This window comes from Cinclus cinclus, chromosome 14 (genome assembly GCF_963662255.1).
Source record: "Cinclus cinclus chromosome 14, bCinCin1.1, whole genome shotgun sequence".
Classification (NCBI taxonomy): domain Eukaryota; kingdom Metazoa; phylum Chordata; class Aves; order Passeriformes; family Cinclidae; genus Cinclus; species Cinclus cinclus.
The window spans coordinates 1,222,111-1,292,236 of NC_085059.1; the positions used below are offsets into that span (position 1 = coordinate 1,222,111).

Here is a 70,126-nt window from a genome sequence, read left to right on the forward strand (position 1 = left end):
TTGTGGGGCTTCACTTCCAAAGGAAATATCTGCAAAGCCTGACCTGGGGTCAGAAAGGCTGAGCTGGCAGAACTGCCCAGTGCTGGTTGGTGGCCCAGGAGTGGCACCTGTGGCTGTCCCCAGAGCAGGCAGAGACCTGGCTGTGGATGCTGGTGGTTCAGAGGGCTCCAGGGATCCCCAGCTTCAGGCCACAAGGTCTCATGTCTGTGTCTGCCCATGTCTGGCCTGAATTTCATTTTCCCACTGCTGGTGACTGGTGATGGATGGAGCAAAGTGTCTGGGGTTCTCCCTGGTACCCCCAAGCTGTGCAGGGATGCAGCAGCACAAACCTCAGTGATTTTAACACCACTCTAATTTTTCCCTTATTTAAAACACTTCAGAACCAGATTTATTTTCCAAAATTGTTGAAAATTGTTCCCTGAAAATAGGAAACTCGCAATCTAAATTACTTAATACCAAATGAGATTTTCCCCTAACTCAACAAAGCAGTAAGATAAGAAATCCTATTTGCCCAGCGTTTGCAGTGTAAATATTTCCAGGCAGAAGCGTGGCTAATAGAGATCAGAACAAATCTTCTATTAGAAAAGAAACCCTGCTTTTCTTTGCTGGCCTTAGGCTCATGTTTGTTATATGGGATCCTGAAGGCAGATTGACAGTTTGGTTTGGATTAAAGTCAACACATGGTTTATGCCACATTTTTGATAAGGCTCAGTAGTAATCTGATTTTTTTCCCAGGCTGTCTCTAGTACATAAGCAGCAGAATTGTCCATTCCTGAGAGTATTTTTGCAGTGAAGCTATTGAGGAATTTATTTCTGGAGGGAAGATGAAATTACTTGTTTTAAAAATTCTTAAAATCCCAAGTAAAGTTGAAATCCATTAACTGCAAGCTGTAAGCTTGATGTGAGGTGGGCAAACTTCAAGGTGCTTTTTTACTGATCTAGAGAGTGTTTTCTTTAAATTCCTTTGGGAAGGCAGAGAGGAGGAGAGTGGCTCATGCATGGGGAGCAGAGCACATCTCCGTGCTTTACCAGCAGCACTAAAAAGTGCTACCATTTGTAGCTGAAGGTGCTTGTGAGCTCAGGCTCCTTCCTGGGAATAGCAGCATTGCCACTGGCTGCTGCTTCCCTCCTTGGTGTGTCCAAAAAATTGGTACCCATGGGTACAAACAGCTGTGTGTTTGTATGGTAGAGGTTTATTCTGTTTGTAAACAGGCTTCACTCTCCACAGACAGTGTCTTTTTGTCATTGCTGTGTTTCCTAGAAAGAAAGAGAGGGAAAAGCAGGAGAAAAATTGGGAATGGGAGGACCAAAGGAGGAATTGCTCACTGCCTTTGAACTCTGTGCCAGGAAATCCATCTGCCGAGCTCTGGGTCTGTCCTTGCTGCAGGATCAGAGAGCTCTTGTGGCTCATTCTGTGGCCACCTCCATCTCTGGTGGCAGTGTGGGAACTCCCAGATGGGGTTATTTGTTGGGATGAAATGGGTGAAATGAATCCCAGAGCTGTCTTTGGTGCCTGAGGGTGACTGCTGCTGGCAGGACCCATTGGGTGATTGTGCAGTGCTGGAGCTGGGCACTGGAAAAGCTCTGACTTGGTGGTGATGCTGAAAGCAGCTGAGATACCTGTGCCAGCTGTATTTTTACTCCCTAGAAAATGGAATTAATGGAGCTGAACGTTGCCTGCATCTGCACTCATGTGAAGCTGCCTCCAGCAGCAGGGCATGCCCAGCAAGGGGCTCAGGTGAGCTGTGCCCTGAGTAGCAGCTCCTGGGATGTGTCAGGGACTGAGTCCGCATCCCTCAGCAAGGAGAGAGGGTTCCCTGCATCCCCCCATGCCAGGTGAGGCAGAGCTCGGGCCTGGAATGGAAAATGTGTTTGCACAATTAGCGTGGCCCTTCCTTCCCTGGGAGCAGAATGGTTTATTGATTTCTGTGGCCCACTCACCCCCACCTATTCAGCAATAATGACCCTTCCACCCCAACTCTAAATCATCCCAGCCCATAAGCTCTCTAATCTTTTGGGGTTGTTGTTGGTATTTATGCTCATGCAGGTTTATGATCTGTCAGTGCTGGCTGCTGAAATACTTTATCCATGGGCTGGGCCACACAGGGAGCGTCCTTCTTCTGGTGTCATGTTCAGGATGCTGTAGCTAAGGGTTGTGTCAGCACTTCTGTGCACAAACCTTGTTATTCAGGGCTTTTGCAGTCCCGTGGAAAAGAAAACCAGTTGCTGGCACAGCGAGGAGAGGCTTGGGGGCATGCAGGAAAGCCCAATAGCCACTGCCCCTCCCCTTCAAGGATTATTAGATGGGCAGCCTCTTTCCTTGAGGGAAACAGCCAGAAACATCCTCCTCCCTTGGTCTGATTTTGCAAAGAAAACCCTCTATTTTTGGTGTGCTTGTGTTGGGGTGGGATGGGGAGAGCACAGCGAGGCAGGACAGGCTGGGATCCCCTCTGGATGCTCAGGGAACAAACCTGGCTGGTGCAGGACAGAGCTGCCTTCCCCAGCTCTGGGGGTGTGTTGGGCTCAGGAGCTGCTCCTGGGGCTGCCTGGTCCAGCCCCAGCTCACAGTCCTGAGAACAGCAGGTGATGGGGTTGAGAAATGTGATTTATGGCCCCGTTAGTGCAGGGGCTGGCAGGCTTATAAATTATTTGGAGATTTCTCGATAATAGAGGGAGCGTGGTATAAACAGGAGAGATAATAGGGCTTGAGAATGTATTTCAAAGTGCTTTTGGGGAAGGAGAAGTTCCATGACTGCTCGCAGGTCTGGGTGATCCTGGCTGTGCTGGAGGAAGAGCCTTTACAGACCAACCCAGCCAGGTTATTTTTTGCTTCTCCCTCTTAATGCTAATAGGTTTTGTGGGCGCTCCATGGGACAGCCTGGAGCAGAGTTCATAACCTGGAGCAGAAATGCTCATGGAGCCCTTTGGCCTGGGACAGCAGGCTGGGGCTGGCAGTGAGGGTGACTTGTGCAAGCAGAATTGATCAGGCAGGAACAGGCAGTGCTGGAGCACTGAGGGAGCTGACAAAAAAAAATGAAGAGACAATTTTCAAGGTGGTGTAGTGCCAGGACACAGGGAATGGCTTCACACTGCCAGGGAGTTGGTTTAGATGGGATATTAGGAGAAGTGGTTCCCTGGCAGGGTGGGCAGGGCTGGCACAGGGTGCCCAGAGCAGCTGTGGCTGCCCCTGGATGCCTGGCAGTGCCCAAGAGACACGGCTGGACACGGGCTGGGAACAGCCTGGGACAGTGGGAGGTGTCCCTGCCATAGCAGGGGGCTGGAACCAGGTGATCTTTAAGGTCCCTTCCAATCCAGACCAGTCTGTGATTCATCCTGTGGTTGCTCAGGAAGGGAGCTCAGGGGCAGCAGGGTTGGCACAGAGGGAAATCAGGATGCCCAGGTGCTGCTCCATCCTGGTGTGACTGGCAGGGATTCCTGAGGAGGTCCCTTCCCCTGGCACCATTCCCACAGAGGGACACTGGGTGTTGCCTTGTCACAATGAGCAGGAGTGGAACTGGCTGCAGTTAGTAAAACATTTCCAGGGAGGACAGCTGAGAGACGAAAGTGATGTGGGATAATTCAGTCAGGTCCCAGGCTGGTTCAGCTCTCAGTGAAGCCACTTCTCACCTGAGTTCAGTGCTTGGAGACACTTGCTGGCCAAGCCTGTTTCCTTTGCAAATGCAATGCAAAAAGGTATTTTGTGAGTCCTGCCCTGTCCTGGTGTGCACTGCTCGGCAGTTGCCGTGTTTTACCCTAGAGGGAGTTGCTTTTCTGCAGTGGGAGCAGGGATCTGTGTTCCTGGGAGGATGGCAGGGGACCAGATGCGAGGAGCTCCCAGGATAAGCACTGGGTCACTGCTGAGGTGCTGCCCCTGCAGATATTTATTCTCTTATGGGGAGGTTGGTCTTTGATGATCTTCCATCTTCTGATGGCAGCGTTTTCCTGAGTATCCCTCGGGTTTTCCATGTCTTGTGCCTTTGCTCCTCTTTTTGAAGGGCTCTCACCTAGGCTGGTATCAAGCAGAAGAGCAGAGATGTCACCTTGAACCTGGCAGGCCCGTGCTTCAAACTGACATTTCAAGTGCTTGTGGTGAATAACTGCCTTTTTCCAGGGTTTCCAAATGCCTGAACAGTTTCAGGGTAGTGGGCTGGGGGTTTCCACTCTGCCCTGCTGCTGTGGCCAAACGGGCTTGCAGCAGGAGCAGCTGCCCTGGGGAGAGGGGAGAAAAGGTCAGGAGTGCTTGAACCTGGCAGGTTTTTCAGTAGTTGGGCTCAGGTCTCACTTCAAGAGGTGAAACAATTGCTGGGAAGTATTTTTAGTGGGGTGCTGCAGCTTTTGTCCCAGGAACACCCTGCTGGGTGCTCTGCCCTGGTCTCACTGCAGCCCCACTGCTTCTGCAGCCCTGGGTGGGCGCAGATGTCACAGGGACATGTGTGTGACATGGGTGTGACACTGGTGTGACATGGGCATGACCATGGGTGTGACACAGTGGTGACATGGGTGTGACAATGGGTGTGACACAGGTGTGGCACGGGTGTGACACGGGTGTGACACGGGTGTGACACAGGTGTGACATGGTGTGACATGGGTGTGACACAGGTGTGACACGGGTGTGACACGGGTATAACATGGTGTGACACGGGTGTGACATGGGTGTGGCACAGGTGTGATATGGTGTGACACAGGTGTGACATGGTGTGACACAGGTGTGGCACAGATGTGACACAAGTGTGACACGGTGTGACACGGTGTGACACGGGTGTGACACGGGTGTGACATGGGTGTGCCTGGCCAGCAGCACCCTGGGGTGGGGCAGGCACCCCCTAGGCCCTGTGCTCACCTGTGCAGAGCCACCTGTGCTGGGCAAGGATTTCATTGCTGCAGAGCAGGGTATTGCTGCTTCCTCCATCAAGAAAAGAAGATTTTTCTGTTCAGGTACTGGAGGCAGCTGTAGCATGCCATGCTTTCTCAGGGCTTGGCTGGGGCTGTTCTGCAAAGCCTGCTGCAGATTTCTTTGCAGCAATGGGCAGGGCCATGAAATAACTTCCGAGGAATCTGTGTGTTCCGGTGTGAGCAGTGGAACAGCAGCACGGAGCTCTCAGGGACCAGCGTGGCCCATGTGAAGTGTGAGGGACATTGCCACTGTCAGAGTGTGGGGGACATGGATGGACAGAAAGTTCCTCTGGAGCAGAGTGCAGCCGTGGGGAGAGGAGGTGCCAGATCTGGCGTGGTCACATCTGGGTGGTGTCGGGTCAGACCTCCGGCCCTGACCTCCCTGGCAAGCCCCGGGCAGCGGCCTGGGGAGGCAACACTTGGCCAGGCACAGGGAAAGTCACAGGGACCACCCAGTTCTGATAAGAGCAATTTAGAAATGAAGGGGAAGATTGTGAAAAGAGGGGCAAAGGGGCACAAAGGGAAGAAAAACCCCAGCCCACTGCTGAACAACACTGGAGATGAAGGCTGCTGTTAAACACACTGTCTGCGAGGGAGGTCCCACCATGCCTTTTCTAATCTAGAGCCAGCCAGGATTGTATTAACAGCTTCAACGCCATGGAACAAATTAATCCCTGATGTAATTGAAATCGGTGAGGTCTCACAATAGGTGAGTTTGACCCAGTGGGATAGAAATAGAACAAGTATTGGAATGAAGGAGTGAAACGAAGTCACACTGTTCAGCCATTGGTATTTCATTCCTAGAAACAATGGCCAGACAAATGCAGAGAATACATAGCTCTGCTGGGCATGGTTGAAAGCTGCTCAATAATATCAAGCTTTGAAGGGATATTTCTGTGTGCAGAGGAAGTATATAGCAGAGATATAACAAGCATGAAAAAAGAAAAAATTACAAAGAAAGAAAGGAAGAAAGAAAAAGCCCTGCTTGCTCCTCGCCTGATGGATAGTGTGGTAAAATAATACCAGCCATTAACTAACAATAATCATCATCATCAAAATATATCAGAACTGCAGAAAAATAAGAAAATTAGTTAAGCAGTATTTCTGGAGACCCAAGCTGTCAAGAGCCCATGGCAAGCTGTGGCATCCTGCAGATCTCCCTCAGCTGAGGTCATGAGGCTGCTTTGCTTTGGTCAGCACAGGTAGCAGGAGCTGCTCCCACTGGGAAAGAGCTGCCTTGGGTGCTGGGAGGGGGCTCAGCCTGGGCCCCTTGGGTGCTACAGCTCCAGGCACAGCTCAGGGGCACCGAGGCTGCCTCGTGCAGGCAGCTGAGCTCGTGGGGACATGGTCAGTGATGTGACCTGGGGGTTGCTGGCACTGACCTGTTCAGAGAACAGGCAGGTGTGGGGCAGACGAGAGACTGGGGAGGTTGGAGCCCCTGTGGAAACTGCGTTGCAGCACCTCAGCAGCACCCTGGTGCTGGCTGTGCCATGGGCAGAGCTGTCCTGCCTCCAGCTGGGCTTCTAAAAGTCACTCATCATGGCTGGAATGCTGCTCTTCCCCAGGATTAACCATTTCCCAGGTTGCAGCAAGTTTAGAATCCCCCTCCATCACAAATGGTGCATTTTCACAGTTCTGGCTATGGCTCGTTCCACCATCAAAGGGAGAAATTTAGTTTTCTTGAAAGTGGCGTCATCTTTCTCTGAAAATGCTCGAATACTGACTGATGGGCCATAAAACATTCATTTCCTCAAGCTCTCAGGTTCCAGATTTTTGGCACTCCCTGCAGCCTCCCTGGTGGGTTCTGCAGGCTCAGTAAGACTGTTCCTGCCCTCCCAAGGCTGACAGATGCGTTGCTGTTGCTGTGGTGCATGGCTGGGACAGCTGGCAGGGTCTCAGGGCTGCTGGAAGTGTGGCTGAGTGACAGCTGCATGTCCCAGAGCTGGAGTGTTCAGAGGTCTGACACTGCCCCAGGAGGTTCCATCTGCCTCTGAATGCACAGGGCAGCTCTCTGGAGGAAAGGAGAGCAGGGCAGCGTTTGGATCCAAGTGTGTCACCTCACAGAGTTGTTTCCCCTTTCCTAAGCCCTGCAAATGTGCTCTCTTTGGGTCTTATTTAACATTTCTGAAATCCAAAGGGACAGGCAGGCTTGACCCCTGCATCACCCCACTTCCTTCTCCTTTTCCAGCGCTCTCACCAAAAAGAAATACCAAAAAGCATTTCAAGTGGAATACTTTGTAAATGCCATTGGTAGAATTATTTTGTGAAATCTCTTATCTGATCACTTTGAACAAGCACTTCCACAGGACTCCATGCCCTTCCTCACAGATCATTCCAAAGGGTGCACAGTCACCCTCTGTGGTGACATCTCCCATGGCTAAGAACGCAGCTAAAATTTTGAATATTTATTTTCAAGAAAAGAAAAAATCTCCATGTGTATCAGGAAGAAACAAACACCAAAGCAAAGCTCTAAGTTCTGTTATTTGGAAAGGCTTTGGTCCATTTGTGGGACTCTGGCACTGTTGCCCCATGGTCTCTTTCCCACTGGGTGCAAAAAGTGCCCTCTCTGCACATCTGAGCATGGAGCTGCTTTCCCAAACTGCACCTAACCCCAAAGAGGGGCCGCCCCCGAGCACTGCTCATCCACTCCCCTCTGGCTCTGTGGCACCAAGGTAACAACATCCTAGTGCTGGATTGCCTTTGCAGGAAGATGGAAGAAAAAGGAGTGCTCTGTGTTTCACTGTGTGCCATGGGCAGCTGGCAAATCCTGCTGGGATCTGCATACAAGAACTCTGCCAAAGTCATGGAAGCAGAGTGGTTTGTTACTTGCCTCTGAGGGCTTAAGAGAGATCTGTCTCGGATATCCTCTTGTTGACCTTATTGAGTTAACTTTCATGTGTTTAGAAGGTCATGGTGAAAATCATTAATATTAGGTTGATTTGATGGCTGAAAGGTAATAAGTATTTCCTGCTTATCAGATGGGGTTTGAGAGGACTTTGAATAGCCTGATTTGTTTATCTTTTGCAATTGGCACAGCCCTTAGCGAGAGGGGTTTGGTATTCCTGGTTCAGCTGGGGGTATGACATATGGTTTGCTCTCTGCTCAGTGCTCCGTGGCATAAATAGCAAAACACCAGGAAATTGTGGAGCCCGGCTCCCAGCTAACTTGGCCATGCTGTGGGCCTTGGACATCTCATGCTGTAACACTTTATGACATGAACAATAACAGATTAACATCCCCTGTTACTGGAAAGCTCGGAATAGAAAATCCCAAGTGCGTGGAGGTTGGATGGAGGAAAAGCCAAATCCCGGGAACGTGGCTTGGCAGGGCCGGGTTTCATTGACCTTGGTGGGGCTGGGATTGCTCCACTCACAGGAGGCAGAGATTTGTGAGTGCAGGGATGGGGCACGAGCCTGGGCAGGGCTGACAGCACTGCGCTGCTGCTGGAGGCTTTTCTTGGATTAATGCACTTGAAACCTCAGGCTGTGTCAGCAGAATGGTCCCACCCTCACCCTCCATCTGGGGTTTAACAAAGAGCGGACTCATTCTTTAAACTGAAGGATCCTTGTCAAGACATCTAGAATGAAACTCGCTCTTATTTGAGAATCATTTGGCAAAAAAGCATGTGAGGATCTGCTGTGGACTCAGAAGAGAGGTGTCAGTTCTGATTCCTTTGGCTTTGGGAAGGGAGGTGGGACTGGATGCTCCACCTTGAGTCATTGGGAAGGACAGAACACGAGGGATAGCAGCTTCTTTCAGAAGTGAGGAATTTCTGTTGTTTCTGGGGCTTGAGGTGATGGTTGTTTTTAAAAGAAATACTGTTTATTCCCTTGTATAAACTCCAGATAGCCAACTTTATTTGCAGCTGTATATTATCACTGAAAGGTGTAGTGACAAATAAATAATAAATGGATAAGGAACTGGTGGAGAAGAAAAGGAGAGGAGGAGTGAAAATGAAACCAAATTCAATGCTCTGATTTAACAGCTGGGATTTTGCAGATTATAAATTGTTGCCAAAGAATGAGATGGAGTCACACGAAACCACTGTCCTGAGATGCTAAAACCAGCACATATAGAGAGTACCAGTTGGACAGACAGACCATAATACAACCCCAAATCCTGCAGAAGTCCTGTCTCCCAAATCCTGCAGGAGTCCTGTCTCCTGTGTCCCACAGTGCTGCTCAGGAGCTGGAAGGTGCAGCTCCCTTCCCTTCAGGGATCTGTTGTGTGGAGCTCTGCCCCAGGGTCTGTTCTGCTGCCTGCATGAACGTGTGGATGGTCAGCCTGGAAGGCAGAAAAGGGCTCTCACTTTGTGTAGGAAATGTTCATGTGCAGTAATAGCATTTCAGTGGTGAAAACTAAAAAGGAAAACTTGCTTTGGAACAGGAGTGAAAGCCCTTCAGTTTAAGGGACTTGAAGACATTTCTGCATTCACGCGTATTTGGGGGTGGCTGTGCTTGGTTTCAGGTGACCTCCCTGACTGAGTGTTGGCAATCAGCTGCCAAAGGAGACATATGTTACTAATTTTAGTGAGATTTATAGAAGAGTCTCTCTTATGGTATATATACGTGGACTTCCTTATCTCAGAGAGGTTTGCTGCTTGAGGGAGTGCACCCTGTAGGGAAGGGTTCTGTGAGAGCGCATTTTAGCAATGATCAAACAGGTTTTATCTCATGAAATCAACTCTGCATGATTTTTTTTTTTTTTTTTTTTTTTTTTTTTTTTTTTTTTTTTTTGGGTATTGCTATTCTCTGCTGCAGGCCAGATGCAGCCCAGGCTGGCACGGTTAGTTCCCTTTGGCCATCCTCCAGCAGAGCATCCTGTTTCCACAGGGAGGTTAAGTGTGAGCTTATCTTTAAGCAGGGCTAAATCCGGGAGGTTTCACTGCTGCTCTGACAACAGCTTCTGGCCAGGGGACAGCTCAGTTGCAAGGGGAGCCTGTGGCTGTTCCTCCTCGAGGATTTCTGCCCTGGGGCAGAACTGGCCACTTCCTGGGGCAGTGGTGGAGTGGTACAGGCTGGGCTGGCTGCACTATGGGTCAGCATCGCCGGCTGATTGCTGCATCAGCTGCTTCAGGGCTTGCCTGAGGGTGATGCTGCCAGCTCCTGGGAAGAAGGAGATGTCACCCCCTGTGACACCACCTGTGACAGCCCCTGTGCTGCTGGTGCCCTTCTTGTCAAGGGCAGGGGCAGCTGATTAACTGAGCTGAGGCAGGACAGTGGTGACAAAGGTGTGGTGGTGACAAAGGTGTGGTGGTGACACGCTGGAGCTGAGCACTGAGCAGGAAGCTCCATGGGTGCTCCTGGGCTCACAGCAGTACGGGTTGAGGCTCTGAACTGTGAGTGTTCCAGAGACAATTAGACGAGAATTAAAACATGTTTTGGAAAACAGATTGCATTTTCTGTTGGGTGTTTCCAAAAAAGCAAAGCAACCTGCCCTTCCCCCCACTTCAAATCCCACCTGTTTTTGTTTTTTTTTCTAGAAAAATGTGAAATTCATTAACATGTGGTGAAAGCAATGTAACGACGTCATCTTGATTTAAAATCTGTTTTAAATCTTAAAAGGATGGAGCTGGAATTCTGGCTGCAAATAGCCTTGCTTTGTGGGCACGAGGCAGACTGTCAGCATGGCTGGAACATCCCTGGATTTGGTAGTTCAGCATCCTTTGCAACAATGGGATTTGAAAAGAAAGCAAGAAAAGATGTAGCAAGGAAAAAAGAAATTAATGTGATTTCTGTCAAAAGCCAAGTCCTGCATGCTGTGCTCAGGTGTAGCCATTGTGTGGGGAGTGCAGGGCAAGCAGAGCCCAGCTCTGTGCTGGCAGACCACTGCCAGCAACCTGCTGTGGTACCCTGCCATGGCCTCTGCCAGGGGCTTCTCCTCCTCTCACATCCCCCGCTCTGGGTCACAGCTCCTGCCTGTGCTGTTTTCTGACAATGGGAAATGTTGTGAGCCCTTTCTGCCACCTCTGACACGGCTGTGGCTGTGCCAGCACTGCCCTGAACCTCCCTGTGCCTGTGCCTTCAGCTCCCTCTGGGCTTCTGACAGCAAAATCAGAGCTAGATCACTTTCTGCTCAAAATATCAAGTACCAAAATCCCAGATGTCAGTGCCAGCGCTGAAGGCAATCCCGCAGCATCCCTGGGAACCTCATTGCTGCTGCTGCTGTGCTGAGCTCGGGCTTTGGCTCAAGGTGCTTCCTGCTGCTCAGCAGCACTGCCTGCCTGAGGTTTCCTTCCTGCTCCAGCCCTGGGTGTCCCCTCCATAACTGGGAATGCTGCAAAGTTCTCTTGAGGGTTTGACTTTCAGGGTGCACAGTTTTTGCTGGTATGGGATGATATGCAGGAGGCTGAAGTGGGGCTCTTTGCTGTGCTCTGGCCACTTTCTTTATGTGTTTTAGTCTGCAGTGGATCTGAACAAGGGTTTACTGACCTTTCCCATTTCCAGTTCCCTCCCCACACTGATACATCAGAACACTTTTGCTTGCAGGCCATGTTTCTAAGTCATTTATTGTCCTGTAAAGGGAGTCTGCCACCAAAATGTTGCCCACCTGTGAGTTTGGGGTAGACAATGTGGATGCTGTGGTGCAAATGCTCCATAGATCGCTGATGAACAGATCCTGGAGCAATTTTTGGGCTTTCTTGGGTTTGCGTTTGAAGGGGTTTTTGGGTGCATGCTGCCCAGTCTCTCCCTTGACCAGGATTAAATCAAAGCAGGGAGGAGCAGAAGTTTTTACTCAATAACCCCCAGATTGACTGTAACCCCCCAGGTTTGGTTTCCTGTGGAGAGCCAGCTCTGGGTGGAATTACACACGAGTGTCAAAGGAAGGGCAGCCAGCTCGGAGTGCCCTTGGCAGGCTGGTGTGCAGCCCCTGTTGTGTTCACAGTCTGCCCTTCTCTCTCTCCCCGTGGTGTCAGATGTTTGCTGCTGAGGAGAATGTGGATTTTCGGATACACGTGGAGAACCAGACGCGGGCGAGGGACGATGTGAGCAGGAAGCAGCTCCGGCTCTACCAGCTCTACAGCAGGACCAGCGGGAAGCACATCCAGGTACTCGGCAGGAGGATCAGTGCCAAAGGAGAAGATGGAGATAAATATGGTAAGAATATTTACTGGGGTCCCCCAGACTGCAGGTCAAAGGCTTTAATCCAGAGTGTTGTGTTAAGAACCTCTTGGGAGAAAAATGATAAAGAGCAAAATAAAAGGAAAAAAACAAAACAAAAACCTTTCCAGGTTAAGAAGAGGAGATTTGTTTTGCTGGTGCTGCCTCCCAGCTCAGGCAATTCCCACAGTCCTGCCATGCCCCAATTTATTGGCATATGGTTGAAGAGAAGAATGAGGATGAGCTCACAGTGTGTTTACTGCCATTCATAAATGATTCCTAAATTGGTGGCTGGGGAAGTCCTTTCCCCATGAACTCTTGGGCTGGTGTTTGGATGAATCCAGTGTTTGAATGAAGCACTCTCATCTTTTCAGGTGGTGGGATATTTGGTTTAAACTGAAAGGAGACTTCAAGAGCTTTGAGTGTACCCAGAGCTCAAGCTGAATCTCTGAGTGCATGGATCTCATGGGAAAAGCAATATTCACCCTGTGCTAGCTGTGCATTCAACTATCCTTGTTGTGATCTGCACACAAGCAACATGCTGGAAATGCTGCTAGAGGCTGGGCTATGAAAAATACTGTAAATCTGCTTCATTTTGAAATGGTTGCTGCTGAGATGCTTTTACTCCAGCTGGCTGGTGGGAGGATTTTTGGGCTGTTGGGAGGATTTTCGGGCTGTTGAGAAGATTTTCGGGCTGTTGAGGGCACTGGTCCCGTTGATGCCAAGGATGTGCAGCGTTCCTGGGCTGCGTGTGGGAGCTCAGCCATTGGTGTGGAATTATCTGGTGCTGCACTGCTGAGGTGGAGCTGAGCTGCGAGGGTTCCAGTTCACAATGTGGGACTGGCTGCTCTCTCAGGAAGCTTCAGGATGGGAGAGGCACAGGCTGAGCACTGAGGGCAGCTGCTGCCACCGAGCTGTGCCGGGGCAGGGACAGCCAGAGAGCACCTGGCAGGTGAGGAGTGACCCCCAAGGCACTGCTGTGGGGTTAGCCCCGCTCTCAGAGGTCTCACCAACCTTGTCCTTTGTCATTCCCGAATTTCCAGATATGACAGGAGTGAAAAGTGCCACTTGGGTGCTAATTACTGTGTCATTTTGTGGCATTCATAGTGCTGAGCTCGGGTCTGTGAACAAGAGGCTGTGCGCTGCACGGGCACCTGGCAGGTGCGGTGGTGGAGTTCAGCTCTCGGTGAAAGGAAGCAGCATTTACAGAGGCTGCAGCAGGGAAGTGTTCCCGGGAGCAGCTGACAAGTGCTAATTTATGTGTCAAAGCTCATCTTGTCCCCTTCATACATATGCAATCGTGTCTGAACAGCAAATCCGTGCTGGAGCCTCATCGTGGCCGAGGGCGGTGCTGCCATGGCAGAGCCCGATATTCCCGGCTGGGACCTCCTGCACGCAGGGATCTGCGTGCCTCCAAACCCTGCTCCTGCATCCCTGCGTGCCTCCAAACCCTGCTCCTGCATCCCTGCGTGCCTCCAAACCCTGCTCCTGCATCCCTGAGTGCCTCCAAACCCTGCTCCTGCATCCCTGCGTGCCTCCAAACCCTGCTGCTGCTTCCCTGAGTGCCTCCAAACCCTGCTCTTGCATCCCTGAGTGCCTCCAAACCCTACTCCTGCATCCCTGAGTGCCTCCAAACCCTACTCCTGCATCCCTGAGTGCCTCCAAATCCTGCTCTTGCATCCCTGAGTGCCTCCAAACCCTGCTCTTGCATCCCTGAGTGCCTCCAAACCCTACTCCTGCATCCCTGAGTGCCTCCAAACCCTACTCCTGCATCCCTGAGTGCCTCCAAATCCTGCTCTTGCATCCCTGAGTGCCTCCAAACCCTGCTCTTGCATCCCTGAGTGCCTCCAAACCCTGCTCTTGCATCCCTGAGTGCCTCCAAACTCTGCTCCCCATCCCTGCCTGTCTCCAAACCCCACTCCTGGATGTCGGAGTTTTTTTCCTGCAGCCCTAGACATTTCCCCAGAGCCTCCTCAGCACAGGCGCTGGGGCTGCAGAGCCCTTTCAGCCCCAGCCCTGTGGAAAGTTCTGGAAATGTGCTCTTGGTGCTGCTTGGCATGGAGCACTTGGAGCATGATAATCGGGGGGACAGTGAGGGGGGACACGGCGGGCCAGGCCGGGACCATGCAAAGCTCCCGGCTGGCAGAACGGAACGGAGGGGGGAGAGATGTTGGAATTACTGGAGTGAGAACCATCTGTGTTCCCGCCGAACCTGGACACAAAGGCACGGCACAGGGCTCATTATGTGCCAGGAACCCGTCCCCCGGAGGCATTATTACGGACTAACCTTTGATCAGGACCAGAGAGAGGCTTAAACCGGGTCTGGGGATCTCAACAGTGGCAAACTTTTGATGCACATCCTGCCGGTCCGGTCTGCATGTGGAGGAGGACACTTCTCCTCCCACAGCAGATGTCTGAGTGTCCCCTGCCCTGTCCCTGTCCCTGTCCCTGTCCCTGTCCCTGTCCCCGTCCCCGTCCCCGTCCCTGTCCCCGTCCCCGTCCCCGTCCCCGTCCCCGTCCCCGTCCCCCGTCCCTGTCCCCTGTCCCTGTCCCCGTCCCCGTCCCTGTCCCCGTCCCTGTCCCCTGTCCCCGTCCCTGTCCCTGTCCCCGTCCCTGTCCCTGTCCCTGTCCCTGTCCCCGTCCCTGTCCCTGTCCCTGTCCCCGTCCCTGTCCCTGTCCCTGTCCCTGTCCCCGTCCCCGTCCCCGTCCCTGTCCCTGTCCCTGTCCCTGTCCCTGTCCCCGTCCCTGTCCCCTGTCCCCGTCCCTGTCCCTGTCCCTGTCCCCGTCCCTGTCCCTGTCCCTGTCCCTGTCCCTGTCCCTGTCCCTGTCCCCGTCCCTGTCCCTGTCCCTGTCCCTGTCCCTGTCCCCGTCCCCGTCCCTGTCCCCCGTCCCTGTCCCCTGTCCCCGTCCCTGTCCCCTGTCCCTGTCCTGTCCCTGTCCCTGTCCTGTCCCTGTCCCCGTCCCTGTCCCCCGTCCCTGTCCCCTGTCCCTGTCCCCTGTCCCTGTCCCTGTCCCTGTCCCTGTCCCCGTCCCTGTCCCCTGTCCCTGTCCCTGTCCCTGTCCCCCGTCCCTGTCCCCTGTCCCTGTCCCCGTCCCTGTCCCCTGTCCCTGTCCCTGTCCTGTCCCTGTCCCTGTCCCTGTCCTGTCCCTGTCCCCGTCCCTGTCCCCTGTCCCTGTCCCTGTCCTGTCCCTGTCCCTGTCCCTGTCCTGTCCCTGTCCCCTGTCCCTGTCCCCGTCCCTGTCCCCTGTCCCTGTCCCCCGTCCCTGTCCCCTGTCCCTGTCCTGTCCCTGTCCCCGTCCCTGTCCCTGTCCCTGTCCCGTCCCTCTCTGTGCTGGCACGCTGTACCAGAGCCGGGCTTGCCTGGTTCAGGCTGTGCCACCCCGCACATGGCACCGGCTCCCAGGGCTCCTGCCCAGGTGTCCCAAGGATTGCAGCTTGGGGAAGGCTTTGGGAGGACCAGCACGTCTGAGAAATATCTGAGAAAAGGCAAAAGACGTGCGGAAAGGTGCCCGTGAGCTGGCTCCAGCCGTGGATTCTCCCGACATCCCGGTCCCGGCGGGAGGAGGTGACATCAGGCGAGGCCCCGCCGGCTCGGGGGTCGTGGGGGGCTCTGTCAGGGCAAGGTCCTTGGTGCTCAGCAGCAGCCCATTAGCACCAGCCCGCTTGACGTACAGCGGGGCAAATAATGTTTTAGCACCTCTTTCCCGTCTTCCCTTACATTCACAACAGTGTACAAATGCTTTTTTAAAAAAAATTCTTTTTCCCTTTTTCCTTTTTTCCCTTTTTTCCCTTCCCCCCCCCTTTTCCCCTTTTTCCCCTTTTCCCCTTCCCCCCCCTTTTTTTTTTTGCACATATCCAGCTTCCAAATGGGATGGTTGTCCTGCCTTTGAAGGGAGGTTACTTTTATTGCTAGGTTTATTGGCTTCTGTAAAACTTCTCACCTCTGGATTTCAGAGAATGCCCAGAGCAGAGGGGAGGTGGCAATCTGCTTTCAGAGCAGCCAGCTCCGGCTCAGGGGGGAGTGATGCTGCAGGGCTGGGGGATCCGGCCACAGGAATCCCCCTGGGCTGCTTTATCCAGGTGTGCAAAAGGCAAAATGCATGCTCTGCAATGCATAGTTCTGCTGCCATCATAATTCCGGTTTGTAACTTTTGGTTTATGCATTCTTTGGGGCCAAGATCCGGCCCCGTGTGTCAGATTATTAAATGGTAAATTAAGTTAGTTAATAGAATTAATTGAGTCGATGTAATCTTTTTGATCAGATGGATTTGATCACTTCTCAGATGAATTAGAATCCATTAACAGATAAGTCAATTATTGGACTAAATTAAATCTAATAATAATGCCTGCTGCTCACAGCAACACTAATTAATCTAAATACACTTACCTATCTCCCAAGGTTGGTTTTTTAAAGGCTGAATTGATGTTCCTAAAGTGCTCTGAGATCTTTAGATAACAGATGATCTATGTGAGCAAAATATTATCTCTTAACAGACTATAAACTAATTAAAGGACTGATCTATTTACAAATTGCATTTTAACTTTAATCTCTTCAACCTATTCAGAAAGAATTTGCACTGGCCCAGAAAAACAATATTCCTATTATAAGATTATTATTACTTTACAGGTTCCTAAGTGGTCCTTTCATTCAGAAAATGAAAGGGTGAAGGAGAAAAAACAACCATTAAAGTGCTGACAAAAAAAAAAAACAAAAAACAAGGACCTGGAACCTTTATATTCTACCTCCGATAAATGGTACAGATAGGGAAGAGAGGGATCAGTGACCTGAAACCTTAGATCCCTTCATTTATTTTCATTTCACAAAAGGCAGAAGACATTCTATCCTGTTTGTTCAGACTTGTGTATCCGGCGCAGTTGGGGAGGCAGAGCTCTCTTGCTTGGCTGAAGGCATTTTTTGCCTCATTTGTATTTCACAGCCAAGGGGTTTTTGGTTTAATTTGCGCTGTCCTGCGGGGCACTGAGCAGTGGCAGCCCCAGCGCAGAGGTGCGAGAGCTCCCCTCGGGGGAGGGAGCTGTAATTTGGGAGCGTTGGGGTGTCCCGAAGGCTGTGCTGAGATGTGAGGTACATCATTAACCGCACGTTCCAGGAGGGTTTTGTCCATGGGTCCAAGGGATCCATTCCATCCCGGCTCCCTCGGGAGGTTACAAACCCTGGGTTCTATAAACCTCCCCACTGCTGGGCTCTGGGCTACAGCCCGGAGGCTTTTTTGGGGACAAAACAAACACGGGGAGCTGTGCCTGCAAGGGGCAGGGCACAGCGGGGACATCAGCACCGGGCACCGGGGCAGTGCCAGCCCCTGAACCCCCGGTTCGGGGGGTCCAGATCAGAACTGCCGGGGGAGAGGAGCTCTCGGGGCTTAGTAGAGCTTGGGTTTGGGGAAGGGAAAAGGGAATAAAGGGGAAAGGAAAGGAAAGGAAAGGAAAGGAAAGGAAAGGAAAGGAAAGGAAAGGAAAGGAAAGGAAAGGAAAGGAAAGGAAAGGAAAGGAAAGGAAAGGAAAGGAAAGGAAAGGAAAGGAAAGGAAAGGAAAGGAAAGGAAAGGAAAGGAAAGGAAAGGAAAGGAAAGGAAAGGAAAGGAAAGGAAAGGAAAGGAAAAGGACGCCCAGCACAGATGTGCTCCTGGGGTGGCACAGGGACAGCAGGAGCTGAGGCAAACGGGTGTCACTTCCTGGGGCCACTGCATCGGGTGGCGAGCCCCGCAGCCCTCGGGGATGCCAGCGGACCTGCCCACGGAGAGCACATTACCCTGTCTAGACATCAGCCTCATTCCATCCTGACAGAGATTTCGTTTGTGGTACGAGTGGGCTCTGTTCCACGAGGAGGTGTAATATGTGTGGAAAATATTATAGCGAAATAGCCTCCTTTAATTGACTCTAAATTTTGCAGGATTCCTTCCTAGGCTGGGGTAATCCAGTGCTCTCCAGAATTAATGGCTGACATAGCACTTCTCCGGGCTTGGCAGCCTGACAGCTAATTTAGAACTCCCTAAACTCATTTCACTAATGACTCCCATTTGTTCTATCTGAAAGCCTGGAAACAAATGCAAAATACCAGTGCCATTGTCCCATCTTTAGCAAGTCATTCTTTCCCCTCAGTATTTCTGGCACCTTAACAGCAAGCTGCCTTGGGAAATCTGATTAACCCGTTCCCTTCCTGGAATAGTTTAAATCTGTTTTGATCCCTCTTCTAGGAAGAGCAGGAGTAAAAAGCAAAACTCATTGTGGCTGGATGGCTCAGGATTTATCTGCAAGAAAGATACGAGATGTAGTCCAAGAAGCAATTTGGATTTGTGAAATACCGCAGTATATCCTCGATTTTTCTACGTCTATTTCCAGTTGCTTTCCTTGCCAGGAACAGGTGCGTGCAAGGGTTTGTCAGTCCGTGCAGCTCAGCCCCAAATCCCGCATGAGCGGGATCTGCTTTGTAATTTACTGTGCCGCCCCATCAGGATGGCTGTTTCCCATTTAACCGAGGTATCGCTGCCTCCAGTCTCTTCCCATTACAGTTTTGACATCACTACAAGACAAATAAATTTTTTAAAAGACCTTTTATCTTCTAAACCATTTATTTTCACTTACTTAGCCCGGGGGCAGAGCTGACCTCAGCGCAGGGAATGATCACTCACCATGGCAGCTGTACAGTCAGATGGGTTTGGGACTGGCCTGAGCCCTGCAGCTGCTGAGCTGAGCTCTGGGCAGTGGGCAATGGGCTCTGAGCTCTGGGCAGTGGGCAGTGGGCAATGGGCAGTGGGCAATGGGCAGTGGGCAATGGGCTCTGAGCTCTGGGCAGTGGGCAGTGGGCAATGGGCAGTGGGCAATGGGCAGTGGGCAATGGGCTCTGAGCTCTGGGCAGTGGGCAATGGGCAGTGGGCAATGGGCTCTGAGCTCTGGGCAGTGGGCAGTGGGCAATGGGCAGTGGGCAATGGGCTCTGAGCTCTGGGCAATGGGCAGTGGGCAATGGGCAGTGGGCAATGGGCTCTGAGCTCTGGGCAATGGGCAGTGGGCAATGGGCTCTGTGCTCTGAGCTCTGGGCTCTGGGCTCTGCACTCTGTGCTCTGGGCTCTGTGCTCTGAGCTCTGGGCTCTGTGCTCTGAGCTCTGAGCTCTGAGCTCTGGGCTCTGTGCTCTGAGCTCTGGACTCTGAGCTCTGGGCTCTGCCCTGCCTGCCCAGCCATCCCTGGGCTCTGTGGGATTGTCTTCTCTTTAAAACAGCTCCTGGTTCCATCTGCACTGGGGCACTGCTGAAGCTGCTCCTCCAAAGCTGGAGGGGATGAGCTGGAGCTTCAGGGCTGTGCTGAGCTGGGAGTGAGGATGGAGCTGGGGATGAGGATGCAGCTGGGGATGGGGCTGAGGATGAGTATGGAGCTGAGGATGAGGATGGAGCTGGGGCTCTCAGCTTGCTCTGGGAGTGAAGGCTCTTGGCTACCCTCCCCTTCCTGGTGGCTCTGGAAGGTTCCATTTGAAACACACTGTGAGCATCTTACACAAACCATCTGTACACTGAAGACATTCTCAGTTTTTATTCTGCCATATTCTGTGCCTGTGCCAGGGTGGGGAAAAGCCTTGCTTAGGCAGGATGAGAAGTTTCAGAGAAATCCAAGCCTTTTTGATTCATGACAAACCCATTTCAAACAATGAATTTGTTGCAAATTTCCTTCACTTTTGATTTTGATAGCTGCTCTCCTGAGCTCCTGCTTCATCACACCTGAAGCCCAGTCTCTCTGCACCAGTCCTTGTTCTGTACCTGCACTAACAGAAAAACCTTTTGTTTATTTTCCTTCTGATACCACACTGCTTTGGAATTCCCTACTCCTGGATCTTGAGATAGCTTAGAGAATCTTGACTTCCATGTGAAGAAAAAAAGAATCTCCTTTTAATTCTGTCCAAACTTCAAGTCTCCACAAGCACTGGTCAGGGTTTGGAAAGCACAGGCCTGTCTGTCAGCAAATATTAGGGACCTAGAAATAACGAGGAGAGGTAATTTAGAGATCTGCTGATAATTTGTCATTTTTAATTTCTGTGTGGAGTGGAAAGTGAGCTACAAAGTGAAAAATCTTTATTTTCATGCAAGTCATAAAAGGGTTTTTGTTAACAGTTTGTGTATGTGTGTGCATGTAATTCTGCACTGTGATTTAAGTGTTCCCATTAGAAATGCAGAATAGGAAATAGGATCCCATCTGTGAGCAATTTAAGAGGAAGTGAGACAATGGAGTCGATTGCTGCTTCAGTTTAGATAATCAATACAAATATTATTAGTACAGTGATTTATCTTCTTAGACACTTTATGAAAATGTGAATGCCAGCCCCTGAAGACAGGTCAATATGATGTTATCTGTTTCTGTGCTGATGGTGCTTTCCCATGAAGGTCAAGCAGCTGCTTTGTTAAATGTTCTTGCCTGGCTCTGATGAAATAGCACAGAAACAAACTTAGGGTTTTCCTTTCTCCTCCATGGCTCTGGAAACAGCCGTGCTTGTCAGTACAGTGATCACTTGTGTCAGAAATCTGTACTGGGGACAGCTGGGGGTACACTGGGAGGTTATCCTTAGGGTCCCTTCCAACCCAAAACATTCTGTGATGACACTCTAGAAGAAGTTTGCATAATTTTAAATTTATTTCTTGTCCAGGAGCGATTCTGTGCACAGATGCTGACAGATCCTTTGGGTTTATTGCAGTTGTTCTGTGTTGGTGTCTGTTACCAAACCTTGTTTTGTGCTCTCTGAGCTTCTCCCATGTCTAAGCATTTGGCCAGTCATTCATTAATTCAAGTTGGTTCTTGGGGTGCAATTAAAAGCACCCTACAAATAGGCTAGTCTTCATTCCCAAAAGGGTTTTTAATTGCTTTTACTTTGGAGAGGAAGGGAGGAAAACATTGTCAACAAATGCCCTTGTACATTTTGCTTTGGGCGAACATTCCCCTATGTGATGTCAAGTGGCCAGAGAGATTTTCTCCTTCTCAAGAAACATTTGGAAGAAATGAGAAATGTCAATAACCCCGTTAAGAACTGCTGAACTAAAGACAGGATGGGAAATACAAAACTTGATGTGAAGATTACACTTCTCCTTGAGGGTACCATGAAACCTCAGTGGGCTGTTGTTTGAGATTCCTGAAGTCAGATTCCTGGAGACTCACAGTGGTGCTGGCATTGGCCATGGCACTCACCTGGAGCATCTCCTGCTCCACGGGGCTGAGCTGGGCTCATGGCACTGGGGCCGGACCCTCCGGACACTGACACAGATGGAACTTTGTTCCTTATAATGAAGTGGCATGAATTTCATCATCTCAGTGTCCTCACGTGTCCCTCCCTCAGCCCAGAGCCCCTCACATCGAGGTGTGCCAGCAGGATGAAAGCTTTGCAGATGGAGAGATGCTAAGGAGACCCTGCTAATGGAGACCACACTGGTGGCCTAGTTAGAAGTCTTTATTTGCTGCTTTAAGATTCCTGTTTTCAGGTTGGGCTTTCCTCTAGAAAGGTGTTAAATTTATAATAAAATAAGGCACTTCAGTTGCTCGGATTTCACCTCGGCCCTTTGAAAAAGCAGATAGTCAGGAATTTCTGCAGCTGCAAGGTGGAGCACAGCAAACATTACCAAGGCCAGCAGTGTTGCATGGCAGTCTGCAAGAACAGGACACAGGCCCTGCAGAACTGCACCAGCCCGGGCTCGGCAGAAAAGTGGAAAACACGGAAGCTGTGAAGAGGAGAAACTGCTGATGCATGATGCTTGGAAAGCTGGAAGGGTCCAAAAAGGGAGCTGAAAACACCCCCAAAAATGACTATCTGTGGCTTGAACGAAATAGTGTCCGATCAGCATTCAGAAACCGCTGAATCCACCCGTTCCAATACTGGCATTTTCCAGCCTGCCTGCCAGTCGCATGCAGAGGAGAACACGTGTGCAGTGTCTGTGCTCACAAGGGGTGGAAGGGAGCTGGATGTGAAGGCAGTGGGTGAGGAGTCCCAGTAAAAAAAGAAAAAACACCTACTTCTTCTTCCATTGAGGAAGAGTGGGGGTGTTGGGGTTCAAGGGAGATGGGCACGTGGCTGCACTCTCTGAGCATCCCTTTTAATGAGCTGTGCCAGCAACAAACAGTGCCCACTTTGGTCCCTGAAGAACTTCCAGTATTTTCTGAATGCCCACAATAGACAGTTCATGCTTTTCTGGTGATGCAGGAGCTGAGACCTTCTCGGTGTATCCTGAGCTTTGTGTCCCTGAGCTGTGCTGGGGATGCCTTGGGGATGTGTCTGTCCTTTGCTGATGCTGCCTGGAGTAGTGGAGCTTGGAGCATGACTGGGCAGTGCTCAGATGTTTTTTGCCCTTGTCTCTGTAAGCTGAAATGTGTGCCCAGAAGCTTCTACTCCCCTGTACTTTCAGCTGCCAAAAAAGGCACCAAAGCAATAAGAACCAAACTTGCCATGCACCGTGGCCCTGCCTTCCAGCTGTGGTGATTTCTGGGTGTTCTCCAGCAGTGGCAGCAGCTATGCTGGCTGCAAGAATCTGGCCCCAGGTAGCACTACGGAGAGGAGCCTTGCCCTCCTCCACTGCCCAGCTGCTCTGGCCTCACCCCAAAGCTGGGCTGCTGGGGCACACAAGGAGCAGATGTTGCTCCTGAGCGGCTCAGGGGTGATGAGAGCCTTTGGTATTTGATCACACAAAGGGTGACATCCTTGGGACCCTGGCTCAGAGCTGGAGTGCTTTACTTTACACCTGATGTTCTCAAGTGCTTTGGGAAGGCCAAGCAGGAGAGGAGATGGCTGCTGGAATGTGAGAGTGGAGCTGTAGCACCAGGCGATGTCACCCGCAGCCTCTGGGGCTGTGAGGACCTTGGAGAAGCAGCAGGGGAGGGATAGGAATAGGATGGCATGTAAGCACCAGATAAATCTAAAAAATCTTGTCCAGGTGTCCCCAGGGCTTGGCCAGGGACAGCTGCAAGACTCCCAGTTTGCAGGACGGAGTGTTGAAGCAGACTGGGGGTGCTTTGGGTTCTTGGTTCCAAACACATATTGGGGTGGGTCAGAGGGTGAACACCACAGCTTCCAGAAGTTGTCATGTCCTGTTGGGCTCAGAGATGTAGGCCCGGGTTCCAGTACCAAAGGGACTCACCTAAAGGTAACTTCGGCATAAATCCCCAACAAAGGTTCTGCTGGTTGCATGGAGGGATCACCAGGCTGGATCTCTCTTATAGCCAAGCCTTGATTATTCTTTTTCCTACGCTCCTGAAACTGCACCGACTTCAACAGAGCCATTCCTGGAGCTCCTGTGTGAGACTGAAAGGAGATTAAGTGCCCAGCAGTGCCTCCATTCCTCCTGTGTCTTGCACCTTTGTTCAGACCTTGCATTTCAAACCATTTTAACGGTGGGAGGCAAATCAAAGCTGTTAGGTTTGAGCCGGTGACAATGGCCTGGTGCTGTGTGGTGTGCCCAGCCCCTTGCCTTTGTGCAACGTTTGTGATTCTTGCCTTTATTTCATTTGCTTCGGCATCTGCATTTGTAACCGTTTTTTTTCAAGTGAAGTTTCTGACTGGTGACTCATTAGGAGTAAATAGGCAAAAGGATATTGACTTTACACCTACTAATTTGGGGGTGCTAACAAGCACATGTAAGAGCTTTATAGTCACCGGGTAAATTGTCCCACCTGGGGGGGCTGGAGGAGGGGAGATAAAAAGCATTACAAAGAAGCAGCACTTTTGTTTCTGGCTCCTAGCCTTGGCTGTTCCTCCTGCTGCTGGAGCTGGGGTGGACGTTTGATGGTCACCATTGTTGGAGCCTGTCCTGAGCTTTCCCCAGGGTTTTCCAGGACCACTAGACCTGTGTGGGCACAGGACTAATTCCTAATGAAAGGATGCTGAATGTGTTTGCTCAGAAATGAGGTGCCCTCGCAGTGGCTGGGGGAGCAAACCCTGCTGGCTGTGCTGTGAGTCAGGATGTGCTGTGCTTGGAAGGGCAGCTGGAGACAGAGCAGGGCTTGAGCACAGCTCTGGGGGCTTGCCAGCAGCGCTCCAGCGGTGTGGGGTGCTGCCAGATGTGGCTCCCTGTGCCTGCGAGGGCACCAGAGGCTCCGGGCAGGGCTGGGGCAGCTCAGTGTGCTGGGACCAGTGCTCAGGTCAGTCCTGGGGCCCGGCCAGCTGCAGGAGTGTGGTCCCTGTCCAGCCACGCCTGTGACACAGCAGTGCCGCCCTAGGAGTGCTCCGATCTGGGTGTCACGGGCTCCGAGTGTGGCTGGGCAGTGCTGGTCCCCAGCCCTGGTGGCCCTGCTTGCAGCAGGGGCTTGAGCTGGGTCACCTTCAGGAGTCTCCTCAGCCTGAATTATTATTGAAGAGTATCTATCAACACTGCTTGTCAGAACAGAACTGAAGCAAAGCCACTGGTTATCCCTCACTCTGAGGGCAGTGGTTTTCCTTTGGATGCGTTCAGTGGGACCCTTGGAAAGTGACTTCTGTGGTTTGTCCCCATTTATGATTTTTGTACGGAGATTTTAAATTCATATTACTTAAATAATTCCTGTTTTTTTAAAAAATGGAACTAGGCAGAGTTTTTCCTGCTCCCCCTTTGGTCCTGCTGCCATTTTGCTGAGGTTGGGGTGACCCAGCTGTGTGGAAGGGATGATGCCATCCCTTCACACATGGCTGTGTGAGCTGTAGTTTGTCTCAGGTGTGTGCTGGGGAGGGCACAGGCACGCTGTGCACCAGGGTGAGAACCAGTTGTCACCTCTGCTCCTCTCTGGACCTGAGTGTGCTGTGCTGTGTGCTCAGAACTGAAGGAACCCCTGGCTGTGTCCCATGTCAGGCTCTCTGTGCCCGTGACTTCAGCCTTGCCCGTTCTCCTCCTCCCTACCTGACCTGGCTGCAGCCAATATCTGTCTCTCAGCAAGAGGAATTTGAGGAAATGCAGCAAACTTCAGCTCCTGGGGCTAAATTCTTGTGGTCTATAACAGCAAACTGTGTTGAACTAATTGACAACCAGCTTTAAATGTACCTCAATCAAGCAAACACATTGATTTATTTTTTCCTCTCTCGTCAAGCACTAAGCAGCTTCCACAAAGTTTCCTCCCCAAGAAGTGGATAACTCATCTATTGTGTAGTAAAACTGATGAGCAGTGTTGACTTCTATACAATCCTTTCAGTATGCTTAGGGAGGAAGGAGTTCTTAGGCTTCTATGAATGTTTGGCCACTTAAAAAAAGGCAAAACAAAAAATAGCCCAACCCAAAACCACACACAACAACAAAAGATGATCCATTTTCTCTGGATGTCTTTGAAAGAAGCTTAGAGACAGACTGGAGAGAAAGGCTATTGATTTTGTTTGACCTCCAAAGAGACTGCGGTCAGTGTATTTTCCCCATTGGAAGTGGTTCAGGACTCTGAATTTCTGTGTCAGCGTTTGTATCCTGAAGCTTTTGCTGCTTCTTCAATAAATAGCAAACTGTAGGGAAAGGTAATGCTGGTCTAAATTTATTTCCCTCTGGATCTGCCCTTCCTTTCTTTTTCTTTCCTATGTAGCTTGGTCGTGTCATTGCTGAAGCATTCACAATCTCTTTCATTGAACGCTGTGCAGGTTCATGGGTTAAGCTGAGACTACAAGCATGGTTTTGTGATCCCTCTCTTGCTTTTTCCAGGGCTGAGCCAGGTCTTTTCCCAACTTCTTGCCTGCACCAGCAAGGAGCAAGATGCCTTCCTGTGTAGAGTAATAAATGCTCTAAAACCCCCCACTCTCTCTTCTACCCCGATTATTCTCAACCTTTGCAGAGGAAAGCCTTCCTGACTTTTGCTTAGTCTCCTGAAGAGAAACAGATTATTCTGTCTGGGGACTCGTTTGTACTGGAAGTGCTCTGCTTGGTTCAGGTCTGTGTAGTTTTGTAGTTTTTGTAGATGTTCTTGTAAAATTGCTTATGACAAATGATGTGTCCCTTCTCTGGCAGCCACCTGCCAAAGGATGGCTTCCAGGGATAACAGTACCTGTGGGATTGGTTGATTGTCAGGTCTAAATGAGCTTTTTGGAGCTCCCTGCGAGATGAGCAGTGCCAGTAGGCATCTGCCCATGCCAGGGTGTCAGCTGTGTTATCTTTATTTATGTAACAGAATGCCTCCCGTGCTGTGGTTTGGGGTGTGTGTTCAGCACAGCCAGTTTGCTGCTGTCAGACCCTCCAAGGGCAGCCTGGCAAAGCTGCCACAGCAGAACCAGCTCCTGGTGGGGAGTTGCTGGTGTTGGGCACCAGCTGCTGAGCTTTGCCAGCCTGAGCTTCGTTTCTAACCCATACGGACAGAGCTTCTCCTTGGAATCCCCTGTTCAGAGGAAGGGCTGGTCCTTCCAGCCAGCCCTGCCAGCCTCCCCTCTGCTCTGCCCGTGCTCTGGGCCAGGGTGGAGGCTGCTGCTGTGTGAGCCCTGCAGCGTGTGTGGGCTGCTGACAGCTGCAGGACACCAGGTTCTAACTTGAACTCCATTTCCCACAGAGCAGTGGCCAGGGCATCCCTAAAAACAGAGAACGAGGTTTGTTCGTGTAGTGTGTGGGAGCCAGGCTGAGGCTGCAGCCCGTGTTGGGTGTGTAACTCTGCTGATCCCCAGAGCAGGACTTCGAGGGTTCCCCAGAATCTTTCACTGCTGTCTTCAGCCCAAACACCCCTCTCCCCACATCTGCATATTCAATTACATTAACCCCTTGCAAATGGCTCAGCAGTCACCTCCGGGAGGGGTGACAAGAGGGAGCTGAGCTGTTAAGCCTCAGCACAAACAGGAAGGCAAGGAGCTGATGGGAAGAGCTCGTGGGAGGGGGTGGGTTTGCAAGTGGGTAGGACAGGGCAATGCAGAACGCCTGCCATGGGACAGTTTACTAATATTTACTGAATTAATACAATAATTATTGTAATTATTGCATCCATTTGTAATTATGACTTCTAATCATGTTTACAAATAAATACAATCATTATTATTAAATTAATACAAAGTTCAGCAATGCACTGCTTGCTTTGGGAGTAAGTAGTCCTGGGCTTGTGGTCTAAACACAGAGTGGGCTGTTAGGTATTGCTCACCTCAAGGTCACCGTGAAGCTTTGTTAATGAATAATCAGGAAGTTTTGCCAGAGCCCTGAGCAGCAGGTGATGGAGCCTCCCAGCCAGCTGAGCCTGGTGCTGGAAGGACAGGCAGTCTCAGGGAAAGCAGCAGTGCTTTGTGTTACCCTGCTGCAGTGGCTTCCAGCAGCAGGACGTGGGGATGATGGATCAGAAATATGACAATTTCTTGTTAAGGATCAACATAAAAAACTAAGAATATGTAGAAAAGTAGAGATGTCCTTGTGTCTTAAGTGCCTGTAATCTGCTTGTCAGAGCTGGGTACCAGAATATCCCTTTGATTCTCAAAGGTAATTGCACCTCTTAATTAGCTGGGGAAAAAAATTCCCGCAGCCTGAGATCTCGCTGTATAAATTATAATTAACCCCTTGGCACTGGAAGCTGAGATTTCCTGCCCCCAAGCACGAATGTAAAACGCATTAACAGCCCTTGACGTCAGGCCCTGGGCAGACCAGGGGTCAGGCTGCCACCCCAAAATCTGGCCACGCTTCCCAGGGAAGATGCTGGGTGCCACGGGAACCCAGGGGGAAGCTCTAGTTCACCATCTGAGGGGTTTGACCTGCTTTCTTTTCACAGCTGTAATGTCCCAACAGGAAGGACAGCACAGAGAAAGCCAAAGCCAGCCTGGGGAAGAGCTGGGAGCGAGGAGAGGATTTGTGAGGCGACATGGCCGGGTGCCCCCGCGTGAGAACGGCGCTGGTGCTGCCGCCCGACACACCTCCAGCCCCAGCATTGTCTGTGCCAGACACACTTGGCTGTGCCTGTTGTGTGCAGGGCTGGGCCACCCACTGCTGCCATTCACCAGCATCCTGTTTTTTTGTCTCCTTTTCATGGTGCCTGCTCGGGATGAGCCTTGGCTTCTCACGCTGGAGGCGACCTGTGGTGAAGTGCCAGGTTGGGATGGAGGTGACAGCAGGGCAGGGGGTGCCCCGAGCCTGTGTGCACCTGTGACACCTCCCTGCCTGCTCCCCTCATCCAGCCCTGCCGAGCACTCGGGAGGCTGCTCCACAGTCGCAGAATGGCTCGGTTTGGAAGGGATCCTGAAGGTCACACAGGTCCCCACCAGGAGCCTGTGCTGGAGCTCCTCAGTCCCTGTTGGCTGCTTCCTTTGCTCCTGTGGGGTCCTGGATGCACAAATGGCTCCCTGTGGTAAGGTCAGGGTGCAGCTTTGTGCTGGGCTATAAAGCCCTTGGAGAAGGTGGTGTTGGCCAGGAGCTCCTAGTGCCACCACTGTGGCGTGTCCTTGTGTCCCTCTGTGCTGTTGGCATTGGCCAGCAGTGTCCCAGCAGTGGCCGCCAAGCTCGGGTGGCGGCAGCAAACGTGGGGACACTTGGCAGGGTTCAACGGTGGCTTGGTCCACCCGTGCCAAGGGTGGGACAGCCTGGTCCTTGGCTTTGGCACAGGGATGTGGCCAGCAGGGCTGCCTGCACACACTCAGGGATGTGCAGGGTCAGGGTTAGGTCTCTGTGCACTCCAAAGGCTGGAGGGGGAGATAGAAGCAGGACAGCCAGAAGGTGGCCTGGCAGGGAGGAGGGATGTGATTGCTGGAAGGAGGGTTTGCTTTGGGCTTTGTCCTGTCTGTGTGTCTGCAGATCCTTGGAGTGAATTCTGTGCTGAGTCCTCCGAGCTCCGTGAGCTCTGCCAGTCCCAGTGTGGGTGGGTGGGGGCTGCACACCTATAGCAGAGATGTCCCCTGCCAGTGGCACCTGCCACCTCCAGGGATCTTTTGCCATGCAGGTCCTCAGGGCCACCCCTTCAGGGTGGGGAGAGGAGGGCAGGAGGGTCCATCCCAGCAAGGACAGAAAGGGAAAGAATTTTGGATGGAAACATGGGCCTGAGTCTCTAGATAAACTGAGATAAATAGCAAATAATACAATATAATACAGATTTTCTGCCATCAATGCTGCTTCTTTAAACTCAGAATGGTCCCCCCAGAAAAGCTATTGGAGATATTACCTCTTTTCTTTGCTGGTCTTTTAATACCACAGATGAGGACTGGCTTAGTTCTGTACTTGATTTTTTTTATATTATATTATATTAACATGGGATTTGCTTTTCTTAATCCAAACACTTATGGTTTGAATACAGACTTATATTTAAGATTTTTTAAGTACCTTTATTAAAACATAAAACTAATTTTACAGTTCTGACAGGTCTTATTTAAATACCGAGTGCCAGATGCCTTTTGTCCCAAATGACCTCAGGAAAGAAAAAAAAAAGGACTTTTAAAACTTCTCATGCAATTAAAATGCAGTAAAAGGGAAGTATATAGTCTTACATATGCTGAGGACTAGGGGTAACAGTTTAAGAGAAGTCCCGTGATAAATGTTTCCAAAAATAAATATGTGAAACCAAAGGTGCTAAAGGGAGAGTTAATGTGATACCTGATTTTTGAGTTGTGGTGGTTGTTGCATTATTTCTGTTGCTGCTGCCCTGAGAACAGTTGTAAGAATTGTGCTGTGTATGTAGGGAGGAACCTCTCCAGAGCGGCTGGTGCAGAGGATTTTCTCCAAGGTCCTTCCCCTAGGTGCTCCTCAGGGTGCAGCTGTGCTGTAGATCAGTCCTTGCCCACATTTTTGAACCCTCACCCCAAACCACTCACACTCTCCTATATCCTCTGACCCCAGATTTTCTCTGCTGCATTTAATAACAAGTTATCTTTTATCTGGCAAAAGGGAGCTTCAGCAACACAAGCATGAAGAAGAAGTCAGGTATCTCTGAAACTGTGAGCAAATCCTGCTTAAAATCTTAAAACAGAGAGGAATTTTTCCCATGTGCCAGAACATTTTTTTCTGCTGCCTCTGCTCCTTTGGGTTCCAGAGCCACAAGAATCCCACTGAAAACACCAGAGCATCCTGCAACTTTATTTTCAGCATATTTTTCACTTGCTGGAAGAAGGGAATGTTACAATGATCCCCTTTGAGAAAATGCATAAACACATTTATATTCTGATCCATAAAATTAATTATCCTGATTTCAGCTTTTATTGGTGCAGAATAAGAACCCTGCTTGGTAGAACTTAACATCTTTGTGTATTGGGCACATCTGATAATCTTAATTCAAACCTATAGACACATTTCTCCTGATAAGCCCCGTTTTGGAGCACTCACACAGCAGTGCAGCCTGGACAGGCTGGAGTGTGTGAAGCCATCTCCGTGTTGGGATGTGGCAGGGATTGATGTGTTTGGGGCTCCTTGGCAAGAGAAGGAGGTGGTGCTGACATCACTCCCACTTCATCCCTGGGGACGAGCAGGAGGGAGGTGGGCAGTGCTGCAGGGTGCCCTGCTCTGTGCTGAGCTCCTGGGCACACAGGGACACAGAGCACCTGGGGCTCCCGGGCTGGTCATTCTCTCCTCACTGTTATTTTTGTGTCCGTCAGTGTTTTTATTTGGTCCAGCTGAGGCTGGGAGAGGCTGAGAGCAAGAGAGTCAAAATAACTTGCTGGGGGTTTGTTCCTGCAGTAATTCTAACCCTCTCCAGGATAGGGAAGGTTCACACTCTCTCCAGACCCGAGAGGCTCCAGCCTTTGGATGTGTTTCAGCGAGGAGCTCGGGGCCAGGTTCTGAGGTTGCTGTCTGTTGGGCTCGACTGTGTCAGTAGGAGTTTATTCAAATGAGAATGATCAAAGACATCAGGGTTTGGCCCTTTATTTTTCATTTTAGGTGCTTTTTCAAGCATAACAGATCTTCTGAACTTTTTTGAGGCTCATCCTTCAGTAATTCCTGACTCGGAGCCTGGCAGCTTGTCAAGCAGTTTTCCTGTATTTCTCTGTAGAAATACTGTCCACTTGAGCTGTGCTTGGAGGCAGCAGGACACCCTGGTGAGATAGAGGAATTTCTGTGCTAACATTCTGGACGTTTCTCCTTCCAGGCTTATTTCTTAGTCATGGCAAGTTTGCAGGTGGCAAAGTTCAGGCAGAATTTGTTCACAGCTGTCCCCACCCAGGCGTTTTTAAAGCACAAATCTCCCCAGCTCTGCTTTCACTGAATCTTCTCTAGACAAACTTATTCACCATCAGTGAAGCAACTGCCAAAATATTTTTAGTGTCTCTTATGGTGAATTATGTATAAAACATCTGCAAGAGGTCAAGTCTGATTTCCCAGTGCTTAATCCTATTTTGTAAGATGTGCCAAAGGGTGCAGATGGCTCCATGTCAGAATGACAGGATTTTACTGTCATTATTACATGGCTAGGGGATGACCAGCCTCTGGGCAGTGCCAGCTCGGGCCAGTAAAATGGTACTTATAGCTCAGATGGGGGTGGGGGTGGTTTTCTGTGTGTTGCTTGTTTTTCACAGAATTACAGATTCAGGGATTTGCAAAGTTTTATTTAAGTTGGACAAAAATCTCTTAGACCTACCTTGGTATTTATTCTGTTTTGATTCTGGTCTTATATCTGCTGAACTCTCAAACAATTTTCATATATGTAGGCTAATGAAAGACCTCAAATTAGCACATTTTCATTTATGCTTCTCCCAAGATGTGGTGACGAGAGTGAGTTTGTAGGGACTATGTTTGGAAGCTTTGTCATCCTAGAGGAGCCTGGGCGGTTTGGGGAAGAGGACTTTTATGTTTTAGAATCTCCTTTTTACCTTGATAGTGCCATTCTGGCATAAACAACACATCTCTACAGGGTGGGGAGGCAGAATCTGCCCGAGATGTTCCCTGAGATACTTGGGGAGCACCAGCTCAGCATCATCCCCTCATTCCCTGGGTGTGTTTTGTTAGCCACTGCTGAAGAGGTAGGAACATTTTTGGGGTCGGCATCCCTACAAGGTAAGAGCTGTGTAATGGCCCAGGCCAGGTTGGACACAGCTTAGAGCAGCCTGGTGTAGTGGAAGGTGTCCCTGCCCAGGGGGTTGGGACTGGCTGAGCTTGAAAATCTCTTCCAACCCAACAAATCTGTGATTTTATGTTTCTAGGAATGGTGTGTCAGGCTTAACTAGAGAGTGATATTAAATAGTGAAGAGTGATATTAAATGGTGGAGAGTGCTATTAAAGAGTGGAGAGTGATATTAAACAGCATGGGAGTGATTTCTGCCCTGCCCATCCTGGGCTGTGCAGCCTGTGCTTGGTTCACTGCAGCACAGCTGGCCTGGGCTGGGCACTGGGGCTGGTGTGCTTGGCACCAGCACAGAGATTTCAGCACGTCTTGGCCCCGTGTGCTGCAGACAAGCCCAGGGAGTGCCAAGGGATGGCTCAGAGTGCTGGATGTGGGACAGGAGCCTCCCTGCTGGGGAGGCGCTGCTTTGGGAGTGGAGCCTGGAGCTCTGCAGAGGGGAGAGCCCCAGGACATGTGCCAGGAGGGGAATGTGGGCTCTGTGCCAGGCTCCTGCACCTTTCCCCATCCCACTGGCCAGATGGGCAGGAAGCAGCACCCAGCTGTCCCCATAGCTGTCCCCAAAGCTGTCCCGTAGCCGTCCCCATAGCTGTCCCATAGCCTTCCCCCCACCCCGCACACACAGGCAGGACCCTGGGGCTGTGTGCGGGTCTTTATCAGCACTCAGGACTCCCGATGTGTGAAGTCCTTTGTGGGAAGTATTTGCAGGACGGCTTGCTGTAGTGGAAGTGCCTTTGAGGTCTTTGCTCTTTAGGGATTTTCTTCTGATGTCTCCCATGCAAATATTTGAGCTGTCTGGCTCCGAAGAGCTCGCAGGTTTTGTCTGCAGCCTGTTTGTCCTTTGTTCACACCGAGCCCTCGCTCCTGCTTCCCTTCCCTTCCCTTCCCTTCCCTTCCCTTCCCTTCCCTTCCCTTCCCTTCCCTTCCCTTCCCTTCCCTTCCCTTCCCTTCCCTTCCCTTCCCTTCCCTTCCCTTCCCTTCCCTTCCCTTCCCTTCCCTTCCCTTCCCTTCCCTTCCCTTCCCTTCCCTTCCCTTCCCTTCCCTTCCCTTCCCACCCCTGATGAGGCAGGACAGCGTGGCCAGGACTGGGCTCTCAGTGTGTGAGGGATCCCTGAGGGATCCCCAAAAAGTCTTTGTCCGCAGGTGCAGGAGGGTGATGACCAAGTGAAAGTCACAGAATTTAGAAGAAATCCTCATTTAGAGTAACAGCATCTTTCCAACCCTGGGTCAGGACTGGGAGCTGCTCCCTGGGCAGCCTCTGCTGACACCGAGCACTTCTCTGGCTTGTGCAATGCAGTGCCTTAAAACAGAAAATACCTGGAGCCTGCAGCTGCTCCTAGTGTTCCTCCCCACCAACATCCCTTTTAATAATTTGGTGTGCGTGTGCTGTGCTCAGGACAGCGTGAGCTCAGGGCACTGGTATGTGGGTCAGAGCACCAGCCTCACTCACTGGGGTGCTTACTCCTCATTTGCACCTGAATATTTGGGAAGGGAGTTGGGCTCTGTGGATTACAACTATTAAATACCTTGCAGTTTGCAGGACTATGCAGGTGTGCAGACAAAACTTAAGGATGCAGCCTTGATTCCCTCACTGGGCCACAGGCTGCAGGCTTCATTAGACCCTCCAGACTCTACCTAATTTTGGTTGTTCCCTCATCATTGCATCATGAACTGTGGAGACGGGGTCATTCTCTCCCATGCTGTTGTTGTGGAAGGGGTTCACATGCTTTTGGTAGGGGCAGGCAGCATTTGAACAGGTTTCAGCTATTTTAAGCACTGTTGGCTGTGCTGGAGCCTCTGGAGGAGATTCAGTCTGAGCAGAGTGGATTTTCCTCTCCCATCAGCTGTGATCTGTGCACTGTGAGCGATGGGAATGTCCTGGTTCCCAGCACCAGGGTAACACACTGGGAAAGCTGCCCTCCATCACATGTGTCAGTGCATCCTCTTCCTTCCCTGGAAATGGTTCCAAGGCTCAGAATGGTTCCCCTGACTGTTCCAGAAAAAGAAGTGCTACCAAAGCATCAAAACCTTTGTCCCCTCTGGGATCCTTTTCACCAGGAAATCTGTTGTACCTGGCTGGCTGCAGGGTGCCTGTGGACAGTGGAAGCAGCTGTGTTCCTTTTCCCTGTGGCTCCCTTTGCAGGGGGTTTCTCCTAAAAAAAAACCAAAAAACCAAAAAAAAACAAAAAAACCAAAAAAACAGTGATAGACTTGAAGGATCCAGTCCTTCTGCAGCCTTCTTGTGTTTTTCTTTATCTGGACCAGAGGATTTTGTGATTGGCACTTGTAAACCTTACACTTCTCAGGTGCCCTCTTTCTCCTCTCTTTCCCCATGCTTTTTCTGGCTCCTGTCCTCCCACTCCCAGGAAATACCTGGAAGATAATGTGGCATGTTTTCTGCCACCTTCACATATCTCCCTGACTTCATGTTTTCTTAGGTGGTAGATAGCTTTTCAACATACATATATATATGTAATCCTTTTCACCTAGACTTGTGAGGAATTCCAGGCTCTTCCAGTGGGAGTTTTCAGGAAGGTTTAGGTTAAATGGGCCAATAAGGCAAAACATGTAGCAGGAGATCTCACCCTCTAAAGACATCTTTTCTCTTTCACTTTTTTTTTTTTTTTTATTCCCCTGGAAAATATATCAGAATATCTAGCTGTCAAAGAATTTAAACAATAACACCTGATCTGAGGATTGGAGCCCAGGGCCTTTGAAAATAAAGATTGCAATCTCTGTGTGGTGAGTCCAGGGACAGATGGGGCTGGAAGTCAGGTGTGCTGAGCAGCAGATTGATGTGGGATGCTGCTCTGACATGGGGCACTCATTTTATTTACCTGAGCGCTCCTGCACATTCTCTTGGATTTTTCCTGGCACTTCCATTGTGCCATGGTGTGTTTAACATGGGACAGGATTCTAGGTCCCGTTTGAATTAATGTAAAACATGTTGGTGGTAGCTGAGCTTTTCTCCTGCTGCCTGTAAGTGGAGGGGGAGACGCGAGCAGGCCCTGGCCCTGGGTCAGCCTCCAGGAGCTCTGGTTGCATCCTTCAGGCTGGGATCCATCCCAGAGGATTTTGGATGTGTTGTTTAAGGTGCCTGTCCCTGCTCCTGAGAGAACTTAGGGAGATGCTGCTGCATAAGGAAACCTCAGCTGCCAGGGGTGCTGCAGACAGAAGGCAGCTGGGTCATGACTCACCCTAAAGCTGCACTGATCTCTCTTAGGGAAAAGGGGGTCCCTGGAAATAAGAAGATGTTTCCAACATCTTAAGACAGATTTTGCAGAAGTGGGAGCCTGTGTGAAGCCTTGGCCTGAGCCAGGGGAGCTCAGGTCACAGGAGGGATCAGACAGCTCACAGCTCCTGTGCTGAACCTCCTGCCCTGCTCCCACATCCTGGCTGAAGGATGGATGCTGCTGTGTTTGCCAGCTCCAGAGTCCCGCTGGGTGCTGCTTGTCCTCCTCTGCTGGGGCTGTGCCATGGGCCTTGCCTGGGAGGGATTTCAGTGCTGCTGTAACCCCTGCAGCCAGCAGGAAAGGTGACTTCCATCCACTCCTAAATTATGGCATTATTTTATTAGATCTTTAAATTTTAGTTAAATTTTTTATTTTAAAAGGGGGAGGAAGGTATCATATTTTAATTAGTAGTGGTGCCAAAGGAAACCTAGATTAATTATTTGAAATCACTCCATCCAGATGGTTTTAATTTTCACAGCAGGGAACCGGCATCTTTTTAAGGTGATATTTTTCAAATTAAAATCAGCTTGGATATTACTCATACTGGCTGCTGAGCAAGGGGGTGGGGAGCACGAGCCAGCATGCCCCGTGTTTGTGCATCTGAGCACGGGCTGCCAGGGGACCTGCATCCCAGGGCTGTGAGCTGCTGCCTGTCCCTGGGACCCCAGCTCTTGTGGGGCAGGGTTTGTCAGAGGCTCCTCCTTGGGCTGGCCAGGACCAGTCCCTGGCGTTCAGAGTCAGGCTGGAGTGGGCAGGGAGTGGCTCTCAGCTCAGAGGGAGGTTCTGTCCTGCTCTCACTGACCCCTGTGCTCCTGCCTGGTGCTTTGGCCCCTCACCTCTGTGGCAGCTCCTTGGTGCTCTGGCTGTGGCTCCTGGCTCCTGAGCCAGCTTTGCTGGCTCCACAGCCTTCCCTGGTGTGCTTGCTGCTGCTCTCCCTCTCGGGTCTGCCCTCCATTCCCTGCTCACATGAGCAGAAGCCTTTCCAGAGCTGCCTCTAAGAGCAGGCAGTCCCAGCTTTGCTGTTGTGGCAATTGTGCATTGCACCTGAGCAGCCCCCTGGGCTCCCTGAAGCACTCCCAGGTCCCTCCCAGCCAGGCTGCTCCACCTGCCCTGAAGGAGCTGTCCTGTGTCCTGTGCCATCCCCTCTCCTGCCTGCCTCACCTGGCTGTCCCACTGTGGAGGGTGGTCACTGAAGTGGTCACAGGCTTGGTACAGGTGAGGGGACAAGGTGGGCAGGTTCAGGCTGCTCTCCATCACAGGTACCTAAACCCACAAGGTGTTTCTGAAAAACTTCCATAAATATCCATACCTGTGAATGACTGCAAGTAATATCTTGCTGTAATACAGACATTATCCCACTTGCTGTCAGAAAGAAGTTATAATTTAAATATCCCCTGTGATAACAGGTTTAACAAATATGTCTAAATATATCTAAATAAATGTAAGCAGACAGTAACTGGAAACCCCTGAACTTACAGATGTGACTGAGCTGTGAGGGGAGAGCTGTTTAGGGCCCTTGTGAGTTAAAGGTTTGTGATATTTGCACTGCTGCAGAAGCCAAAAGCTGACTTTACAAGTGGGAAAAATATTAATGTGTTTAAATGAAACAAACTCCTATTTCTATCCCCATGGTAAATCCTTACAATGAACATATTTGCTCTTAGAGGGCTTTAAATCTGAAATATGAATGCCAAGAAGAATGTGACTTTCTGCAGCACAGATCAAACATTCTCCAGAGTTTGGCAAAAGCTGCATTTCTATGCTGGGGCTCAGAACTCCCAGGCATGAGAATTTCCAGAGCAGGAGTGTGGAGCTGCACTTGCTGACACTCACACATTCTTGCATTGTGTTTCAACCATGTCTCCTTTCTCCTCCTCCATGTGGAGATGGATCTGAACCAAAATGTCCAGTCTGCCTGCTCCTGCCTCTCGGGGGAAATTCCTGCAATCCGAACCTTGAGCATGACTGGAATTTGTGTTTAGGTTTGAGATGGAGTAAAAGGCTGGATTTGGATCTGTCTGGGTTTTTGAGATGATGGTGGTGGTGATGATGATGATGATGATGGTGCACCGTTCTGCAGGCACAGCTGTGGCAGAGCAGGGGTTCATGGAGATGATCTGTCCCCTGCCCTGGCCTCTGCTGCAAACCAGCTCTGCCATCAGTACCCTGCAGGGCCCTGAGATTGGCCACGTGAGACCTGGGCCTGGACTGCCAGGAAGAAATTTGTGACCCCCTGGGAGCACAGGCAGGCATGGAGGGCATGTGCAGGGTGGGTGTGCAGCAGACAGAACAAGCAGTGCCGAATTTCTCCCTGCTGGCTGTTGTGGTGACCTTCGGGAGATCACTGTGATGTTTTGTGTGGCTGAACCTCTCCTGTGCAGTGTTTGAGGGCTGCTGGCTGTGGGGAAAGGGTTTTCTTTCTCATCATGCCAGTCTTTCATCTTCCTGAGAGTAAAATCCATGTTCTACCCTCCAAGAGCCCTCCTGAAGCGTGAAGGAGAGTGTTGTCATTGGAACAGGCTGCCAGGGCAGGGCATCACCATCTCCAGAGGTGTTAGAAGGCAGGTAGATGTGACACCTGGGGACAGGGTGCAGTGGTGACAACAACAGTGCTGGGGGAATGGTGTGACGTGATGATCTCCGAGGTTTTTTCCAACTTAAGCATTTCTCTGGTTCTGCTAACACTGAGCCGATGTTTCTGGTGAGGTGCTGGGGCTGGTGTGACAGACAGAGCCCACAGGTGTGTTGGTTCCTCTGTGCTAAGCCAGCCCAAAAGGCAGGGTGTCTGTGTGGGGTGAGTGCAGAGGTGTCAGTCCTGAACCGAGCTGTAAGCTCAGCCAAGGTGGTCCCTGGGGCTGTCCCCTGCAGGGCACCCCAGCCTGGTGTGCCTCAGTGGGACAGAGCCCTGGGCAGCTCTGCTGCACCCTGTGCCTTCCTGGTACCACACTGGTAAATGCTTTCTTTTCTTCTTCCTTTCCAAGCCCAGCTTCTAGTGGAAACAGACACTTTTGGCAGTCAAGTCCGGATCAAAGGGAAGGAGACAGATTTCTACCTTTGCATGAACAGGAAAGGCAAGCTGGTGGGGAAGGTAAGTGTTTCCCATGAATTCATTTGTAACCCGAGTGTTACCTGGAGCAGCCTCCTCCGGGGTGTACCGATGTGTTTGAGCCTTGTCTGTCAGCCTGGCATGAGAAGCAGGACGGGGGACGTGGGGCGCTCTACTGTGCACTCCATCCACCCCCAGCCTGGAGAACCAGCCCTGCAGGGCTGCTGCAGGTGTGCTGCCTCACCTCAGGTGTCACCTCAGCATCCCAGTGCCATGGTCACCTCCACAGCCCCTTCCTCAGCTGGTCCTTCTTTGGGGGACATTCCAATATGAATTTCCCCTAGAATTCCCTTAGGGAGTAATTCAGAGAAGGACGAGCAGAGCCCTGTGCTGGTGGTTTGTACTGGGCACCAGGGACTGGTGTGGCACAGCCAGGGCTGGAATCTGAACTTTGGGGGATGCCCCCCCAGTGGAGGCATGGAACAAATCCCAGTGAGTTCACCCCTGCAGCCCAGCTCGAGTGCTGCAGTAGTATTTTTTTTGTGTATTAACTTGTTTTTGTAATTCACACAGTCCTTCTTTATTGTTGGAAAAGATGGAAGCTTGCTAACCAGGCAGAGGTGTGTACAAAGCTGAAGTGCCACCAAAAAAATTAATGTCAAATAAAATATTCCAGCCTTGAAATCTCTGCTGCCCTGACTGCACCACCAGGAGTTCAAATCTAGCATCTTTGTGGCTGAGAAAAAGGGAAGCTGAGTTTTGTTTTGAGTCAAGGCAATGAAAGCCATGCTCCCAAACAGAAACCAGGAAACAAATGGCTCTGATGAGAAGTGATTTACTCTTGTGGTCCCAGGAATGACGCTGCCTTTCCTGGAGGATCCCTGCCTCTTCCACCCATGTTTCCTTGGGGAGCAGATGCTCTGGGGAGTCCAATCCCTGGTTATTTGCTGCCAGCCAGGGTCCTGTGCCTGACCTGCTTTGCAGCTGCCTGTGGAGGCAGGAGGCATCCAGGACACTGCTTAAAATCAGAGAGAAATGGAAATCATCACTCTGGGAGGGCTGGGGCAGAGCAGCCAATTCTCTGCTTCCTGCACTGGTGTTACTACCCTGCATGAGACCCCATTGTCTGGTGCTTGACAGGGAAATCATTTCAACTGCACTGAAACCACGCTGGATGCTTGTGAAGGTTGCACTGGACACAAACCTACCTTAGATTTTTCTGTGCCCTTATTTTGTGTCCTTTAATTGTGATCATAGACTTTTCCCCTGCAATGTTACGAGGATAATGCTGTTAATGTTTATGAGGTGCTGGTACCAGCCGTGGAGACCTTAGAAGCACTCAGGTGGGGTAAACTGAGCACAAAATCTTCCCTTTTTCTTCAGCAGACCTTGCCCCAGCTGAGTCAGCAGTGGCCCAGGGCAGCCCACAGCCTTTCCTGTTCTGCACAGGAGCATCCTGGCAAAGTCAGCATCAGTGTTTCCAAACACACTGGGGATTTTATGGAGTGTGTGTTCCAGGCTCATCCCTTGGCTTGGCCACTGAGCCAGGACACTTCCCTAGCTTGTCACCTTTCAGGCAGTGTGAACTGTTTCTTTTTTTTTTTTTTCATGGTGTTAAGCTGGGAAATGTTTTGTTACACAGGATAAATGAGTCTGTTGTTGCAAATGCTGCTGCCCTCCCAGCGCAGCCTGTGACAAGTTCCCAGAGCAGCCTTGGCTGGAGGGATAGAGGTGCTGGGCAAGAAAAGGTTCCAGATGTGCTGCCCGCATTAACAGCTCCTCATCAGCAACAAAAGAAAACAATATCATGTCTTCTTGATACAAAAGAGTGTGGTTTTCATTAGTGTCACGGTTTCAGCTCTCTTTGTGGCAAGAGTTTGAGGGAATGCTTTTTAGCCTGAATGCTCTAAACAGTCAGTAAACCCCAAGGAAAACATGAGATAAAAGTTACGCCTCGGCTTATACAAATATTTAAGTTCAGTCTGGGGGTGGTGGGAGATGAAGCCCACGCAGTGATTGTTCCATGGCCGTCCTGCTATGTTCCCTGGCAGGAGAGGAGCCATGGGAGCAGCCCGAGTCCTTGCCCTGCACAGTCCAGGACCAGCCCAGCACATGTTACCTGCCTTTGTTCTCCTCCTCACTCAGCAGTTCTGGATCCCCCCCCCCAGTTGAAAACCTGCTTTGAATTCAGCCCCTTTTGTGTCCCATAATCACCTCCAGAGAGTGCCAGGGTCAGGAGCAGGTTGTTGTTCTCAGCTGGAGCTGCTGATGGACACGAGAGCCCAGAGTGGACGGGGCTTTGCCCACCTTGGGGTTGGCTGTGCTGCAGGATTAACCCCCCTGATGAGAAGAGCAGCCTTTGTGTCTTTATTTCTGATAATTGCCCCTCCAGCAGTTTCCCAGCAGAGCCCCTGACGGAGCCTGCTTAGCAGCCCCAGACCTGGTGGGTTTTGTCTCTCTCAGGTGTTTGTGTGTGTGTGTGCTGCAGCCAGCAGTGACCAGAGGGCTCAGAGCTGCTCTGGGCTAACAGCAGCTGCTCTGCTCCTGGCACTCTGTGGTGCTTTGGAAAACGAGACAGGGGATGTGTTGTACAGCAGTGACTTTTCTGGGACAGGTGAGCAGCACCTCAAAACAAACCAGACTGTGTTTTTTTGTGGATTCTTGGTGTCATTTTGAAGAAGGCCCAAGAAATATTTAATTTTATTTCTTTTTACTCCTGCCCATATGTTTATTTGCCTATGGGTTTTTTGGTGCTGCATAAGAATTGTAGGTCCTGAGTTTTCTGGTCTTCCTGAGGTTTTCTGTGGACCACTGAACTTTATTGTAAAATCACAGAAGTTTTAGAGTTGGAAGAAACCTTAAAGCTCATCCCATTCCACACCCTGCCATGGGCGGGGACAGCTCCCACTGCCCCAGGCTGCTCCAAGCCCTGTCAGCCCAGCCTTGGGCATTTCTAGGGATGGGGCAGCCACAGTTGCTGTGGGCAGTCTGTGACAGTGCCTTTGAAATAAAGACTTTCTTCTTTATATATGGTATAAATGTATCTTCTTTCAGTTAAAGTCACTGCTCCTTGTCCTATTGCAATAGGTTCTGCTAAAAGGTTTGTCCCCATCTTTCTTTAACCTTTGTTAAATGCTGAAAGGCTGCAGGAAGTTCTTCCTAGAGGCCTCTCTTCTCCAGGCTTTATGGTGGAATCATACTACAAGGAGAGAGATGAAAATACAAAAATTCAGAACAAGAATGCCAGCTGCTTTTCTGAGAAACCTTTTTGTCTTTTAACAAAAAATTGTTAAACCTATTCATTTATCTCAGGCTTCTTACAAACATGGGGGGAAGAGGACTCAGAGGTGCAGTTCTGCCAAGGAGAGGCACAATGAGACTTGTCCACTTGTGACAAGGTGACAAGTCATCTAGAGCACAGCAGCTCTGAATATTGGCAGTAATTCAGCGCTAGAGGCAAAGAGGAGCTGATGGTCTCTTTGGAGGAGCTCTTGAGCTCCTAACTGCTTCTCCTGGGGAGTCCTTCTGAGGTTTTTCTCTCTGCCTCAGCTTCTCTTATCTTGTGCACTGAGATAAGGCCATGGGCAGAGTGGGGATTTCGTGTTTGCTGAAGGCTGGCAAGGGTAAAGCTTTGAAGTCTCCCAGGGCGAGGAGCAGCCTGAGCTGAGCAGGTGGCTCTCACCTGAGTTGGGCTCCAGCTGCTGCTGAGCCTGTCCTTACAGCCCATCTGGCTCTCTGGAACTGCAGGGATTGCCTCTCCCTGCCCTGCCCAGCCTCTGGCAGGACAGCATTTGCAGTCAGGAGTCTGTGTGAAGCCTGAACCACCTAAGCATGGCCAGAGCCTGCCCTTCCTTTGGGCACAGCCAGGGCTGGTGGCTGCAGTGTGGGGAGCAGAGCAGAGCATCCCCTGACCCCCAGTGCTGTATCCAGAAATTCCCTGTGGTTCCCTGAAATCTCCATGAGATGAGGCTCTCTGGTCTGTGCTGGTGCTCAGGCAGCAGCAGGTATCTGTGAGGAGGATATTTCACACTCCCACCTTCTTTCAAAGGTCCTTAGTGATCTGGTGTCCACACACTCTCAAAATCATTGCGGTATAGGGGCATTATTTTTGTAAAAGCACTTTAATGTGTTTGTTTTTATTCCACCATTCTCTGAGCTGAGTGTGAGCAGAGGGGAAAAGCTGTTTGGTGAAGGGTAGGAAGCTGCGGGTGTCTGAGGCAGAGCTGCAGAGTGGTGACAGATAATTTGTGTGCCTCCTTGGGTGTCCCCTGACACCACTGCAGCCCTCCCAGCACTCACACAAGCAGTGCTGAGCTTTGGACCCCAGGCACAGTCCAGCTCCTGAACAAAAGCTGTGCCAGCCAAGGCCTGGCTGTGCCAGGGGCGTGTCACTGGTCCAGGGGACAGGAGGTGGCACAGCTGTGCTGGTCACCAGTGCTTGTCCCAGCCCTGACCAGCATCACTGTGCTGGTGCCACTCACAGCAGACCTGCCTCTCAGACACAGCATTTCTGCTGGTGTGAATACTGCTTTCCAAGCCAATCTATTTCTTAATGTTACCAGAAAGTTGCTAATACCATATGGCAAGGCTCTCTGTATTTTTGCAGGACAACAAACAAATTGTTGCTAGATGCCAGACTGCTCTGGCAGAGCTTTATCACTGATGCCTGCCAGCAGTAGCCTTTAGGGGATAGCAATAATTTGGGGTTGTTTACATTACAGCTTTAAAATAGGGGTTTACTTGAGGCATGTGTGTGTTTAGTCAGGAAAGTTGGCTAAAAAAACCTCTGACAGCATCAAAGAGTAAAGGTGCCCACCATGGGCTGTAAATGTGCTCTTGGCCTCAAAACTGCTCTGGCCCCACAGGAGGAGCTGTGGGGGCTTCAGTAGGAACCTCCCTTTGCAGGGAAGGAGACTCCCAGGGGTCCAGGGGATTCTCCAAAGCCTTTTTGCTGTACCTGGAGCAGATTTCCATCAGTTGGCTTTGGTTGAGAGTGAGGTGAAGCTTTCCTGAAAGGCTGTCTTTGAAAAGCTGCGGGTGGAGAAGCAGCTGCTCCCTGCAGGGCTGGGGGCTGAGGTAGGGACGCTCTGGGATGAGCCCTGAGCTGGTGCCATGGCCCAGCCCTGCGGGGCATTTGGGTGCCAGGGGGGCTGCCAAGGTGCCAGGAGCTGTGTGGGGAGGGCAAGGACACCTGGGAGCTGCAGCTTGGAGCTCTGGTGCAGCACAGGAGGGGTTTGCCCTCCTCAGCTCATGTATTTAAAACCACACCTAACCGCAGCTTGGAGTTGGGGCAGAATTCTGAGTTTCACCGGGGTTTGATGCTTATCCAGAATTTTTCCAGGAGTTGCCCAGTATTCGGGTTGCTTGAAAGGGGCTTGTAAAACCTAACAATTTCTGAATGCTGAATTTGCAACATAAACACGAGCAGGGCTGGTGAGGCGTCAGGTTTAATAGCAAACGTTTTGTGGATCTCTCTGACATGCTCAGCCATAAGCCATTCTGACTTGGCATCTCATGTGAAAGCAAAACTTGACATGGCTTTTGCTGGACCTTGCTCAGGTCTCCTTAGGAGCTGCAGTCTGGGTCTTTGCTCTCCTGTGGGTTTGTTTTAGTTTAAGTCATCTAAATGAACACATGCACTGGACCCCGAAGCCAAGCAACTTTGGGCATTGCCATACTTTGGACAGGGAGACCTGATCCAGAACCATCTCAAGTGTCCAAAAATCTGGAATCAGAGCCTGCAGGATTGCAAAGATCTGAAAATCAATGAGATGACAAAACCACTTTTATTTTGGTTGGGCAATCAGAATCTTCTGCATTTACCTGATCAGGCATTTTATCTGCAACCTGTGGGAAAAAAAAAAAGAAAAGAATCCTTTTTCTGAAAATTTAGAAGCTGAGATTCTCGTGAAATTAAAAGTGGAAGTGGAAGCAAAACCACACTCCTCCCTTCTCACACCCCAAACATTGTTGAGAAGCTGGAGAGGAGCTGCAGGAAGGGACCTGGGTGGTCCTGGTCCATGGCCAGTTGGATCTGAGCCAGGAGTGCCCTGGAGCCAGCAGGGACCATCCCTGTCCTGGGGACCATCCCTATCCCGGGACCATCCCTGTCCTGGGGACATCCCTGTCCTGGGGACCATCCCTGTCCTGGGGCCATCCCTATCCTGGGGCCATCCCTGTCCTGGGGCCATCCCTATCCTGGGGCCATCCCTGTCCTGGGGACCATCCCTATCCTGGGACCATCCCTGTCCTGGGGCCATCCCTATCCTGGGGACCATCCCTGTCCTGGGTACCATCCCTGTCCTGGGGCCATCCCTGTCCTGGGGACCATCCCTGTCCTGGGGACCATCCCTATCCTGGGACCATCCCTGTCCTGGGGCCATCCCTGTCCTGGGGACCATCCCTGTCCTGGGGACATCCCTGTCCTGGGGACCATCCCTGTCCTGGGACCATCCCTGTCCTGGGGACCATCCCTGTCCTGGGGACATCCCTGTCCTGGGGCCATCCCTGTCCTGGGGGCCATCAGGGGCCAGGGAGGGATTGTCCAGCTCTGCTCTGGGCTGAGGCAGCCTCACCTCCAGTTCTGGGGCAGTTTTGAGCATCAAAATATAAGAAAGCCACCTTTTATATGTGAACATCTCCAGTTAACTTAAACTTCTCAGCACTGCCATAATTCTTCAAGTGTTTGCTCTGAAATAAAGCAAATTATCCTCTTATTAAAAAAAAATAAAAATTTTTCATGGTATTATTTTTATGCTAAGCACTTATGCAGGTACTGTGCAGGGGATGTGAGCATTGTGTGTCCTGGCTGTGTCAGCTCATTAGAGAGATGAGTAACACATTTACAGATTTATTGTGATTCCTCTTGAGGAAATGTCATGTTTCCTTTGGTTGTTTCTAAGAAGCCTCAGTTCTCTTCAGACTGAGCTTTGCAAAGTCAAGCTTCACTTGCAGACCAAACTTGTATTCTTGACCTCTGAATCTTTTCCTTATCCCATGGCTGGAAGATGTCTATCCCCTCCCAGGGAAGAAAATCATCTTCTTGAAAGCTATGTGATAATTTAATTTAATCCTTGCTGTGTTTAGGAAGCAAGTGTCACCATAAAGCTGCTGACCTCCTGTTTTTCATGGTGGCTGCAGCTGTGTGTCCTGTTGGACTATGTCAGTTCCCTAAGGTTTAATGTTAATTAAAATTGCTGATGGGGATCCCTGAGCCCTGGCCATGCCTTGTCTTGTCTGGGTGTGCTGCTGAATGCAGCTTGTGCTGACAGTTATCCAGTTGGATTTAATTGCCTTCCTCAGAGCATCTCATCTCCTAAGTGGAATTTTTTGTTGGTCTTGAGCAAGTCTTAAGATGAGGGTGATGATTCTTCTAAGCACTGCTTAGCAAATACACTGATGTATTTATTTAACTGCAAGAAGGAACAAAGCAGTGCAGCCTTGTCTCTCTCAAATGGGTGCAGCTGAGATCACATTCAGGAGACTCCTGCTCCTGTTTCTCCTTGGCATGAAGCTTGGTTTTGGAGAGGAGGTGAGAAATCAGAGACTGTTTTTGCAGTGGAGAATAAAACCTGTGCTCCAACAGTAGCAAAATAGAGTCTATGTGATATGACAGCTGAAGAACTATATTTAAGGTCAAAGAAAAGTAGATCCTGCTTAAACACATTTTTGTTCTTGAGATTCTCTTTCCTTGTCTTTTGGATACTCAAAGATACGAAGTTCTCCTGAGCGAGAAGCCTCAAGCCTTGCATTTGTTGCATAGGGATAGAAGTTGGTCACTCACAAGCTGGGACAAATCTGGATGATCATTTTTTATGGATGGCACTTGATTTGATGATAGATTTCTCTCTTTTCTTAGTAATGTAACTTGACATGAAGTAATGACATCCTGCATGCAAGCAATGACCTTTCTTGGTTCTAAATTCCCCCCATTTAAGCTTGACCCAGGGAAAGTGGTGTCGCTACTGGAATCTTGGCTGGATGAGATTGCATTTGTTTGAAATGATAATCAGTTTGCACAAACATGCAATGTGAACAAATACGGGACAGACCCAGGACTTGCTATAAGGTGAGCAACTGTTCTAGTCTCGCCATCCTGCTCCACTCATCATCTACACCTGGAATGTTAAACAATTTTTTAAGAAAACATTTCCTCCAGGGGCACAGTTGTCTGTACCACACAATCCCTGAGGCTGGAAAAGCCCTTCCAGGCCATGGAGTCCAAGGTGCCCAATGCCCACCTTGTCCCCAGCCCAGGGCACTGAGTGCCACCTCCAGGAATTCCTTGGGCACCTCCAAGGATGGGGACTCCACCTCCATGGGCAGCCCCTTCCCATGTTTAACAACCCCCCCCGATGTCCACTCTGAAGCTTCCCCAAGCCTGAGTCTCTGTCCTCTCGCCTGTCACTTGTTCTTGGAGAGAAGAGTGACTCCCACCTTGCTACAATAATATACTGAATTCAAGCCTACATGGAATAGGCTGCTGCTCTTAGATGGCTTTTACAGAAAGTGCAGGACTGGCCTTTGGAGGCTGGAGATGGCTGCTGGAAAAGAGCTCGCAGCAAAGCCAGAGAGCCCTTCAGCAGCAGGCTGTACTTTGTACAGGGGGTAAAAACACTTTCCCATTCCTTCCCACGTGCAGCCCCTCCCAGCTTCATGGAACTTCACCTGGTGGTGCAGGCAAGAATAGATGCCATAGATCTGCTCAGGTGTCACACCTGAAACCTGCCTGGACATTCAGATCTCCTGAAGAGCAGTAGCTTCGTGCTCCAGGAAACCTGCAGTCTTGTCTTACATTTCCTGAATTTTTTCTTGGTTTAAGGAAGTTCATTTAAAAAGCAGTTGATATTTCTCCTCATTAACAGTAAGTATGTGCAGCTCTCTGAGATACAGCTAGGAATGTCTGTCAAGCAAAGGTGCATCTTTCCAGGTGAAGCCACCTGGTTTGCCCTGATTGTGGCCGTGGCCACCGTGCTGCAGTGCTGGCAGGAGCTGTGGCAGGGACAGAAGGAGCAGGTGAGGAATCCTGTCCTGGTGTGACCCCAGCCTTGCCTACAGACACTGCTTTCATCTGTGTCCTGTTCATCCCGTGACAGAGAGCTCTCCTAGGGCAATGCCAGGGTTACTGAACTTAGAAAAGGGGAATTTTGGAATGGGAGGTAGAAGGAAAGAAGAATATTAAACTGTTCTCTTCCTCCCTTGGTTCCTGCAGTTTGTGTCTGGCACAGGCAGGCACAGGGCTCTGCCAAGCCTGGATGTCCTGACCCATGCATGCAGGACCGTGCCTTTTTTTTGCTGTTTTTGGGAGGGGTGGGGTGTTCCCAGCGCAGGGGGGCAGCTGGGGGCAAACACGGGCAGGGCTGCTTTGGAACAGGGCCTCTGGAGGGAGATGTGCCCTCCACGGAACATCTCCTCCTCGAGGTTTTGTGTTACTTCCCTGCCTCATGAGTGCACTTAGATGTCCTGTATACATAATTAACCTCTCCGCTGTGCTGGCAGACACTTTTATTGAACTGCCCATCATGACTCCTAAGTATTTTCCTCGGAGGATTGTGCAGGTTCAGAGGGCAGAGAGCTGGAGGAAACGCGCATGAGGCTGAGTGACTCTTGGCAGTTATGGATGCAGCTTCCCTGATTTACAGCCTGCTCTAGGAGCAGGAATGTGCATTTGGGTCAAGAGGTGTCTCTGTGGTCAGGATGCCTTGTCATAAATCCAGGATGCTGAGCATCAGGATGCTGCTGAGGGATCTGTCTTGATAATGCCTGTAAAGTGCAGGGCATGGCTCAGGCTCGCTGCTGCCAGCAGGTTCTGCCACCCCGTGCTCACCTCTCCGTGGTGTTTTCTGGCCTGCCTTTGGAAGGTGTGTGTGTGTGTCACGGGGGACAGGGGCAGTGCTAAAAGATGTGATATCAACACAGCTCCTGTATTGCCTCCTTCCACCTGGGGTTTTCCAAACCGTGTGGAGCAAAGTCTGGAGGAGCCTCCGAGTATTGCCCCTCTGACTTTGAGCCGAGCTTGTGTGAGACTGCGGAGCAGGAACGTCCTGAAAGCCACACGTGGCTGAGCACTGCTGGGGGAGCAGCTCTGGGGCTGCCAGGGGTTACCAGAGGTGCTTGGGCCACCAGCCCTGCGTGGTGCTCAGCTGGGCATCCTTCAGGAGCAGCTCAGGGGCACTGCTGAGCCGTGCTGCTCGGGAAACCCAAGCTGTGAAATTGAGGAGACCCAGGGCAGGATTTCCTCTGTGTAATGCAGTGAGTGAACCTACCAGCCCCAGTATCTAGGGAGTTCTCAGCAGCCCTTTGAAATGATTGCTGAGCCCGGTGGGTGTCCCTCACACCTGGGGGTGGCATGGAACCCAGAGCTATGGGGTGCGGGTGCTGGGAGCCCTGTCTGTCTGTGGAGGGGAGAGCAGGATGGGTGCAGGAAGGACCCATTTTCAGCGGTTTTCTTTGTAAAAGCCTGGGTGCGTGCGCCTCTTGGACCCCTTGGGCTTGATTGGAAGCTTTCCCTGCTCCAGCATTTTTGGGAGGCGGGGGCTTGGTTCCCTGGCAGGGGGAGATGCTGTCCGTGGAACGGGGGCTGATGGCAGCACAGCTGGACTCCGGACGGGGGGCTGAGCTGGCAGGAAGGTGATAATTAGCCAGAGCTGAGCCCGCTGTCCCTCGGGGTGCCCAGGCTCGCAGTGCCCGTGCCCAGCCGGCGTTCCTGGGCTGTCGCAGCCGCGCCCGGCGGCGTTCGGGGTTCGCTCTTATTTGCAGCACATCACCAGCCGCTCACCCAGAGAGCTCCTAATTGCAGCAGCTCTTGAGGAGGGGAAGTGTTTTAACGCGATCTTAGCTAACAACATCTCGGTTTGTGTCCTGATCTTTGCAAACAGAGGAACTTTTCCATCCTTCAGGCTCCGCTCCGCGGCGCGACCCCGAGCTGCTGGCGCGGCCTCTCTATTGCTGGGAAAGCCGAGGGAAGTTTGCGTCTCCCGGTACCCAGATTTGTGAAGCGTCAATGAGAAAAGCTGCCCCGGCCTCCGTGTGCCGTGGGGAGCTGCTCAGGTGGCTCGGCAGGCTGGGGGCAGGCGGAGGAGGCTGCTGCACCTGCTGATGCTTTGGCTCGGGCTGGTGGCACAGAGCGGCCGCGAATTCCCCCGGAGCCGGCAAGCTGTTCGTGGCAGGAATGCCTCGCTCCGAGCAGCGCTCCTGCTACGACAACAAAGAGCTCTTTGATCCTTTCCATTTGGAGAACTTAAAACGAGAGAGCCAAACTACAATAAGACCAAGTTGGGTCATAAAAAAGGAGAGCAGGAGCACCAAAGCGCTCCGGAGTGTAATTGTAGAAGCAGCAAATGCTTTGGCACTTAATTCTGCTTTAGTGTCAGTTCAACATGTTTCACGTTTAAGACTGAAGAGCCCCTTGCCAAATGTTCTGCACAAACAATGCGGGGCTGCTCCTTGGTGAGCCCGGTGTGCTCTGAGCCCCTCTGAGCCCCTCGGCTCTGCTGCCCTCAGCTGCAGGCTCACGCTGCACAAACTCCTCCAGCCCTCCGTGGATGGTGAGCCCAGGCTGCTGCTGCTGCTGCTGCTCTAACCCTGCCCTGTACGGAGCCTGGCACCACTGGGGTCCCTGCCTGGTGCTGGGCACTGCCACACTGCCACGGGGCAGCTCCCAGCCCTGGTCGCAGGAGATGCTCTGTTGGAGCCAGCTCCTGGTGCTGCTCAGGCTGTGCTTTCCCTTCACTCTGCACAGACCTGGCCCATGAGAGCTTTCCCTGCAAGGTGGCTTTTAGATCAGGCATTTCATAATGAATTTAGCAGAAATTTCAACATCTTCCCAAAGCTGTTGGGGTGTGTTTAAACAAAAACATGCTCTGAATGATTTCTTTGCACAGAGCTGACCTGCAAGGTGGCATGGCCTTGTTGCATGGCCAGGCAGCAGTTCTGGGTTCATACCAACAATTTGGTATGTGACTTGCAGAGAGCCTTTGCAGGAGCAGGGCTGTGCCTCTGCTGTGTCCCGCTCTGAGCAGGGAGCGTGCCTGGAGCTGCTGCCAGTGGGATGGAGAGGCCAAAAGGCAGGAGCAGCCAGTGGGGCACACGTGGGGCACCTGAAGCCCTCATTCCTGCTGTGGAGGGGACAGGGATGTGAGGCTGCCTCTGGGACCTCTGTCCTGTGGCCTGACCCTCACGCTGGGCCAGACGGCCCCTGTGCAGCTCCAGGGCTTTCCAGAACTTATTTATTGTCAGGAATCAGCTGAAATCACAAAGCTCTGTGTTCTGGAAGGTGAGTGCTCTGCAGGGCACATCCCTGCCAGCTCAGTGTGGGTGAGATGTGGCTTGGCAGAGCACCCAGCTGGCATTGCTGATGGAGGGGGCAGCCCTGGCTCAGTCACCAGGAGCTCCTGGGGAAGGGTGAGCCCGTGGCTGGAGCAGGGAGTGACGCTTGGCCAAAGCTGCCTCCCTTTCCTCTTTCACCCCCCTCTCTTTGGAGGAGGGAGGGGATGGCTGACAGACACAAGGAGTGATTTGCTGTGGCTTAAATAGGGAGCTGATTAAATTTTAAATGTTGCACACCTGATGCTTAAAAATTACTGAAAACCCTCACAAACTGATTTTCCCCCTAGCAGATTGCTGTGAGTACAGCTCCTCATGGTGTAGGTAAATTGTGTGGATGATTTATCCTATTGGGGATCATAAAAGAAACTGTAAAGTTATCTTGTCAGTATTTGAAAATCATTTGTGTGTCTGTGACGTGTCTTAGCACATACAGGTATGCTCTGTTTGGGGAACTGAGGTCCTTATCCTGGTATCTAGGTACTTGTAAATGTTGCTGTAATTTCATGTTATCAAACCATTTAGCTCTTCCTCTTCCAGAACGAAGTTATTTTATCTCATGCACCTTGTTTACTTCAAATTAGCCCTGAGGTTGGCCTGAAGTTGCACCTTGTTATTCCTCCACCTCCTGTCTCCGTCTTAGGCTCTGTCGGCAAATTTGAAGGTATAAGTAAATACTTTTTTGTTATTAATAGAATAAGTTCCCCCTCCTACACACATGTTTTCTTTTCATTCCAGTCTTCATTTTCCATGAAAAACTGACATTGCAGTACAAGCGGAAACCTCCCAAATTGCATGAAAAACCCTTAATTCTCCTAGCAACAAGGTCAGGGCTCAGATCCAGTCCCTTTCCACGAGCATGGGGGAGCAGCCCTTCCAATTACCTGCTCCCCCTGCGGTATGGATCCGGTCGGTTCACAGGCACCTGGGTTTGGGTGGATTTGAATCCCAGCCATGGCATTGTTTAAAAATTCTCCACTCACTGGGGAAGGGTTTGTAGTGGGCTGAGCCCTGAGAAACCTGGAGCTGGTTTTATGGCTTCCCATTGAAATCTGGTGGAACCCTGTGGTGTTGACTGATTTCCCCCTTTGCCACTCATGTGGCTTTGATCAAACTCAGGACTTGGAGAATGACACCCCCAGGAACTGGAACCACTGAGCTTTGCTCAGTTCTGCTGTTCATTAAAGTGTTTGTGAGCTTCCAGTTGTGGATGGTAAAATGAGGACCTTTGTGCCTATCTAGGATGGAAACTACACGTCCTAAGGCAGAGCCCCTGTGCAGGCCCTGGATTAGCAGAATTGTTGCAAAAGTTGCCAGAATTTGCCCTCTTAATGAGACCTTGCGTGGTGCTAGGAGGGAGCAGTGCTGACTTCAAGGCAAACACCAAACAAAACAAACACCTCGCATCCCAGGGATGAAACCAAAGCTCTGCTAAAGGCATTGAGTCCTGAGCCCAGGTGATGCCATCCTGGCTTTCCTTTGTTGCTGCCTCCAGCCTGGCTCAGGCTCCCCTGTCGTGGGTATTTGGGGCTCAGGGCTGCAGGGAAGCCTGTGCAGGAGTGGTTCCCTCCTGGTCCATGATCCCCTGCCCTTCTCTCAAAGAGCAGCAAACTCCACAGGGATTGTGCAGCACGTTTTAGGATGGCTCCCCTGGCAGGGCAGGCTGAGCTGTCCTTGGGGAAGGGATGGTGAGCACGCAGGGTGGGCTTGGGGCTGGGGGCTGAGCAGCTCACCCTGCTGTGGCTTCCCTGCCCCCCAGGATGTGATGGCTGAAGACTGAGAGGGTCTCACAGTGTTTAGTTTGGCTGGGCAGGGTTTAACAGTAGCATATGTAAGCCTGCTGTTCCCAAAAAACTCGTTGATTTCAGTGGGGAGCTGAATTGGGTTGTGATGGAAATCCTTCCTTTGGCTTTGCTGAGCGTTGAATGAAGTCCTGTGTGATGGTTCATATCTGCTCATCCTGTGTCTACTCCTGAATCTCACCTGATGCATAAATCAAAGTGCAGGTGACATGTGACATTCTAGGTACAGCACCACTAATTCAGCAGTTTAAAATGTTTCTGGCAGAAGGTTTGGGTGATAGGAATTTCCTTTGTGCTCAAGGAGTTGAAGATGCAGTTGTGTGATGCTGTCACTCACTGCAGTGCTGCCTGTGCTGTGTGAGTCCCGAATGCAGAGATCTGTGTTCTGCCATGTCCAAAGCCCAGTCTGGCTCTGCTAGTCTTGATCTCCAGGCTGAGCTGAGCCCGGTTTGGCTTCAGGGCTCTCCAGGGTCCCAGGGATCAGAGTGGTGCTCCAGCAGCCCTGGGGTACCACATGTGCTCCCTGTGCAGGGGCTGCCCTGGGATCACCTGGGGCAGAGCTTTCAAACTGCTGGGGAGGCTTAGACTGAGCCTTGCAATAACTTTAGTGGGATTTGGATAGTTGGGGGTGAAAGCTCATCAGGTATTTCAGGAAACATCAGAAGTGAGGGGTAGAAGGGGAAATGCTTTTTTTTGGGCCATGTGAGTTTCTGGGGTTTGGGTTTTTACTGACTAAGTATGATGTTTCCCTGGCACGAGTTCAATTCATCCTTTCTCCCTAATGGAAAAAAGCAAAGCTGGATGTCTTGCTTTGCTTGCAGTTGAAGGCACTGGATTGGATAAACGTAACTGTTGTCTTTGAAAAATTTTTCTTCCCTTGGATAAGAACATTAAAAAAAAAAAAAGAAAGAAATCATGACCTCACACTTTCATGCTTTAAAAAAATTTTCAATTTCAGCTGATGCTTGTTATGGCTCTTATTAGCAATGTTTGAACCAAAAAAGAGGTCCAGATGTGATGATTTTATTTATGCCAAATTGGGTTTTGGTCACCGAGACTGCATTTGAATTATTTATGTTTTCCTTTCCTTTCCCCCCACCCCCTTTTTCAGCCTGATGGCACCAGTAAGGAGTGTGTCTTCATTGAAAAAGTCCTAGAAAACAACTACACGGCACTGATGTCTGCGAAATACTCAGGCTGGTATGTTGGATTCACCAAAAAAGGGAGGCCACGGAAAGGGCCCAAGACCCGGGAAAACCAGCAAGATGTACACTTTATGAAGAGATATCCAAAGGGGCAAATGGAGATACAGAAACCTTTCAAGTACACAACAGTCACCAAGAGGACTAAGAGAATACGACCCACCAACCCCAGCTAAAAATAGACAAAAACAGTGTCACAATAAGAAACCACAAAAAGGAAAAAAAAAAACTGCACCAGAGGAATATTTTTACATTAAAAATAAGGAAGAAGTTCTATTTTTGTACATTGTGTTTAAAAAAAAATAAAAATAAAAAAAAATAATAAAAGACTAGATGGCAAATGCTGGGGAAAGCTGTTCGGGATTTATTGTGACTTGAAAAATGAAATGAACTGCTCTATTTAAATGACTTCTTGTTGTTGATGACACACAGGTGCTTAATTTTTTTTATTTTATTTTTTTTTCCCCGGAAAGGACAACTTCTGAAGCATATCCCCAGAGGGAAAAAAAATTATTAAAAATAAATAAATAAAACCAAAGAAAACCAAAGTTCTTTCCCAAAGTTCCTGAGAGCCTGCCCCGCCAGTCGGGCGGGCAGTAATTATTTATTGCCTGCTGCCGCCAGCCAGGCCAGGCTGGAGCTGCAGGGATGAGCCCAGGAGCTCTGGCACCGACCCTCTGTAACCCTCTGACGACATAGGGACTCACGGCTCTGTGATCCTGCATCCTGCTCACTTCTGGAGAATGCTGCTAACTACATTCAAGTGACTACAAGATGACCTAGTACACCAATGATAAGGGAATATTTTAAAACCAGCTATATTATATATATTATATATATATAAGCTATTTATTTCACCTCTCTGTATATTGCAGTTCCATGAACCAAGTATTACTGCCTCAACAATTAAAAAATTATTTAAAACATATGTACATATTTTTGCTGTTCACACTTCTTTCCCCTCCCTGACTAGTGGTTTTTTAATGCCTATTTATCCTTTATGCAAGGCCAGCAGGAAATGTTTGGGGCAGTTTCCCCACCATAAACTTAATTGCTGATTCTGTAGCTCCTCCTGTTCCTCAACACCACCTTTCTCTTCATCCCTGGTTGTTGCCACAAGGAAGGGTCTCAGCGGGGTGGTGGTGGGATGAGTGTGAGCGAACCCACATTGGTGTTTTTTGAGAGCAGCACATTTGATACTTTTCAGTCCAAGGAATATTTCCTAAAGCTGTGGCCAAGCAGAAAGCAAACTGGAAAACGAGTATCTGACTGCATTAACATGTCCTTACGTGTGGCTTGTGTTTCCTCCATTAGAGCTCTTAGAGGGGCTCTTGCTTTCAGCTGTTTAATTCAAAATTGTGCCTTTAAAAACTTGCCCTCAGCCAGACAAATCCCTCTCCCTTGTCCTGCATGGTTCACCCAGCTCATCCAGGGACTCGTTTCCCCAGCCAGCTCTCCTTCCAGGAATTCTGCACAGGATATGGGTGATGTGAAGTGCCCCACAAACAGGAAGTGGGAAAAGAAGCAAGACGAAATATCTGAGCTCAGATTTTAGCTGGACTGGCAATGGAGCCCAAGTGCATCTGTAGGGAGAAGCTCACTTGGCTTTTCCTTCTCTCCATGTGCAGACATGGCTACGCTCCCTGGTTACAGCCAGGGCTGGAAATGCTCAAAGCCACTAAGAAAGCTTTTTCTTGTTAATCAGGAGAATGACTCTCCCCAGAACAAGCTTTCCCAAGATAACTTTGAGAGCTGCAGCCAAATCCTGCAGATCAAAGCTGTTTGGGAGATGGTGCAGATAAGCATGCAAGCTTGAGGATGCTTATCTGCACCAATCTCCAAACCTTGCAAGCCTAGAGAAAAAAGAGCAGTGCTAAGCAGGGCCACTCCATGCGGCTCCAGGAGGAGCTGGGCAGCCATGCAGGTGATGCCTCATGCCAGGGAGTCACCCAAGAGCCCCTGTCCCAGGGGGTTACTGGGACCTGCTCTCCTGGGGCACCTGGTGACAAGCACAGGAGCAGCACCCTGTGGTGGAATTGCTTGGTGGGGGCTGGAAGGCTCTGCCAGCTTTGTCTGCAGATTGATTCATGTGGGAAGGATTTGGGGAAAGTTCAGAGGAGTGCTGGGGTGGAGGATTGGGAGCAGCTGGAGATCTGCTGTGTTAGTACCTCCAAGAGGAGACACCCAGTTGATTTCCAGAGTGAGGAAAGTTTCACGGGTGCCTTTTATCTCCTTGAAATATTGCCATGGCCCATGGTCTCGATGGTTTCACTGTTAGAACGACAGGGTTTGTTTGCCACTGGAGGTTTGAAGGGGTGGGGGCAGTGGAGGTTGGAGAAGTCTGGGCAGAAGAGATCTCTTCCAGACAGAGGCTGGGAGCAACCAGGGAGGATCTTTTCCCTGTCCCACAGTGGGACACTGGCACATGGGAGTGTGGGGCCATACAACTGGTGTGCAGCCCTCTTATCATTGGTTTCCAGGAGAATTTCCTGTAAGCAGTGGGACAGGTTCCTCAGGCTGTGGAAAGGCAGCGTGGTGAGGAGATTGATGCTCTCCTGAATTAGGTGGTGCTGGAGGCATTTGTTGGTTGATGGTGCACATCAAGTGTTTGTATTTGAACATCTGCTTTCAGGCTTTATTAACAACAAAAGCAAAGGGGCAAAGGTGAGAAGAATACACACCAGGTCCCCTTCAGAGGACCTTCACATTGGACAGAAGGATGCTCTGGGCAGGAGACATTCAAGGACTGAACAGAAACAGGGGAAATCCACCCTGTGCCCAGCAGCACATGGTACAGCTGCCCTGGCTGTGCTCGGGGCAGGAGCTGCTATGGAGTTAGAGGTGGCTGTCAAGAGCCCTGCTGGACAGGTCCCTCCCTGACCCCTGGGGCAGAGAAATAGCTTCTCTGTGGTGTTTAACCTCATTTTGTCCTTCCACAAAATCTCCAGTCGCCCTGAATATGAGCTGAGATTTCCCATGAAGGCTTTGCATTTTATTTACTTTATAACTGAAGATTGTTAATGAGGATTTAATTGCTATTCTGGGATTCTCCTCAAGAGCAAGGGACGTAGCACTCTGCGATGGCATTAATGGGTGTGGAGCTCTGAGCAGGCACACTCTAACCAGTACTCCGCTTAATTTGCTTTAATAAAAGTGTATTGGAGTTACTGCCTCAGGAACACTGCTGGATTTATCACATTGTTGTGATAGCTGAGATCAGAGAGAGGCATGGCTGATAATGCTATGCTGGCTCTGTTGGAAGCAGGAGCCACTGAGCCCGGGAGGGGAACTTCGTGGGTCCAAGGAAGTTTTTTGGACATGTTGCACAAACCAGATGAGACCTTCTGGGTGGTGAAACCCCTGTGAGGGTGAAGGGCCTGTGGTCACAGCTCAGCCAGGCTCAGTGTCTTGTCCAGGCAGGGCAAGGCCTTCATCATGGTGGTGTTGTGCCCTGCCTGGAGTCAAGAGGACAAAGAGTGTCCTGGTCCCTGTGCAAGGTGTCTTCCAGCCCGTGCCAAGCTGCCCTGGCCCACAGAGCTGTCAGTGGGTGACTGAGTTCACATCCCTGCAGCTGGAACCTTTCCTGCTCAGCAGCAGAGCTGTTGTGCTCTGTGTCTGCCTGGTTGATGCAAACACAGGTGCCATGGCAGGCTTTGACCTAGAGCACCCAACAGAGCCTGGTCTGCCCCTCTGGGCCAGCAGCTGGCTTTGGGCAGCCCTCCCTTGGGAGCACAGGCGTGGGGAATCATTCTTGTTCCCTTGTGCTGTCCTTGCAACCTTCAGCTCAGGATCACCTCCATGCTGCTGGGTCACTCAGACTTTTGGATGAACTTGTCTCAGACATGAAGCAGCAGGACAGCCTCTTCCAGGAGCATGTTTGCAGTTTTAGCTCTGCCCTTCTGCACCTGCCCAGGTGTAGCCTACCTGTGATAGGAACTCATCCTTCAGCTGCATCTCTTACACGTCAGCATGTGTGATATCTGTGCAGTCATAATTATAACATCATAATTATACAATTATATATAGCATTATATTATTATAATTATATTATAGCTTCTGGAGCATGGCTGATCCATCTTCCAGTAAATGTCATGAGGTGGGACAAGGGAAAAAGTAGCAATCAAGTCAAAAATAATGAAGTTTTGGGAAAGGGCACTGCCCTAGTGATAAGAAGACCCAATTTCTGTGTCCCTGGCTTCTGGAGTTAAGGCCCTAGTCTAAATGGGCTGGATGTGCTCATGTATGTGACCCTGCCTGTGGGTGGATGCTGGAGTGGGGCAGAGCTTGGGGAGGACCCTGAAAGCATTGTGAGGTCTGAGCCCAGCCTAGCACCACCTCGGTTTCTGCAGCAGCTTATTTACCAGGGCTCTTGGAAATGTGGAAGTTAGGTCTGGCTTAGGCAGACAACCAGCCTGGACCAGCTCTTGTAGCAAGGCTTGGCACGTGTAGCTGTAGGGGTGGTGCTCTGCACCGTGTGCCTGGTAATGTCCATCAGCTTTCCCTGATTCTCTGCTCCATTTAGTGTCTCTGTACTTGCACAAAAGCAGTGGAACTGGATTTCAGCCATGATTTTAGACTCCAGCTGGAGAAGATGGTCTTTGTGCTGTCCAGGAGAGTTTGTGCACCAAGGAAGATCTGACTGAGCAATTGGAGTCAGCTCTGGGAGGGACAGGTTTGGTAACAGAGAACATGGATTACTTTGGCTCCCAGAGCACGCTGTGTTACTATGCCTGCCTTTGAGAAATAAGGTTGGAATAGGTGAAGATGTGTGTGTGTGTGTGTGTGTGTGAGCACGTGTGTAGTGGTGGTTGGGATTTTTCAGACCACTGGATTACTCTACAACCCAAATATCTGCTGATGCAGGAGGAAGAGGAGCTGTCTGTGTGGGGGGGGTCTGTACATTCCCCTGAGCCCCACTCAGTCACGTTCATCCAGCAGAGGAAAAAGGGTCACACAAAGCAGGGATGTCCCTGGGAAAACAGCTTTTCTCTGTGTTCTCCAGGAAAACAGCTTTTCTCTGCTGTCCACTCTCAAGATATTAAATGCCCAGGGCTGTGTCTGCTGCGAGGCAGAGCAGGTATATCCTATGCAGAATTTCCTGGTACTGTGCCAAAGGGTGGAAGTTTATACTTAAGATTCACAACAGCTGTTTAAAGTGCCTATGTCTTGTGCCAGCCATACCACCTGAATGGCCAAGGGATATATATAAAACTTCAATTATTTTTTGAATGTTTGTTGTTATTCATTTGGAGACAGATGAGAGGAGATTCCTCACAAATGATGTAACCTATGTAGACTGTTATTTCCAACAGTGTGAGCTGAAAAATTAGGGAGGAAAAACCAGGTCAAACTGAAACTTTTTTTTTTTCTTCCTTTTAAATGAGACAAAGTTCTGAGTGGAGTGATTTGGGTTTACCAGAGACATTTAATTCACTCTATTAAGGATTTCTTTTATTTCTTTAAATACATGTGATTTCATGGGGGGGGGGGGGGGGGTAGAGAAACAGAAGTTTCAAAAGTAAAAAACAGTTGTGTGATGTGTAAAAAAGTCTCCCCTCCCTATTTGTCAGTTGAAATTGATTTGAGCCCTGCACTGAACCTTCAATCCTATGGCAGTTCTCTGTTGCTTCAGCAAATGCTGCCTCTCTGCACTCGCTGAGGCTCTGGATGGAACCTTTTCTGGAGCCCATGGATGGGTGCAGAGCCCAGAGCTTCTCCCTGTCCCACCCATTCCTTCTAATTCCTTTCTCCTTTGGCATTTTGTGTTGCAGTGCCTGTGTTAAGGTGCCAGCCCAAGGAGATGTTCTGTATTGTGAGCATCCTCCACAGAGTCCCCGTCCCTCAGCAAGGTCTGGCACACACTGCAGGCTCCGTGGCCATCAGGACCCATGGATTTAACGATTACTGACAGAGACAAGCCAAGCTGTGAGCTCGGGGCTGGTGGTGACCAGTGCCTGACTGTGTTTGTTGTGGGTGGGACTCGTTTCTAGTCACAAAATGATGGAAAGTTTAGTCCAACCAGTGCAGCGTGAAGGTGGCTGACACCTGCCTGGGCAAGGGCTGATTCCCAGGCTTGGAGCAGACTAAAGGGGAAGTGTCTGCACTTCCCAGTGGCTGCCAGGCTGCAGGACCCGTGGCTGAGCCACAGGAAACATAAGTGAGTTATGCTGGGCTTGGAAAACAACCCATTGAGTTTCCCAAGCCACATCAAACCCATCTAAAGAGAGATGAATTGGTCTGCTCAGGCCTAAAGGATAGAAAACACTGCCTTTGTTTTGAAAAAAACAACCGCAGCGGCCAGGAATAACAGAAGACGTAACCGCACCAAAGGCTCTGCTGGGAGTTCCCTCCTGGGTTCAGCAGCACAGGCATCCCGAGGTTCGTGCCGGGTTTGAGGATGTCCTGGATGCAGGACAGCGTGGTCCAGCTGGGGGAAGCTCTGCAGGTGATGCTGGCTCTCCCCCTCCCAGCTGAGGTCTTGCTCCTCCCTGGGGATGTGTTTTCAGCGCCTTGTGCAATCTCAGTCTTGGAAGGGCCATTTTTTGTCAGCCAAAGAGGAAATTCTGAACCTGCCTTTGTCCCGAGTGAACACAATGAGCTGTGGCAATCGTGAGAGAAATTTGTAATTGAGAAATATCACCCCAAAACTTGGCAGCTTGGGGATCCAGAGACGTGCCCATTTTGGGGTCCGCCACTATGACTACCCAGGAGAGAGGGGCCACCAGAAACTCTGGCATGGAGCAGCAAGGGTGAAGGAGAAGCTGTCCCAGTGTGTTATGAGGCTGTGCAGAGTCAGCAGCCCATCCAAACTGGTGGCCAGTTTGGATCTGGCTGGGAGCAGAGCCCACCGTGGCCAGCTGGGAGGTGACCACAGCCCAGGCCTGGAGCTGCTGCTCCAGAGGGATTTGTGCACTGCCAGGAGGCAGAGGGAAGGCAGTGGTGTGCGAGGGATGAACCATGGCCCAGCCAGCAGGGCCTGAGTTCCTTGGAGGTAGCACATGTTACTTTGATCAGATGATCGGATTTGCATGAATCAGAATGTAAAAATCTTGGCTGAGGCTTACAAAGGAGTCTAGAGAAATGAGCTGCCTCTTTATCTGTGTATCTGACACAAGTGCAGAGTGAAAACCCTTCCACTCCTTGGTGGGACCGTTTTCCAAGGAGACACAGCAATGTGGAGCTTAGATGTTGTTTACAGCCATGGCAGGCTTTTGAGCTGTGATCATCTCTGCTCGAGAGCTTTCAAAAGGATAAAATGAGCCTCCTATTCTAAGGACTGAAAATAATCCTAAATGAATAACACACACGCAGCTTTCACAGGCACACATTTCTGAGCCATTGGAAATGTTGGCACATGCAAACAAACAAAAACACATGTCCCAGGCCTCTGGTTTTCATAGATTTCTGCATGCCATGACATTTGGGGGGATGGCATTGCCAAGAGCTAACAACCAGATTCCCAGGCTTGACTTGCAGAGTTGGCTTGGGGATGCAGGGACAGAAAGGGGAGGCCTTTGGGCTGGGGACAGGGTCTGGGGACCACAGCACTGCAGAAGAGCCTGCACAGGGTGCCTGGGCAGAGGGGAGGGCTGACCCCATGGGGCAAGGTGGGCAGCGGGGAGGCTCCAGAGAAAGGTGGGCAGCGGGGAGGCTCTCTAGAAGCAAGCTGAGAGCAGGGATCTGAGACCCAACTCCTCTGGAAGGCAGAGAGGTGATGGAGTGCAATTGCCTGGAACCCCACAGCTGACAGCAGTGCCTAAAGCACTCTGGAGAGAGTCTGGCTGAGCTGCCTGTGCCTGATTCCATCTGATCCTAAAGTTGCCATGACAGTGACAGTGGCAATCACCATCAGAGCCAGCACCAGCCCTTGGGGACGCTGAGGGTGAGGGATAGGGACCCTGCATCTACCCAGACCTGGCAGAGAGCTGGGCTTGTGCAGGCTGTGCCCTGCAGAGCAGCTGGGTGCTCCCACAGCTCGTGCACCCTCCGTCTGCCTGTCTGGATTCCTTGGGAAAGGTAAAACACCGTTTCCTGCAGGGTCAGATATTTTGGAGGGGGAAGAAAGCAATTTGTGGCTGTTGTCTGCCTGATCAAAAGTGTTACCGGACTGAGCTACACAATGTGCACTCTTTAAACCGGTCCCAATTAGCCCTTCTTGCTAATGCTGCGTTTCATTCCTGGGAGACTGCACTGGGAGAGCTGTTATGACTTTGTGATTGTGCACATACCTTTATGTGCTTTCATTCTTAATCCCCTTTTTGCAGAAGCCAAAAGGTCTTCCAGCCAAAAAGGAAATCAAAACCTTTTGTTGGCTGCTTCATAAGAATTAAGGGTGGGATGAAGGTTGTAGCAGGATCTTAATTAGCCATTGTAAATAACGAGAGCGGCAGTGCCTGCAACCATATACCACCTTGGGTTGAGATATTGTCAGACCACACAAAGCTAGGTGAATGGGCAGCACAATGGCAGATAAAATTCACCCCTGATAACTGCAAGGCAAGACATGGCGAGGAATAATTCTAGCTGTGCCTGCACTCTGTCAAATTCCACGTTAATTGTAATCGTTTACACTCACAAAACGAGCGCAATCACAGCCACTCTGGGGTCTTTTTTCCTCTTTGCTGTTGTGAGAGTAAAACAAAATATGAGAATGGTTAAAGAGAGGGATGTAAAAGATTCCCTAAATCCTGTCTGCTCACAGCATAGGCCTGGAGGAGACCCTTGCTAACACACCGGGCTTCTCTCTGGATATCTGATCTCAAAAGGGGATATAGTGGAAATAATAAGTGTTCAGAGGCTGACAATGAAAATACTTAGAGGCCTGGTGAGGGAATGCTTTATGTAGGTATTGAAAGGACTGTGCCTGCTTCATTTAGAGACAGGAAAGTAATGAATAGTCTAGACTGCAGAGAAAGTAAATTGGGATCTCCCACTCACCTGCTCTCCCAACACAGAGAAATTCAATGAAAGGCAGCAAATGTCAAAACTGCTGAAAGAGAGGAGTTCTTGACTTGGGAAAAATTAACATGTAGCATGGAAATTAGCTTTGGGCTCAGACAGTGGGAGCCTGGATAGCAGCCTCAGAAGGGAAGGGTGTCGGGCAGCATCAAATATCTCTGCAGAAAGAATGAAATAACTCCACGTGTGCTCTGAGTCCTTGCCCTGTCCTGTGTCGCAGAGCTGCTGCTCTCACACTCCTGTGCTGGCTGAAGGAGCAGTAAAGATGCTCCATGATGGCTTTGCAGAACACTTGTAGGGTCCATCCTCGGTCTTTTACCTTTCCATCCCCACAGGAAGCTCCACAGGCACCTCTTTCCAAGGAGACCTTTGCCCATGTGGCAACTCTGGTTGGAAATTCTACCTTGCTTTTTTCTTGGTGCTTTTTAGATTCCAAGGCCCTTCCTTGGAAGGTCACAGAGAGACCATCCCATTTGTTCACCATCAAGACAGCGCCAGTGTGGGATGTGGAGGGATGTACGGCCCGTGTTGCATGGAGCTGAGAGGAGAACTCTCCTGCCCCTTCAGAGGGTGACCCAGACGTTGCCTAGCCCCCTCTGCCTTTCACATCAGCCAGCCAGACACCACAAGGGGTCCCATTCTGAAGGTGGGGAAGCTGAGATTACTCATCTGTTCTTACACATGGAAAGTTTTGCCCTGCGTGTTTCACAGCCTGATCCCAAAAGCTCCTTGCACACATTTGGGCTCAGATCTGCCCAACCGCGGCCCCACCCAGCTGTGTGCCCTGCCCAGCTGTGTGCCCAGCTGTGTGCCCAGCTGTGTGCCCAGCTGTGTGCCCTGTCCAGCTGTGTGCCCAGCTGTGTGCCCTGCCCAGCTGTGTGCCCAGCTGTGTGCCCAGCTGTGTGCCCTGCCCAGCTGTGTGCCCTGTCCAGCTGTGTGCCCAGCTGTGTGCCCTGTCCAGCTGTGTGCCCAGCTGTGTGCCCAGCTGTGGGTGCTGCCCAGCTGTGGGTGCTGCCATGGCTGGTCTGAACGTGGCCCGAGGTGCCCTAATCTCGGATCTGCTGCAGCAGCCAAGTGATTCAGGGTTGGCGGTTTGCTCTGTACCTGTGCAAGCTGTGAACCCAGACCGTGGCCAGCTCGTGAGAAAACACAGTGAGGGCAGAGACTCACTCTTCCCAAGTGGCTCCTCCAAACACAGGGTGGCTTCACTCGGGGACACCTGCCACGAGCTGAGCCACTGGGCCAGCAAGGCCCTCCTCCCTCTCAGGGCATCACTCTCTGAGTGTGTGGAGCAAGCCAGATCCCACAGGCAGCTCCCAGCTGCCTCAGGAGGCAAGGATCACTTTCAGGAAGTGACTGACTAGGCAAATAAACCAAAACCCTGCCCTTGGGTGGAATTCATGACATGTAAATTTATAGGTGACTTCTGTGTAGCGAGGGAGCAGTGATGGAGTCAATGCCTTACGGTTGTGCTTCATTAAACACCTTTCCACCTGAGCCAAGAGGTTCCCACACCAGAGCAGTAATCAAAGCCTCTCCTGGCAGCCCCACAGCCCCAGGGAAAAGGGCCACGCTGCCCTGGGACAGACACCAGCTCCAGGATGGGTTTGGCAGTGAGCAGAGGGGAGCAATGACACCTGAAGCAGCCCTGCTGGTGGGGTCTGTCCTGCTCAAAGAGGTCAGAAAATCATTGCTCCAGGAGAAATTACCCCAAGTCCTTGAACATGGCAGAAAAAATGGATCAAAGGAGTGTGCAGGATAAAAGATTAAAAGTGATTTGGTTTTCAGAGAAGTGGTGGTAGATGCAGGTAAAAATGTGACTGTGGCTGGAGGTTAAAGAATCAGAGCAGGGCTATGCCTCTATCTGATGGCAAATATCTGAACTGGAGAATTTTGTTTCATTATCTCCTTTTGGGAGTGCATTATCAGCTTCACATCTGCCATGCAGCTTCTCTGCTGTTTGAGAGGTGCAGCTGGTTCCTGAGCAGGAGGTGCATCTTCCTGGAGGGAACAGGGAATCCAGCTAGAGATGCTGGATGTGCTGGGACATGGAGGGGACAATGGGACATGGAGGGGACAATGTGAGAACCCACCTGTACAGGGAGGGACCCTCCGGTGGGGTCCCTTGCTCTGCTGTATCTCAAACACATGCATTTGGTGTCCTGCTCAGATATCAGGGGTAAATTATGTCAATTATCTCCCACCATCTCTGTTGAAAGTGGTACTTAATTCTTTCCTTTAAACCTTTTATCTGACATTAAATGGTCATTAGTTTAAATGAAAAAAGTTAAGCTGACTGACTTTCCAGTTGGAAAAACCTTTATAATTGCAGTAAAAAACGCACCAAGGCATGTGCTGATAGCATTGTTTTAGGGAGAAAACAAAAAAACACCATCAGTTTTGTATATATTATTTTTCTGGGCAAATGGATTAAACAAAGAGGATCACTGTTTTGTGACTTGTGGGCACATTATTGTGTTTACTATTAGACCTTCCTGGAAATTTCCTGAATTAGAAGAAACATTTAAATTATAACCAACTACACATTTCTGGTGGGAATCTTTCCCAGTCATAAATAATAAGAAAGTCTTTCTGATGAGGAGGAATTCAGCTTAATCTCCCCAGTGTTTTCAGTCAAACCCAGGAACCCAAGACCCTGCTGCTCAGAGAGTGAGGAGGGATGCTGCTGGGGATCCAGGGGGTGAGGAGGGATGCTGCTGGGGATCCAGGGAATGAGCAGGGATGCTGCTGGGGATCCAGGGAATGAGCAGGGATGCTGCTGGGGATCCAGGGGGTGAGCAGGGATGCTGCTGGGGATCCAGGGGGTGAGGAGGGATGCTGCTGGGGATCCAGGGGGTGAGCAGGGATGCTGCTGGGGATCCAGGGAATGAGCAGGGATGCTGCTGGGGATCCAGGGGGTGAGCAGGGATGCTGCTGGGGATCCAGGGGGTGAGCAGGGATGCTGCTGGGGATCCAGGGAATGAGCAGGGATGCTGCTGGGGATCCAGGGGGTGAGCAGGGATGCTGCTGGGGATCCAGGGGGTGAGGAGGGATGCTGCTGGGGATCCAGGGGGTGAGCAGGGATGCTGCTGGGGATCCAGGGAATGAGCAGGGATGCTGCTGGGGATCCAGGGGGTGAGCAGGGATGCTGCTGGGGATCCAGGGGGTGAGGAGGGATGCTGCTGGGGATCCAGGCTGCAGGTGCAATGGTGAAAGCAGGAGAGCTGACTCACCTGCCTGTCCTGCTCCATGCACTCATAAGCTGTTTGCATCAATAAGGAAGGAGTCTTTGCTCACCTACAGCTACACCTGCACCCAATATCTATAACCAGCACCACTGCTGTTGCTGCTGCTGCCTGTGCCTGCCAAGCTCTCCACATCAGACTGGGGCTTATTGAGGCTTTTTGGGGCTGGAGGTTTCTCCAGCATTTAGCACACCAGGGGCTTTGCATGAGAAAATTCATAGTAAGTCATGGAAGGGCAGCACAAAGCATGGCAGGAAGGATGAGGAGCAGGAGCCCCTTCCCTGTGCACGAGCTGCTGTGAGAGGCTCCTGTTTCCATAATGAAGAGCCTGGCTTTTGCTGTCTGCCTGACTCATTTATGCTTTTCTGCAGCTCCAAGCCCCAATCCAGCCAGACTTGACATTAGCAGATGCCAAATGAATATTTGCACAAATGTTCAGCAGCGAGTTTTTGTGCCGCTCCCTCCCTCAAGGTGGCAAGTGTGGGTGTGGAGAGCTGCCCTGCCCCTGTTTGCGAACATGTCCCTTTGAACTCCCTGGCGAGGAGGGTGAAAGAGAGGGGAAAAGGTTTTCCAAGCGAGAAAATAAAAATAATTAATAAAAAAGTCATCTGAACAGGTTCCAGCCTGTGTTATTTTGTTGTTAACCCAGAAACCTGTGGATACTGAAATCTGGGAAAGGAGTGGAGAAATGGAAGCTGCCTCGATAAGAACAGGAATGTGGTGAGAAAGAAAGCAAGGCCCAAAAAAGCCTCGAATCATGACTTTGCTTTGTTGATATGAAAATTAGACACATACAAATTAGCGAGGAAATATCCTGTTTCTTTCAGGGTGTTGGGGGAGGAGGAGGCATTAACCTCAGAAAGGGAGAGCTCCGGCCGTGCCAGGGAAGGAGGGAAGTAAGTGTGGGGTGATGTGTTGATTTTAATGCAGGAAAGGAGTCTGCAGCCAGGAGCAGCACTAACCCTGCATCTGCCTTTTGGGCTACATCTCTTGACATCCTCCCTTGTCTCCAAGGGGCGCCCACACCCTGTCCTGGGCACAGGGACCTCTGCCCTGGCTGGGGAGGGCACCAAGGGCCAGCTGGGCAGCGGAGGAGCCCAGAGCTGCTCAGCCCGTGCTGCACACAGGGAATGGCAGGGATTTGGTGGTGGACAGGACAGAACCTTCCCCTCCCCACAGCCCCTCAGAGGCTCGGGTGGGAAGCAGGATCCAGCCACCTTTCCCAGACCTCCCGAGTCTCCAGCCGGTCTTGCCACGAGCTGGGAGTGGGAGCGAAACGCCTGAGGATGGAAGAGTTAAGCACACCCTGGCAGCTCTCCCCTGCCTCCCCTCCCCAGGCTCATCTAGCAGATGGGGGAAATACTAATTATCCCCGAGCGAGTGGTAGCTGTGTGCCGAGGGTGATGCTGTCCTGGATCTGTGCCACGCCGCTCAGCACGAGCGCTGCGGGTGAGCCCAGCCGGGTGACCCGGGGAACGTGGTGGTACCAGCCTGGCAAGAGGATGCTGCAGCAAACCCCGTGCTCAGGAATCACAGCAAAGGCTGGAAACAGCCTTGGCTTTTCCCATCTTGCCGTCCCCACGCTTTGGGCACGCCGATATCCGTAATTCCTCCCAGGAATTCCCAAAAGAACGAGTAGTTTTTAACCTCAACAGTTTGTCCTTGCAGGTAACTGGAAAGCTGCTCTGGCAGAGACTGTTTTGTTAAAAAAACAAGCAAACAAACAAAACTCCATGGATTTAGCATGTCTGAGATTCCAGAGGCAGCTTGTCCCTGGGGTTTGCAGGGTGGAGGGACAGGTTCCAGTTCTGCCTTTGGAGTGAGGGTCTGTGTGTCTGCCCCTCCCTTCTCTCCAGCTCCCTGCCACCGCTCTGGGCTCTGCAGATGAAAGCTGTGTTCCAAACAAAGCATTATTGATTATTATCCCCTCGAATTTCAGAGTGGGCTTGCATTTCATGTACACGCCACAGTCCATGGGCTTGCTGGAATAAATAACACATGGGAGCTTGTTCGTACGCCGAGTCAACAGGGAGCTGTCGGCTTTCATGTGATTTCACACATTTTTTCAGCTAGCTCAGCAATCCAAATGCAAAAATCCAGCAAACAGGGACATCGTGTTTATTTCTGACAATCCCTGGAGGGGGCTGTATCCGTAAACCAGTGAATGGATTACACTCATCCATAGATGATGGGGTTTTTTCCATCTGTGACAGATATTATATGGAAAATCTCCATTTAATATCTGATCCAAGAATAATTCAATACAAGTGAGTAATATAAGTTAAAAATGCTGTAAATTCTGCTTAACTCCTTCAGGGTGGGAGGCAGAAGCTGATGGAATGGTATCTCCACTCAGAGACCTGACATCTATCCAGCTCTGTGGAGCACAGCCTGTGACCAAGGGACCAGGTTTGGACCCTTCTGAAGGGCATCCCAAAAATCAGGCTGAGAAAAGAATGAGGGCTCTGAAAGGCAGAGGTTGCAGGTGGATCTCAATCCATGTTGTCATGATGGTCTTCTGGACAAGTCCAGAGTCCTGGAATCACAGAATCATAGAATTATTTGAGTTGGAAAGGACCTAAAAAATCACCTAATTCCAATCTGCTGCCATGGCAGGGACACATCCCCCTGTCCCAGGCTGCTCCCAGCCCCAGTGTCCAATCTGGCCTTGGGCACTGCCAGGGATCCAGGGACAGCCACAGCTGCTCTGGGCACCCTGTGCCAGCCCTGCCACCCTCCCAGGGAGGAATTTCATCCCAATATCCCATCCAGCCCTGCCCTCTGGCAGTGGGAAGCCATTCCCTATGTCCTGTCCCTCCAAGCCCTTATAAAAAGTCTGTCTCCATCTTTCTTTTAGGCTCCCTTTAGGGAGGTGACACTGAGGTCACCCCAAAGCTTCTCCTGTCCAGGTGAACAATCCCAGCTCTCCCAGCCTTTCCTCCCAGCAGAGCTGTTCCATCCTCTGCTCGTCCTGGAGTCTCCTCTGGCTCCAGCAGCTCCAGCTCCTCCCTGTGCTGGGCTCAGGGCTGGGGCAGCTCTGCAGCTGGGGTCTCACCTGAGCACAGGGGCACAGGAGCACAATCCCCCCTCCCCTGCTGCCCACAGTGCTTCTGATGCATGATATAGATACAGATGATATAGACAGATATAGAAATATAGCCACACACATGCCTATAACCACACAGAGCCACACACCCATTATACACACACATACACATATGTGTGTGCCTCTCTGCATTCACTGGTACCCTCCCAGCATCCCAAAGCTTTTGTCCTTGACCCAGAGCCGAGCAGGAGAGGAAAGGCAGCAGATGGGTGCAGACAGAGAGTGAGCACAGGGAGAGCCGAGCCAATATTACTCACTATGATAGACAGTGGTCTTAGCACACCAGCAGCCTCATGCAATGCTTCTTGCTGTCACTTTTTGGTGGATATGCTGGCAAAGGATGCATTTAAGGAGGAATGTGAAGCGTCAGAGCTTGCTGCTGTTTGCAGGGATCCTCCTGGTGCAGAGGAGGGCACTGGGGCCCATCGGTGTCAGTGGAAGGGAGCAGGCACAATAATTTATTGCTGAAAGTCCAGCTGAATTCAATGGATGTTTTACCTACCTGGAGACTGGTTCTCCTTCAGATAAGCTGTGAATGAGACCTGGGGCTGGCTGTGGGCAGAAACAAGGAGAGGAGTAAAGAAAAAGATTTTGCTATTATGATCAAATTTTGTATGGGACAGACACTGGGTAACGTTTCACCTTTTCATCCTGCCCCTCTGGATTCTGATATCCCTGAGTACCCTCTCCTGTCCTGTCAGCCATGGTCTCCAGATGACTGTGCACAGTTCAGGAATATTTTGGAACATATGTTCCCCCACCTCTCTGGGGCCAAGTATTTTTTTTCTTTTTTTCTTTTTTTAATACAAGGGAGGAAGTAGCTGATTAACACATTCATTACTCATTTCTGGTACAGCACAGTCCAAACATCTCAGGTATAGTCCCTGACTTTTGTGGTGAGCATGTTATACACTCCCTGAGCAACAGCTGTGGAGCACTTGGTTCTTGAGAAATGAATTCAGTTTTGTGTCTTCCCAGTAAGCAAGAATTATATCTTCATTAGTGTGGAGCAGATCTGGCTAAACCTGATGCCTGGAAGATGCTTGTTGATGGTTAGAGCCCTGCCAGCCCTGGTGTGGAGGTTTATGGAGCTGTATAATGTTTGTGTGTGTCCCTGAACCTTTAGTGTTCGATCAGTGAGCAAAGAAAGAGGAAATCAGATTTGTTAGCAATAAAGTAGTGTACAACAGCTATTAAAATAGGGTAATTACATAATTAGCACGGTAGTGGTAACTCACCCAGCATGAACAACAGTAAAACAGGTTCCTGCTTCCCTTGGTCCGACTCGAGCCGGGACCCC

At 50.6% G+C, this 70,126-nt stretch overlaps 1 protein-coding gene across 1 annotated transcript; it reads left to right on the plus strand.

Moving 5' to 3' along the window:
- Positions 1–11,809: 11,809 nt before the first annotated feature.
- FGF18 (fibroblast growth factor 18) lies at positions 11,810–54,190 on the plus strand. Its single transcript, XM_062502162.1, has 3 exons — positions 11,810–11,990; positions 38,125–38,231; positions 53,427–54,190. The coding sequence occupies exons 1-3, from the start codon at positions 11,810–11,812 to the stop codon at positions 53,691–53,693; spliced, it is 555 nt and encodes a 184-aa protein (XP_062358146.1). The 3' UTR covers positions 53,694–54,190.
- The last annotated feature ends 15,936 nt before the right edge of the window (positions 54,191–70,126 follow it).

Bases quoted from the DNA above. Each gene is read 5' to 3' on its own strand.
- FGF18 (XM_062502162.1), top strand. From the start codon at position 11,810: ATGTTTGCTGCTGAGGAGAATGTGGATTTTCGGATACACGTGGAGAAC. The intron at 11,991-38,124 runs GTAAGAATATTT...TTCCTTTCCAAG, and splicing joins AGAAGATGGAGATAAATATG to CCCAGCTTCTAGTGGAAACA. The intron at 38,232-53,426 runs GTAAGTGTTTCC...CCCCTTTTTCAG, and splicing joins AAGGCAAGCTGGTGGGGAAG to CCTGATGGCACCAGTAAGGA.